General features: G+C 43.8%; 2 protein-coding genes and 1 pseudogene across 3 annotated transcripts in view; 1 reads left to right on the top strand and 2 right to left on the bottom strand.

Moving 5' to 3' along the window:
* Positions 1-13,512: 13,512 nt before the first annotated feature.
* On the top strand, positions 13,513-28,882 carry Ublcp1 (ubiquitin like domain containing CTD phosphatase 1). Its single transcript, XM_032912087.1, has 11 exons — positions 13,513-13,593; positions 16,411-16,607; positions 17,305-17,396; positions 17,746-17,831; positions 17,910-18,025; positions 19,283-19,381; positions 21,290-21,327; positions 21,808-21,906; positions 24,483-24,599; positions 26,235-26,362; positions 27,799-28,882. The coding sequence occupies exons 2-11, from the start codon at positions 16,454-16,456 to the stop codon at positions 27,824-27,826; spliced, it is 957 nt and encodes a 318-aa protein (XP_032767978.1). The 5' UTR covers positions 13,513-13,593; positions 16,411-16,453; the 3' UTR covers positions 27,827-28,882.
* An 11,930-nt stretch (positions 28,883-40,812) lies between these two features.
* Positions 40,813-41,470, bottom strand: LOC116910434 (annotated as a pseudogene).
* A 24,201-nt stretch (positions 41,471-65,671) lies between these two features.
* Positions 65,672-71,454, bottom strand: part of Il12b (interleukin 12B) — a 9,431-nt gene continuing 3,648 nt past the window's right edge. Inside the window, exons 2-7 of one of the 2 annotated variants that reach the window (XM_032914397.1) lie at positions 71,205-71,454; positions 70,707-70,824; positions 68,665-68,882; positions 67,893-68,071; positions 66,364-66,488; positions 65,672-65,684 (exon numbers count right to left, since the gene is read on the bottom strand). The exon at positions 71,205-71,454 is cut by the window's right edge and continues 17 nt beyond it. In XM_032914397.1, the coding sequence (XP_032770288.1) occupies positions 65,672-65,684; positions 66,364-66,488; positions 67,893-68,071; positions 68,665-68,882; positions 70,707-70,824; positions 71,205-71,454 (903 nt within the window). Of the gene's footprint in view, positions 65,685-66,359; positions 66,489-67,892; positions 68,072-68,664; positions 68,883-70,706; positions 70,825-71,204 lie in introns of those variants that run through there. The other variant, XM_032914398.1, reaches the window with a different exon arrangement.

The following is a 71,454-nucleotide window of genomic DNA, read 5'->3' as shown; positions in this document are numbered from 1 at the left end:
ACGGCAGAGTCTTTGGAAGCCGTGGCACACAGTCACACTTCAGCCATCACAGTGATGGCACCAGTCCTGTCTCTACCTGTGTCAGTCTGCATTAACAGGGGAAGGATGGCCCTTCATTTTTATAGGCTTTCAGACGCCCAATCCTCTGTCTCTAACATGGTGTCAGAGAAAGTCAAATGGGAAATCTAGAATCTCACCAAATTTCCACCACCAACAGCTACCCTCCAGACTCTGAAAAGTGTGCATAGGGCCAGGAGCAAGCAATAAAGAGGCATCTTTCTCCTTTCCAGCCAAGTGGGTATCAGTTGAGGATTGAGTAAGGAAAATGAAGTCCCTCCCCTAGCACTGCCCAGCAGGAATGAAGAACCTACCCACCTTCCCCGGAACCTGGGTTGTCTGTGGAGACAGTCATAGCACACACAGTATCTGCTTTTGCCTACCAACTCAGTGTCAAAGAAAACCTGCTGGGATAAGATCCACACCTGCTTCAGTAGGAGTCAGAGTCTCCAAAATATTCGGGCTATATTATAAGATGGGATTCAGCATCCAACAATTTGGAGAATTTCCATAGGAATAAAAAAAACCTCAAATAATCATTAGATTTAGTGTCCCCAATATGGTCATGTGTTTGAACTTGTGGTCCCAGTGGGTGGGGCTATTTTAGGGAAGCTATAAATCTTTAGGAGATGCATCTTCAAGGAGGAAGTACATCGTTTTGAGGATTCATAGCTTTGCACCACTTCCTGTCCTTTTTCTGTCTGCTTCCTGTGAGTGTATGAAAATGTGATCAGCCTACTTCTTGTTTCTGCTGTCAAGCATTTTCTCTGGTCATGCCTACCCCATCATGATGAGCTACCTGAGAAAATGGCCACCAAAGCATTCTAACAAGGAAGGCGATAAAGAGGATCCTGAATATTGGGGTGGGGGGGGAGGGGGGAAGGAGGAGGAGGGGAGGAGGAGGAGGAGGAGGAGGAGGAGGAGGAGGAGGAGGAGGAGGAGGAGGAGGAGGAGGAAACAATGGAAAGGAAAAAAATGTGAGTAAATAAAATAGACTTCTCTGGAAATTTCTCCATTTTGTTTGATGATAGAAACGAAGATTGTAGCATTGTTCCTCATAGTTATCAATGCACATAACAGAGACAGTTATAATGACCATAAACTGGGGAGAGTAAAGAAACTTAGAGCTCAAGGTCTCGAGTTTTTGAACCGGTATAATCGTGTCACTATGGCCAGTCATTGATAAGCAACACTAGAATAGCAGCTATAAAAAGGTATGGACCCTAGAAAATGTATCTCAAGGCTCATACACTTCATACACAAATCACAATGAAATCCCAAACAATATTTAAATAAGCAACAGAAAGATAAGGGGTAGGGGCAGAAAACCAAACACAGAGGCAACAGGGGCCAAAAAAGAATGTGAACGACTAAACCTTATTATGTCAGCAATCACACTTACACACTCCACTTCCTCTCTAAGAGCCACAGGACTGGAAATCACCAAAATGACCAACAGAGGGTGTTTGAACTGTGATAAATCTATGCCAGGGGTTCACACTCAGTCATAAAAGAAAATGAAAGTTACAATGGATCTCAAGGCCTTATGTAGACTAAAAAGGTCATTTTGTTGTGGACTATCTACCAGAAAAGACTACTCTGTGGGCTTAAGGCAACAATAAGTCTTTACTTCCTGGCCCTCAAGTACACTGGGTATTCAGGGGCCCTGTGAAGTCCCAACTCTTTCTCAGGGTAAGCGTTTAAGCATGAAAACCACATCCTGGGTTGACACACCTCAGTTAGCAAGAACAGTTAGCTAGAAGCAGAACTGTAAAAGTCAAAAAGCCAAGTTAGTACATTCTGAGGCGTTCCCAGAACCATGGACTCTAACGGATTAGGTCTTTGTTTTTCTTTTGGCAGGTGGTGTCCTCTGCATGGTGATTCTTACAGCTTGAATGGTACTTCCACCACAGCATCCCTTGTCTTAAGGTCTGGGACCCTGTTACCACTTCAGGGGCTTATGTTATATACTTTCACTGCCTGAACACTCTGGCCAGGGTTTCTGGAGTGTTACAGATGAGCACAGTTGACATGAACGGTGGGTGACAGACAGTTCTGCATCTTGACTGGTGTGGTGGCTCTATAACCCTACAAAAGGGTAAAGAGACAGAGAACTATATGCCCACCTTGTACACATGTACAGAAGATGTAATCATTAGGAGGAAAAAAAGAGTAAGGAATGCACCTGTCTTGTTTTTGGAACCTCTCGTGAATCTATTATTACCTGTTTTTAAAAACATCACAGGCATGACGGCACATGCCTGTAATTGCAGCTTTTAGGAGGTGGGGCACGGAGTTCACCCTGATATACATAGTGAGATCTTGTCTAAAACAAAACAAGCATTTGTTTTCAAAAACCTTCCTATACAAACCGTACATACATATACGTGTTCTATGACACATATATTTTCAGATAACTTAAAAATAACTGTGGTAAGAACACATCCGTATCATTTACACATACCTGTGTAATTTGAATTTTTAAGAAACCTGCTAATTTGGATCTGGAATGTCAACCCCCAGGGCATGGGGAGTTTATTTTTCCCTAGCCTCTGACACGACAGGCAGGTCACAGAAACTCAGGAGGTGATGCCAAGTGGGAGGAAATTAGGTTGTTTGAGGTGTATTCTTGAAAGAAAAATTAGAGCCCTTACTCCTTTTGTCTGCTCCCATCAGGTGAAGGGACTACCATCTCTTACACCCTGTAGGGAGCGGCTAAAGATGGCGCCGACATCCGGTGGTCGTTTGTGGTAAACACCTACAGCGCATGTGTTGGCATGCCCCCAGCATCTACAAGGCCAGGGTGATATTCATGCTAAATAGGTTATTTCATACTCCACCAATCCCCAGTGGACAAATTTACAGCCACAGTCTGTTTTGTATATAAGGCAAGTGCCTTTGTTCCTCGGGGTCCCCTGTACTATCAATGAGGTGTCCTGCAATAAAGGCTGATTGAGAAGGATCCAACGGTGTTGCGTCTTCTTGCCGGTTGAGGGGCGCGGCAACTGGTGGCCTGTATGGGGACCCGAGAAAATTTTTTCTCGTCTGGATCCAGAACTTTTTCAGCCACAGGACGGTCGGCGTCGGTAAGTTCCCAAGGGTGGCAGTTAATTGCCGGAATTGGGACAATAGAGTTCTAGAAGTGGAAACGGTAAAGTTCCTGAAATTGGGACGATAAAGCTCCGGGATAAGGGATTGTAAAACTTCCCTGGTAGGACAACAAAGTTCTCTGGAAAAGCAGAGACAATGATAGCCTTGGTTTAGAGGCAAAAAGGGGTTTGTGGAGCAAGGTAATGTTGTCTTTTCCATTTGATCCTTTGTGGGTTGGACTAGCACTTTTGCCTTATACTCCTTTTGTGTTGTGGTGTTGCTACTGTTAATTGCCACAGTCCAGGGCACGAATGCATTTGTTGGGAAGAGTCCACTGATGAGCCACAAGATCGTGTGTAAATAAACACGCCAGCTCGCCAACTCGCCCTGCTCGTAAATCGATTCGTAAATCGATCGTAAATAAGGTCGTAAAAGCATGGGAAGCTCACACTCCACCCCGCTCCTGTCAGCTCTTCAGGAGCTTCTTAGTCAGCGTAAGCTTAAAATTGAAAAGAAAATCCTGTTGTGTTTTCTTGATGAGTGTAACCGTTGTGCCCCGTGGTTTATAGTGTCAGGATCGCTTACTTTGAGAGCATGGGAGAAGCTGGGAAAAGATCTGGATAAGGAGACTACAGTGGGCAAGCTTAAACCAGGGACAAGGCCGCTTTGGCGTATGGTCCGTGCCTGCTTAGAAGATAAACGGTGTAAGGAAGCTGTTAGGACAGGTCAGAGAATCCTCACAGAGCAACAGGAGAGTATGTCAGAAGGAGAGAAAGTTTTGAAGGAAGGAAAGAAAGGAAAAGGAGGAAAAGAGGTAAAAGAAAAGACAGAAAAGATCAAGGAGAGGACAGACAAAGGCGGGAATAGTAATCAAGATCAAAGAACAAAGAAAATGTATCCCTCATTAAAGACATTGACCTTGGAGATGTCTAGTGACTCAGAGTTTAGTGATAGTGACTTAGCTGACCTTGAGGAGGAGGTAGCTCATTATGAGAAAGAAGTTTATCATTCTGACGGCCAAACACTTATGCTGTGCAGAAACAAGCCAAGGACTTAAATAAGAAGACAATTATCCCAACAGCACCTCCTGCACCATCGTATAACTTTCAAAGGAAAACAATAGTGAAGTCTGCAAGAGGTACTTCTTTTTGCCCAGAAGTGTGGAAAGAGTTAGGATTGAGTTTTCCAGTTTTTCTGGATGCAAATGGGCAGCAACATCATGAACCTGTTGACTTTAAGACAATAAAACAATTAACAGAGTCAGTCAAACCTATGGAGTCAACTCAGCTTTGTTATCGCTCAAATTGAGGCTCTTGGCAGATATTGTCTCACCCCTGGAGACTGGGGGAGTTTAACCAGAGCCTGCCCTCTCTGGCTATGGAGCAAGTGTAGTGAGTAGGAAACTTAATTTTATGGACCCCCACTCTAGTGGCGGTGTGTTGGGTTGATAGCCAACGTTAATTTTTGAAGCATAGTGTTTTATCTGTGCTTGTGCTCCCAGCCCACACAGGAGGGGGGAGCGAAACTAGCTACAGAGCTGCTACAGCAAACATGGAGACTGCTCAGTCTCATCCAATTTTTCTGGCTCTTCAGGAGCTGTTTGAAAAAAAAAAAGGCTTAGGATAAAAAGAAACACTATAGAGAGATTTCTTAGTGAGTGCGATGCTATTGCACCTTGGTTCGCAGTCTCTGGGAATCAGGTAGACAGCTGAGATAAGCTGGGAGAGATTTACATTTTGCTTGGGAACAAGGAACCTTAAAGAGACAGGCTGCGTTAGAAATGCTACAAGAGGAATGATCTGAAAAGGCTGAGAGTGAGGTGGGGGAGGACTCTAAGGAAAACAAGAACAAGAAAGGAATTTCTGCCAGTTGAAGGCCTGACCTTCAACTTTTGCTCACAGAAAGAGAGTGCTCATTAAGAGAAGCTCTTTAAGGGAGCCTACCTTATCTGTTGGTTTTATTCCAAGAGAGGAGTCAGTCTCCAACATTAAGTTATTTTTCTCTTTAGTCATCATTAACATGGAGAGTACCTTTGATCCTATCCCCACAGCAGCCAGTTCCTGCCCCTATGGTCAAAATGCCCCAGGTTGGGGGACAGAGAAGCCCCACGGACCGAAAAACTGCCAACAGCCAAAGGCGAAAGTTATAACAGAGAGCATTCCAGGAAACCGGTTGGCCCAAGCCTAACCAGATGTGTTTCAAATACAGATGCTTCATCAACTCTGACAAACTTTTATCTGACAGGACGAGATAAAATAAAGAGGACCTGAAGATCGATCCTTCTCCTGATTTAGTAGCTCTGTTCCAAGAACCAGGGCCATAAACCTTTTGGCATCCCTTATCTCCTGGAGCCATAAAACAGGGACATATTGGGGTAAGATGGGCTAGAAAAGGCCTCGATGATTTGGGCTAGTGTGAGTAAAACTTATAATATAAAAGAGACAAGGTAATGGTAAAGTGTTTTGTGTATACATTTTTTAGAGTTATGTTTTAATCTTTGGACCCTGATTAGAGATAGTTTACACCCTAGACATGAGAGAGAATGGGTTTGGGAAAAACAGTCCTCCCAGACTCTCCACAGATGCTTTGGAGAAAGAGAAAAACTTTCAGAGCTCTCCTGGGAACAGAGGGAAGGCGGGAGACGTCCTGCCTCTCTGCTGGCTCCTATTGGAGAAATGCTTATTTCTGGTTCTGAATTCCATAGATATCTGGGTCCTTTCAGTGGGACACCATCTAGTTTTCTCCCCTCTATGTCTATTGTCTGTCCTCGGTGCACCAAGCTGTCCATGTCTGTCATTTTATGTCTGTGGTTTTTGTTTCTCGTTGTTTAAATGTTTTATGTTTCATGTTCAAAAGAAAAATGATAAAACTTTATCTGCCGGTCATTCACACCTTGATTTGGTAATTAACTCGTTTCTGAAAAGGAACAAAATGAATAAAAAGCGTTTTCACCCGCCCTTGGAAGCCCTGTACCTACAGCAAGGAGCCTAGGTCAGCTAGAGAAGCTGCCCGGGAGCAGAGCATCTACAGGAGCTGATCTTAAAGGTGCCAACAGCTCCTAAGCTTCTTGGTATGGGAGCTGATGGCTGTTTCTCTTAGAAAAATCCCTGACTTGTTATTAGACTTAACAGGTGACAAGGTGCTTCTTTTTAAATCACAGCTAGAAAAACAAAAATGGTGCTTGGTCTAAATATTAAAGACATGTGTTAACCACTTCAATTTTGTTTCTGACTGGTTTTAAATGTATAAATATGCTCTACATGACTTGGTCATAGATTATTGGCCTTTGTTATTGGATATGGTTAAAAATTATAACATCTATAAACAAAAGTTGACATAAAACTGGTAATTTTGATTGAATCATTCTAGACAATATGTGACATAAGCCAACCTAGAGAAACAGGTCTAAATTGAGATAATATTTTATAGAACTCTCTTATCCTAGGAGCCAGGCACCCCAAATTACAGAATAAAATTGTGTTAGAAGTTTTTAAAAAAAGATTTCATGATTCTTCAATTTAATTTCTGATTCTGCTTATGGTTTTGCTCACTTGAAATTACAGGGCCAATTAGGTCAGAACTATATGTCAAATTCTTTTTTAGAATTACAAAATTAATTTGGGGCCAGAAAAAATAAGTTTTCATACAACATATTCGAGCTCATACTAATTTACCTGGTCCCAAGTAATAACGTCTGGTGGATGCTAGTACTGTAGAGAATTTATTTTCATGCAGCCCCAGTTGATCTGCCAGAGAATTTCATCAAAAAGTTCCATGTTCCTGCTTTCACTCTTCAGCAAAAATTTAAAATCTCTAGAGCTACAGCTCGTGATGTAGTGTTACGTTGCCAGAATTGTGTTCAGTTTCACCACCCTCCTCAGGTGGGAATTAACCCTCGTGGCCTGATTCCATTAAAGCTCTGACAGATGGATGTTACACACATATCTCAATTTGGAAATTTAAAAAATATACACATGTTTCTGTTGATACCTGTTCCGGCATTATACATGCCACTCTGATGACTGGTGAAAAGGCTCGTAATGCCATTAGTCATTGCTTAGAGGCGTGGACAGCCTGGGGAAAGCCTGACAGCCTCAAGACAGACAACGGACCTGCCTACACTGCAAAGTCTTTTCAGACGTTTTGCCAAACTATACAGGTCAAACATACTACAGGATTGCCATACAATCCCCAAGGTCAAGGAATTGTGGAAAGAGCACATCGTACTTTTAAAGAGCTCTTACAAAAAAAAACAAAAGGGGGAATTGCTATGGCAAAACACCAAGAGAACAGTTGTCCTTAGCTCTTTTTACTCTAAATTTCTTAATTTTAGATACGCATGGCCGCTCTGCTGCAGATCGCCATGCTGCTACTAAACCTATGACTAATCAAATACAGACGGCTGAGACTATCAATCAGATTGTAGAAAGAACCACAGTGACATTGGAGATACAAAAAAAATTCAATACCCACTTGGCATCTGGTTTTCTATTAGCTAATCAACGAATAGATTTGCTTCAGGAACAAATTGAGGCATTATATCATATGACGCAGCTGTCTTGCGTTTCCTCTCTTAGAGGCTTATGTGTTACTCCATTGAAAGCTAACTTTTCTCAGTATTCTCAACAGAGCAAAGAAATCTCAAATTATTTGAAAGGAAACTGGTCCATGGAAGCGGAACAATTATCGAGACAATTGCTGATACAGATTGCTGCCCTTAACAACACTAGATTGGAACCCATCATGTTTGGAGATTTCACCTCGTGGATCACCAATGCTTCTCATTTTTCAAAGAATGGCTGGCATGTTTGCCTGGGGGCTATTGTCCTCTTGGGATGTGGAGTATGTCTATGGCTTTTTGCTTGCAACGAGAACATGCTAGACAAAGCAGGTTGTTTACCAGGCTATGGGGCCATTGAAAGCGAAAAGCTTCTCCCAGTGTATGGCTGGCCTCTCTGATAGATTGAGAGTTCGCCCTAGATCATATTTTGTCACTGTCATGTGAAGTCATTGTATCCAGAGACGGGCAACTTTCCTCAGGCTCGGACCAACCTAAGACAGGAGCCCGGTGGCGATAGGGTTAATTTCCAGTGACGGGTAAGGCCGAGTTTTTGAGAGGAACGACCTAAGACAGGAGCAATGACGTGTATTGACGTGACACCCAGATCTAGACCAGTCATGGACAGAGGTGGCCCTGCCCTGTTTGTACATTCGGGCTGGTCCCATGCCCCTCTGCTCTGTCTCTCCCCTAATATTAAGCACACACCAATAGCCCAGAACGGTGTGTTATACATTTCAGTCATCTCTAGCCATTGGGGTGCAGTCCTAACTGCAAGAGTGGCTTGCCATGGCCGAGCTGGGCACTCTGTGAGGCATGTCTGACCTCTCTCAGACCACTACCTCCACCTAATGGGTTCATTTTTAAATAAAACAAAAAAGAGGGAGATGTAGGGAGCGGCTAAAGATGGCGCCGACATCCGGTGGTCGTTTGTGGTAAACACCTACAGCGCATGTGTTGGCATGCCCCCAGCATCTACAAGGCCAGGGTGATATTCATGCTAAATAGGTTATTTCATACTCCACCAATCCCCAGTGGACAAATTTACAGCTACAGTCTGTTTTGTATATAAGGCAAGTGCCTTTGTTCCTCGGGGTCCCCGTACTATCAATGAGGTGTCCTGCAATAAAGGCTGATTGAGAAGGATCCAACGGTGTTGCGTCTTCCTTGCCGGTTGAGGTGGGCGCGACAACACCCCATATGCTATTAGTGGCTCAAATCAATTAAGACAAACAGCCATGTGCTGAACTTCTCATACAGCACAAATGAACCTTTCCTCTTTTCAAATTGATCATCTCGGGTATTTTGTCACAGTCATGATGCTATTACCTGCCAACATTGTGATTTAATATTTATATACGCTAATAATATATCAATATATAACCTATTTATATATTGTAATGTATCACATATATAATGAATATAATATGGTATATATCTATATCTAGGCAGATATAAAGATTATAAGATATTATAATAATATATAATATAATATTTGGTATATTATATTAATATATAATATTTGTATTATATATTTATATAATATGTATATTTTAGAGCATTCAAAACACTGAGTATTACACTCATGTATGTATTCATTGATATATAGTATTACATGCAGGTGTGTTATTATATGACACATCCTTATTTAACATTTGTTATTCACTAATTCATCACATTTCTATTGAGCCCCAACTTTATTTTTGGTTGTGAGCCTAGCCTTTAACGGCTGAGCCATCTCTCCAGGCCGAGCCCCAACTTTAACCAACATCACCCTAGGCTCTAAATTAACTAAAAATTGTTAATAAATAGAACATATGGTCTGTTTCCTCACAAAGCTTACAGTACAGTGGGTGAGACTGTTATGATAATAATGTTCCAAAGAAATGCTCAAGGGTAGCGTACGCTTAGTAACGAGACAAGTGTAAACCAATGCTTTGAAGTAGCAACCTGTGACAGAAAGGTTGGAACCCTGGTAGACTGTTTCCCGATAAGAATGGAGCCGGAACTCAAGCGCAAGGGCTGGCTTTGGGTAGAAGGGAACTGTTGTGATTCATTCAGAAGTAAAAGGAGTGAAGGTGAGTGCAGACAGGGCTTCCTTCATAGATCTGAAGAGGTTTGAAGAGGAACTGCAGAAATCTGGGACAATGCCACCTGCCTGGAACAAGGGAGTAATTGAAGGTCTGAAGGCTGAGGGGAGTGGAAGTTTAAAGTGGCTGTTTTGGGAAAGCTAGATGAAGAGAGAGGGGGATGTAATTTGCCAGGCTTAGTCAAGTGCCTGTAGAATCTGTCCTGTGGGGAAGATTCTAGCCATTTTTAGCATGGTGATTGCAGGCAAGAGAGGCAAGGAGGTAGGTATCTGGAGAGAGAAAGAGGAAATACAATTCTAGAGTTGAGCTAAATAACACACACAATATATACATATACATGTGTACATACACATACATATGTATACGTTATATGTTTATATAAGCATATCTATATATATGATATTATATATGCTGCGTGTGTCCTCCAGAGCCTTGTGAGGGAAGAGAAAGCATTACTAGAGAAAGAAAATAGGATTGAAAGAGTAGTAATAAGTAGTTCTTAAGAAAGGCTGAGACACAACAGCAATGAGACTGAGTTTAGGAAATGTCTTTTGCTCTTCCAAAATAACCATGGCCATAGTGATATCTGAAATTTAGCATCTAATTTTGTTGAACTGGCTATTTAGACCTGTTAACAAACCCTCGATTAGGCCATCTACAGATCTTTTATTACTGCAAAGACTCTAGGAGAGGCCAAGAGTATCATTTACTCTGCCTGTGGTAGGAGAGGCTCCAGAGAGCAACGACAGAGAATTTCTCTTAGTGGCTGTTGTGAGCTGCTGTGAGGTCTTTTTTTAGGTCAATTCTACAGTTATTCCTGGTCACCAAGAGTTCGGTTTCTTTGTTAAAATAAAGGAATAATAATACTTTTTGATCCACAGCATGTTTTCTTTTTTAAAAAAAAATTTAAATGTTATTTTGTGGTGTGTGAAAACATATACACTTTCCCACACAGGAGTGGAGGTCATAGGACTTGCAAGGTTTGGTTCTCTTCACCTTGTGGGCCACTGGGACGGAATTCAAGTTGTTAGGCTTGATAGCAACCTCCTGTATCCCTGAGCTGTCTGGCTTGCCCTCCAATTGTTTCCTTAATTGTATTTTTCATTTCATGAAGGTTTAGCTAAACAGAAATGAAGTCTGATGGCCTGTGATGTTGGTGTATGCGGTAATTCAGGAAATAGAGAGGCCAAGGCAAGAGAATGAAGAGCCATGGACCAGCAGGGTGCCACAGGGAGACAAAGTTAAGGGTTGGAGAGCACTGGTAGAGCACTGGAGAGCACTTGATAGAGCACTGGTTTAGCATAATGTGTTGGGTTTGATACTCATTTCCGGAAAACAAAACAAAGCAAAAAAAGCAAAAACAAGGAAGAAAAGAAACAAGCAAAGATGAACTGGAACCGTCCTTTTGATTGGGCATTTGACAAAGCCATTCTGATACACAACTCTTTGAGAAATGCCACTAAACACTTGGCTACTATTATTTACGGTCTGATAATAATAGCTAAGTTATTAGATCTCTTGCCTTGTGGTTTTCTAACATCAAAGCAAGGACTTCTTCATGAAATGTTGCCATGGCAACAGTAGTGTAGCTTTCACACAGTTTAGTTGACCTTAGTGATTAACAAATTTACTGATTGTGGTGGTGAAAATAGAACCGGGTCATGCCAAGAAGCTAATAGGTGATTGGAGCAAGGGAGAGATCTGGGTGAAAATTCATATTCATTTTGGAGATCAGTTTCTTGCTTTTCGATGATCATTTTTGACTGTGCTGTTAAACTCCTTCAGTGTGGGTTTTGCAGAAAGTCTTTTCTTTTTTAATAAGCAGGGGATTTGTTTTGAATGAGTAGATATTCTCGTTATCATTAAGTGCAGAGAAAAAGAAAAGACTAAATCTCTTAACTAAAGAACCCTCAAGGTAGGAACTGGAGCCATGACTCTTGCCAAGGACCTAGGTTTGGTTCCCGTCACTCATATGGGGAGTCACAACCATCTTTAAGTACAGTTCCAAAGGCAAAATACTCATACGAGTTGAAAAACAAATATTTTTAAGGATTGCTAAGTCAGGAAATTTAGTTGCTTTATTTCTAACAAGCCCAAGAAATGAAAAGCCAAACCAAACCAAACCAAACTAAACCAAACCAAACCAGACCAAAAAACCCGAAGAAACAAAACCAGGTACAGCCTTGTCCACTGATAGGAAAGTCATACATGGGACCGATATTACTTTTTAATTCTCCCTTCCCTTCTGAAGTAAACTGGTTTAAGAAAACATTTTGGTTTCGTGTTTTTATAATTTTAAAATTACATTAACTTAGCCAGACACGCTGGTGCATGCCTTTGATCCTAGCACTTGGAGCAGGTGGACCTCTGTGAGTTCCAGGACAGCCAGGGCTGTACACAGAGAAACCATGTCTCCCCCTCCCCCCAATTACATTAATTTTTCTGAGTGTGTATGTACCAAGGCACATGAAGTCTGAGTACAACTGTTTCATAAGAGGTGGCCATGGCTCTTATGGGTCTCTGGGATTGAATTTGGAATTGAAGTTTTAAAAGTATCAGATACGCTTATCTAGGGACTGATGATTTAAACATTCTTCAAGTTACTTTTTACATTTTTGCATAACAAGTGATACTGGGAATTTCTTGAATGGATGCAAAAGGTTTTGCCCTTTCGAGGTTTCCTTCTATCTGAGTCAGAGTGAATTTCAGTCTGTATCCCAGGACTGGAACTAGAGTTCACTATGCCCAGGCTGGCTTTAAATTTATGCACTATCCTACTGCCTCAGCCTCCCAAATGCTGGGATTACAGCCTGAACCACCTACAGGGGTTCAGATGGAGACTACTTTGATGGCTAAGGAAAACTCTACTTTATGTGAGGCACACATTCTAAATTTCTAAAAGGTTAAGTTCCTAGCAACTCTGACTCTTTGTCCCTGCCCCAGAACTGGAGAACTGTTATGAAATGATTAACTGCTAGCTCTGGTTTCTGTAAACTCCGCTCATCATTACGCACAGGGGGGGAGTGAAGCAGTTCCTCATACAGCTGTAAAAATTCTACAGAGATTAATTGTGACCTGCCTTTAAAAGCCCCCTTTCCCGTTTTAGCTCACGGGAACAAAGGACAGCGGCGGTTTAAAAAGAAAAATTCGACAAATTATAATTTAAATCGAGGCTTCGGTCTCTCCGTGTTTTCGAACTATTAAAGCATGAAATTCTTTTGTAAAGAGAACTAGTTTTCTTGTATTTAAGAAAGAGGCAAAAGAGGCACGAGTGGGTGGAGTTCTGACCCGATACACCGATCTGGAACACAGATGTCAAACAGACATTTGGAGCGGTAAAATTCCAAGGCCCCAAAATTATATTCCTGGCTCCTTGCGTCTATAGAAAAGTCCACTTCAGTTCTCAAAGGTTGGCTTCATTCGGAACAGGACACTGCCACATACATGAGTCACAGGGCTCCACTAGCCCGGCTCCGGCGGAAAAATACGCCGCAAGGCCAAAGCGGCTATCCGAGTTCGGAGCATGCGCAGAACAGCCGGCGGCCACCCAGGAACCGGGAGGGGGTCTCTTTCACAGAGGCCACAGTCAGGAAAACACTCGGCCAGGGCTCCCCGCAGGCATAACATCTGAGGAGAAACCAAACAAGCTGTCGCCTAGTCCCCTACAGCACATTTCCGGTCTCAACCACACTTTCCGGTCCTCCCGCCGGTTCCGGTCCCGCCTCTCACTTCCGGTCTCCTTAGGTTCCGCTGCGGCCGGCTTTTTCGTCCGCTGTAGCTGGTTCCGCCGCGCTCCAGGTGAGGACGCGAGATTCTCCGGCGCGCCTGCCTGTGAAGGCGACGCTGCGGCTGGGGGATGCCACTGAACTGCATGCGTCCCGTGGTTTGTTTCGCTGCGGTCCGGGTAGGCTGGGACCGCAGCTGTCCCGCCCGGCACCCAGAGGCCCCTGTCCCGGCGCGCTGCGGGTCGTGGCCGCCGCCTTCGCATCCGGCCTTCTCACCTGATCCTAAGGCTTTCCACATCCTAGAATGTTCTGCGTCCTCAGGCCTCATTCCTCCCTCTAGCAGGGTCTGTCTCGCCCTCCCCTCACGCGGGTTGTCGAAGTCGTCCAAGGCAGCTTGTTTCTGGGTCTCTCTGCCTGTCTTCGGATGCTCTCCCGGGCCAGTCCCAGCTGCATCCCGCGCGGCTACTGCTGGCCAGTGCCAGGGCCCGGGGCCCACATCCGCACACTGACTTTTGCAAGCTTGATGAGAAGTTCACACTGTTACTTTTGAAATTGCCGCCGTTAGCTGCTTTTAGTTATGCGGTGTTGGGGCGAGTCGCTGTGACTTATTTTGCAGGTTTCTAATCTAAACCAATGAGGTCATTTGTTAGTCCAGGATTGTGAAGATTAAGATAGTTGACGAAGTAGCGACAGTTCTTCTATCTCCTCGGAGCTTATAAAAGTGCTGTCAGGTGTTATCGCTTATTAAAACACATACATATGAATTGACTCATCTTAGGGCTTAGGAGGCTGAGGGCCAGAGGTAAGAACTGACTTAGGCAAAGCCAACACAGGCTGTTAGGCAGAGCTCCAATTTAAATATATGCTGATTATGTAGCCCATAAGAGACCTCTTTGAGTTGGATTGCTATCACCCCCCCCCATTTGTGGTACAGATGTCATAAACTATTAGAATTGTATGAGAAAGAAAGTATAAAAATGATCGTGCTTTTTTGTCCCGTATGATTCTCAGTAGTGATGAAATGAGATCCAAAAATTAAAAAAAAAAAAAAAAGTTTAAGAACAAAAAAGGTTTTTTTTTTTTTTTTTTTTGTTCTTTTTTCGGAGCTGGGGGAAAAAAAAAAAAAAGCTTTCCTAGGTAAAGCTTTAAATCCCCAGCCCCAGTTTGTAAAGGTTTGTAGAACCTTTGTTTTCTGTGCCCAGAATTTTGGGGCATTTGTCAACTTGTTAACCGTGTGTGGCATAAGTTCTTTAGGGAGTAGTGCCCTTTTGTAAAGTGCATGGAGCCCATGCCATTGGCAGGTCTTTCTAAAGCTGGTAATATGGAGCCTAGAGGAACAGCATGCCCAGAGTATGCTTCAGAAATGGTAGAACATGATTATAATGTACATGTGAGGTCCCTTCCCTTTACCTCTGATGATACTTCCAAGAAGTCTTTTATCAAATTAGGTCAGTACTCTTGGTTGGAAATCACTGGTCAAAATCCTCTCCTGGTCTCCAGACTACCCTGCCCGTCAAAGCACAGATTAGCTTAGCTCTTGTGAACAACCATTCCCATTTCTGTGTCTTACAGAAAAATGACATGTAAATTATTTCAAATTGACCCACACACCTTTTTACTGAAGGTCATAAAACCTCTTGGGGCAGAATCTGCCTAAAATGGCATTGTTGCCCTGAGTTAGCAATGTTAGCCTAATTTTCTGTAGAATATCATTAACGTATGAGTAAGTCTTAAGTATGACTCTAAAGGGAAATGGGTAAACCAATGTGAATATGGATTTGTTACTCTTCCAAGCACAGTAACAGATTTCCTAAGTCTTTGCAGATTGTTAATTAAAATTTACCTTCTCTCAAAGTTGGTTGTGATGATTACATGAATTATGTGATCAAATACTTCATCAGGCGCGCGAAAGCTCCACAAAAATGCCCTGAGATTAGGAAACTCAGTTCTCTGACCTGCGAAGGAAGAGAGTTTGTAAGTGTCAACAGCTTTATGGGACAAGCAGCCTGTGTTAGTTGTTAGGGAGAATAGCAGCTGCCATGTAACATTTCTGTGGTTGGATCTATATGAGCACATTAAAAAAACAACCCTACAGTTTGATGCTTTAACTCGTGTAGATTGAGTTAGACCACTGTGTCATAAGGGATGCACATAAGGGATATGGTGAGGTTTAGTCAGGAAACTGATACCAGTTATGTGCATGTGGGTAGATTATGTAACTGTTTCCTTAATGGCAAAGAGGGATGTTCTTATCAGACACCTTTATCACATGAGATTATCTTCGTGCATCTGGTTAGTTTGTAAAATGTCTAACACAATGGTATACAATCTAGGGCTGCCAGAAGCGTACTAAATGGTCAGCTTTAGGTTTACTTATTTAGGCGTACAGAGAGTTTTCCAGGCACTATGTCAGTTAGAAATGTTAACCAGTTTACTCTTCATAAGAATGCACGATACAAATAGTATTCCTTTGTTTTACAGATGAGGAAAAGTGCGTGCTAAGCGAAATAGTTAAATAGTAAATGGGAAATATAGGGTCTCAGCCCAGGTGGTTTGCTCTGGGTTCTAATGAATGCCTCTGTAACATTAATTGAACATGGATATCTGTTGTGAGGGACTTGCCTCCAGCAGAAACCCAACCAAACAGCAGGAGGGGTAGGTAGCTCATTGTTCCTTTCTAGGTGAATGAGGAAGAATCTGAAAAAGTGGGAAATTACTATAAGCCAAAACAAGTAGGAAAATTGTAATGTGGAGCATTGTGGGAGCCTCTCCCTGAGGAGGCACAGTTATCTCCACCATCAGACTGTACAGCAGAGTTCAGGCTGCACACACAAGTTTGTGTTTGACCTGTCAGTTTTACTTTCCTCATTCACATGCGCCTGTCTCTTAGGTGTTTTGTCTGGCAGGAAGCCGCTGCTTCATATGCTTGAAGAATGTCACTCCCCATCATTGTGAAATGGGGTGGGCAGGAATACTCGGTGACCACGCTCTCAGAGGATGACACCGTGCTGGATCTCAAGCAGTTCCTCAAGACCCTTACAGGAGTGCTCCCAGAGCGCCAGAAATTACTAGGGCTCAAAGTAAAAGGTAATGGCCACTTCATGGTTTCCACACTGATATTCGCCATTATAGATTGTTTAAAAAAAAAAAAGATAACTTCTCTTGATTTTCCTAAACTCGTTTAAGTGGTTCAGATAAGAAGAGTGAACTTAGTTGAAAATACCACTACTGTTTTGATGGCTTTGGTTCCCCTGACAGTTGGTATTTACTTGTTAAGGCGTTGACACAGAAATCCCAGATGAATTATTTATTTCTGGCATCTGCACCTTACCTTTCATTATGACTTACGCCTTATATCCTCCCCAGATTGTCTCTCCTGTTTGAGAAGTGGAGACTATTTTATTGACAGTGTTCCTTGCTAACTTACTTGTATCTTTTAGGTCTCTGACAGGTGAGTTTGGGGTAATAGAGAATCTGTGGTGTAGTCTCTGGCTTTGGGGCTTCTGGGACAGCGCTTTCTTTAACTTGGGCATAGGCACGAGTTGCTTTTGCTTAGTTAGTACACTAACAGGCCAGATGGGACTCAGGAACCCAGCCCCTGTATGACTTGTGACTTACTGTGCTAGATACATACTGAGTAGTACCATTTTTTTTCTTTTTCAATGTAAGAAAAAACAAAAGAAACCTCAGACTACCAGACCTGTAATGTGTGGCTTTTATGTAATGGAACAGTGAACCAGCACCTGAACTTTAGTGAGAAAACAGTCATTTGCTTGTATTGTAGGCAAACCTGCAGAAAATGATGTTAAGCTTGGAGCTCTCAAACTGAAACCAAATACTAAAATCATGATGATGGGAACTCGTGAGGAGAGCTTGGTAAATGTTTACTTTTGTTACCATATGTCCTTTGGAGGTGTTATGATGTGCACAGTACTATTATGGCATAGTTTAAATTGTGGTAAAAATTTCCATCTAATGATCAGTGAAAAATAACTGCACGATGACCGTGGTATTAACTCAGCAGAACTAACTAGTGGGATATGTTAGTATGTAGTTAGTCATAAGTATAATGTAACCAATGCAGTAAAATGTAACATGGCAGATCTGCCCAGGGGACATACAGAACAAGTAGTTAGCAGTGGGATTTCCCCACCATGTGTACTTGAGAGCTTAAATTACCGATATTTGTTTGTTATGCTGAAACACAACTTTCCTGTCTTAATAGGAAGATGTCTTATGTCCTCCCCCTGACAATGATGATGTCATCAATGATTTTGACATTGAAGATGAAGTAGTTGAAGTAGAAAATAGGTAAGTGCTTTTGGCCTTCAAAGACATTGTCACATGGGGAAAGAGGGGCTTTTCATCTGGTTTTACCATTTCTCTTAGGGAAGAAAACCTATTGAAGATCTCTCGCAGAGTCAAGGAGTACAAAGTGGAAGTGCTGAACCCTCCCAGGGAAGGGAAGAAGCTTCTGGTGCTGGATGTTGATTATACGCTATTTGGTGAGTCAGTTAAGGTGCTCAGCTGTCCTTTTACCTAATACTTTCATCCCCCAGCAACTCAGTGTGTACTTAAAGCTTCCTTTATTGTTACAATTTAGGAAATACAGATAAACAAAAGGAGGCATTACCTAAAATTTAAGGTAATTTTAAGAACAAAAAATGACCACATTTAATATTTTGATGTCTTTTAAGAAGTATGTTTGTATGTATCTCCCTTTTCATTATTGCTATGAATTAAATGGCATGCGGTGCTGGCTAGTTTTTATGCAACTTGACTCAAGCCAAGGCTATCTGGGAAGAAGAAATCTTAACAAAGAAAATGTCTCCATATCATTGTGGTTGGGGGGTGGGGTGCTCACTTCGGGTGGTGCCTCCCCTAGGCTGGTTTTCCTGGGTGCTCAAAGAAGGCAGGCTAAATAAGCCATGGGAGCAAGGCAGTAAGTGCCAATCTTCATGGCTTCTGCTATGCTTCCTGCCTTGAATTCCTATTCTGACTTCTCTCCATGAAGGACTGGGACCTGAGAGTTGTAAGAGCTCTTGGTCATGGTCTTTTATCACAGCAATAGAAACCCTAACTATTTCACCTAAAAACATTCGTATGTACACATAGGTATTTGTTGGGGCACAGAATAAGGATTTATCCTAATTTAACCAACTCAATCCTGACTAACACTTTTATGAGGACTATTTTAAGAATAGTGTTGTGTTTTATATTTAACCCTTGTTTTTTGTTTATATTCAGGCACCTTTCTTAAATTTAAAATTACTGATTTCAATTGAAAAAGAAAGGCATTCATTTTATCTTGTCTTGACAACACATAATTTCTGCTACTAGAATTTTCTTGCTTGTAACTCTAAACGTTAAATGTTTTGTAACTTAATGCGCACTTTGTTTAAGAATTAATCAACTGTTGTGCAGTGAAGTTGATTTCCTCAAGATGATGAGTATGTGAGTATGGGGCCTTAGTGATCATTACTGTAAATGATATTCAGATTAGGTGAGAAAGTGGACAGCAGATCGTGTAAGCCTGAATTTTCAGCGTTGCTTTTTTGCGCATTATATAGAAATGGTCCATGACGCTGCAGTTCACAGGCATTAAATTCTGTGTTTTGTAAAACATCTACCTGTCCTCAGTGTCTTTTAGTCTCATGTGACTTGTAGTTGTGTGTCTTGTATCTCATAGACTACTTTTTATACCCAGTACTTGTCCCTGATAATAAACTAATAATGTTTTTATGATCCACTTTTTTTTTTAGATCATAGGTCTTGTGCAGAGACTGGGGTAGAGTTAATGAGGCCATATCTTCATGAATTTCTAACATCTGCATATGAAGATTATGACATTGTTATTTGGTGTAAGCTTAATTTTTTTTATTAGATTTCCATGGAAATAAGGTGGTTACTTATATTATTCTACTGTGTAAAGCATGACTTAAAAAGACTTGTTTAAAAAAAGTTTTTTTTAAGTAAATTTCTAAAATGATATTTGACTTTCTTAGGTTATTATATGAAGTACATGTATGTTTGCTTAATAACATTGAGGTACGTGAATATAGGATAAGAGTAGACTATGGTGTTAAGAATAAAAGTAGTTATTTGTTTTTGCAGTTGGGGATTGAACTGGTGCTTTGTGCATACACTAGACACTGCCCTGTGCTATATTCCAAGCCCTTAATCTTTAATGCTTCCTTTCCTTTCTTACTCTAGTTTCCAACTATTTGGAGACAAACATTCTCTTTAACAACAAATCTTAGTGATGAACAGAAATGAAGAACAGTGTGAGTTGCTTCAGGAAAAATTAATACACAGCAGAAGCAGGGCTTCAGACGTTGAGGTCTGGCCATTCAGTGACATGCAGACCCACAATAGACCATGCGTTTGCTGCAGAGTAGAGACTTAAGTATTGCTAAGGCCATGCTTTGAGTCTGGGTGGCAGTTTTCGTCCTATTCCCTGGTAAATGAAGCAGTGCACTGATTGACACCACACCCCTGCAGACATTTGCAGTTACTTCTTGGCAGTTTCCTGCTCAGAGAGTTGCCCTGAGTGAAATAAGATCCCATCAATTGTAAAAGTGTGTAGCAGGCATCTGATGAGAAGCCAGACAGTGCAGTCTGTAAGCTTTGTACTCTCCTTGTAACTCAGAATGTTTCCCATGTTCATTGACACTGAGCTCACACCTGTTTGGATTAAAAACATGATCAAAGTGTGCTGATTTCATTGTTCAGTTTGGGAGAAGAGAGCTCACTGAAGCTTTTTTTTTGAGCATTTTGACATGACAAAGTCAGTTACTAAGTTTGACTTAGACATTTAGACAACCTTTATAGCATATATTTAAAAATGTTATTGGTAAATTATTCTATTGTTGTAGATTGAAAGATTTTACTTTGAAGCTAAATACTAGGATATTAATCGTGTCCTTTGTGATATCAGGGAGGACATTTCATCTGTGTGCACCTCGTGTTCTTCACTTTGAAGTAGTAACTTGACCTGTGTTTTAGATGGGTTGTCAGACTAGGTGTCCCGGATGGTAACTTGCGCCATTGCTCACATACAGTGACTACTTCACAGTGAACAATTATTTACTTTATGTGTCTCCTTGTTTTTCATCTGGAAATTACGTGTAGAACAGGTTCTAAGCTAACTTTTTCTTACTAATGTTTGTATTGTAAATAGAACACTCTATAAACTTATAGTTTTACTGACCAATTCTGTATGTAAAGTGCAAGAGACAAGGAGAGCATGCAAAGATGAAGACTGGATTTTCTGTCAGTGACTGTCAGTCAGAGTCTATTGGAGCAGGCATGTAGTGAGGAGGGTCTTTATACATTTGTCTCTGGTTCTTGTAAGGTGCCGGGCTTAATGAGATTAATTTGGAAACCTGACAAAGCGCATACAGTCATTAGTCCTGGCTGGTCTTCCACACTTTATATGTGAACATTGGTACTACATGTGCTTATGCACTGCCTGGATCTGCTGCCAGAGAAAGTTAGGATTCATTCATCTCAGACTTATTTTGGAATGAAGAAATAGTGGCAGGGCTGATTTACAAGGAGCCTGGGTTTTAGTGTAATGGCCACCTCTGTCTAATAATAAAAGTGGTTTAAGTTTTATACTTTTTAGAAGAAGCACTAAAGTAAGTTTTTAGGGACTGTTTTTAAAATTGTTATCTCGCATAGAAAGCTTATTTATTCAGAAGAAAAATTTTTTTAAAAAATGAAACTCAAAACTTTTCATATGTATTGTATTATTCCTCATGTTTTAGCTGCAACAAATATGAAGTGGATTGAAGCTAAAATGAAAGTAAGTGTTAGAACAAGCCATTTCACCATGTTTTGAATTCACATTTGAGAGATCAGAGGTTCTAGGACTGAAATCAATTTCACTTTTATTGGCTGTCTTTTAGTAGATATAGAATGCCAATCAATATTGGGAGTAGAGGTGTGTGTGAGCCTGCTTAATGGTGGATTGATCTGAATGTCTAAGCTGTTTTCAAGAAAAAGCTAAGCCCCCTTGTATTGCCCTTTACTCCAATGTTTGCTTTGCCCTTTGCTCTAGTGTGATACTGAAGAGGTGATTCATTTCTAAATGGTCAGTTAGTGAATCCACTTCTGCTTTACTCACTGACACAGTTCAGCAGAGCAAACGCTTTGCTGTCGTGTAGCAAAATGTAACTGCCATCGCTGTAGAAAATTGACATTTTGAGAATTTTGCAGATAGAATGTCTAGAAAGTCTGGAATTCCCACATTTGTATTTTAACTTCATGACCGTTTGTGTTACAGGAGCTGGGAGTGAGCACTAATGCCAACTATAAGATTACCTTCATGCTAGACAGTGCCGCCATGATAACTGTGCACACGCCACGGAGGGGGCTCATTGACGTAAGAACCTGGGACTCACTGCTGGGAACGATAACAGTATTTTTAGATAGGACACTTTCTGTATAGAGTCTGACAGAAAAAAACCTAGAAAGAATTTAGAATTTCATCTGAACAAGTAGTAAAATGACAGTTGAATGTTGACAGAAACCTTGTATTTAAGATTTGGAACAGTTAGGAGGCAGGCAGATCTTTCTGAGGTCAAGGCTAAGTGTGATCTACATAGTGAATTCCAGGCTAGTGAGGGCTATATATAATGAGACCCTATCTCAAAAAATTAAATTTAATTAATTAATTTTAAAAAATTAATACATGAACTACAATGATGCAGTTAAGGGTATTGAAGGACCATCAAGAAAGGAACTGTGTCAAGGCTGTGAAAATGGCAGACAAGGTAGGTGAGAAAAACACTATTATCAAGAAACATGCTGGAAACAAAGCAAACTGTACTCACTGTTCTCTAGAAGAAGCTAATGCTAATAATACAGGGTCAGGTCGTACATGTTACCCTAGAAAATAGCAGCAGGATCGGGCTTTAAAAAATGACTAATTTTAACACGGTTTACTCCTCAAGTGACTGCTTCTACGAGACCCTGCCACAGGCGTGGTTAGAGAGATCCATGTCTTTTGAAAACAGCCTAGGAATGGAGAGAGGTTAGCATGCTGGAGCTGTCTAGGGTGCTGTCAGTGGTAAAAAGAGAAGAGAGTCATCTAAACACGTGAGGACTTGCTCAGTGCACACACTAGGGGAGAAGTAGAATTACGACCTACTGCATACAAGTGTTACAGAGCTCAGGAACTGCTAAGCACAGCAGGGTTGTAATCGTGGGGCATCAAAGGACAGCTAACTGCCCTTGGCTAGGAATGAGAGCTGGGACTGGTGCAGTGGGCTGCAATCCGCTTACTCCACTGATGTAGTAGAATAGTTAAGGACTCAAGTAGGAGTATCTACATGGCGTCGGCAGGCCAGTGAGAATGGTTCTTAGCCTTTCTTTTGTATAGTAGTCCTTTCAGCTTAGTGAATTTCCTGAGCGAGTTTTTTTATTTAAAAAACAAAACAAAACAGAAAACAAGCCTGGAGGTAAATAAATCAGACTGTCTAGTACCTGATTTGGAAACTTCCTTTGTGCCTTTCTGTATTTTCAGATTATTCTATGGTCAGCAATACAATATTAGGGTTCTAACTTTTAAAAGGTAGTCCATGTTTGGGGGGAACAGGTGTGCTAGACTTAATTTCCAAGCAGATGTGGGGTTTCGTCTTGTTCAGTCCTGGTGTCTTTGAACAGTCTTGCCATGGAACATCCTGAGACAAGTTCCCTACAAGCCCCTAGGTTCTGGCTTACTGTGTTCCTATATTCTTGTCTCAGGAATTGGGCAGTTCTGTTTTGAGAATAAACAAATAGCAAATAATTTAGATGAAAAAATGTTTAGCAAAATTAAAATAGTAATTTGTAGAGAAGAAAATGTCATGTTAGGCCAAGCAGGAACGGAGGCCCCGAGGACAGCATTTCTGTCCTTGCTGCCTAGTCCTCATGTCACTGAGTGGGATTCCTGCCACTAAGAATCACTTTTTAAAAATGTATTTCAGGCATTTTCTCAATGTTTTATTCATGTGTATTTATTCTTCAAAATAAAGTCAGGTTTATAGTTAGTGAACTTGTCTTCCTGGGACTGCAGTGCTCAACCTAGGAGGTTGAAACCCCTTTGAGGACTGAAAGACCCTTTCACAGGGGTCACCTAAGACTCATAAAACACAGATATTTATATTATAGCACATAACAGTAGCAAAATCACAGTTAGAAAGTAGCAGTGAAAATAATTGTATGGTTGGGGTCACCATGACATGAGGAACTGCATTAAGGGTCATGACATTAGGAAGGTTGAGAACCACCATCCTAGATACTCCTTAATTTCATGCAGGCTAGTGACCTTGTTATAGAGAAGCATTTTTCATTGTGTTAGACTTTGAGAAACTGTGAATGTTGGCAGATATGTCTGTATAGAGACCTTTGTAGTCCTGAAACAAAACCAAGAATTAAAATTCTGGTGCTTTTGAAGTTGATGGATCAAATGCCCTGGAAATCAGGCACCAGTTGTCAGTGACAAAAATCAGCTGGGCACAGTGGTAACCACTTGTGTTCCAGTACTCAGGAGCCTGAGGCTAGAGGAATATGAGTTCAAGGCCAACCTGGGCTGCAGAGCGAGACTCAAGTGACAAAACTGAAGAGACACTACAGACAGAAGCCTTGGGGTTATTTAGCATTAGATGTCAAAAGCATTAACTGCAGAGCCTGTGTAGTTGTCCTCACTAAGATGTTCTAGTCTGAACGGTCTTGAGAGAGGTGGCTGTTGATCAGTCCAGGAAGTACCTACTCTTTTTGCCCCGAGTGTTCATGTGGAAATATATAAAGTGTCGTGGTTGGGTTGGGTGAGTTGGACGTGCACCAAATGGTGAACATTCGAGGCTCACATGGTGCTTGGTGATTAGCAGCCCCACAGGTAGGCAGGACCTTGCTTTCCTTTTAGGATGGGGTGAACTGTTAATACGTACTGAGTTAAATACAAACCTTTATTTTAAGGTGAAGCCTCTTGGTGTCATTTGGGGAAAGTTTTCTGAATTCTACAGCAAAAAAAACACCATTATGTTTGATGACATAGGAAGAAATTTTCTAATGAACCCACAAAATGGACTGAAGGTAAGGAAGTTTTACTTGTTTAAGCTCATGTAACCTGAACCGTGGTGTGCCCTGAAATTTTAGATGATCTTCCACTTAAGAGTGGACTAGTATTATCATTGGTCTTCAGTTGTGCTACAGTTGCCTATAGTATTTAATACAGGAACATGTGGTTTGTGGCCTGGGAGCAGCAGGCTATCCCATGAGGCTTAGGTGTATATGGAGAATATTCTGTGATTTTTATTCTAGGATGAAAAGTCAAGACTTGCTCAAAATCATGTATGTAATGGGTGTTTGACAGAGTTTGGACTACTCTGTGACGTGGCTCCTGGTCAGTGATAATCTGAGCACAGGTCACATGAAATCTGTAGGAACTCGAGTCTTGTACCCTGCGGTGCAGAACGCTAGAGCCTGAATGCTTCTAATGCTGCTAACTCAGCTGCCTCGTGTAGCACAGAGGTGCTCTGTGACAGCAACGAGAATGTCTCCATGTGAACTGGAAATCCTGGTGCTAAGGTGTTTTTTCTTTGACCTGAACTATGTATGTAGCCAGTTAGGTTCTGAGTACAGAAAGGGATGGGAACGTGTACAAAGTATGTCGGTAAGCCTTTATAAATTATTGAGTTGGTGTTAGTGCGTTGTGAGTGTGTCAGGAGTGGTGACGCAAGCCTGGGGTTTATCCCTGCAGATATAGCCTGTCAGCTTGGACGAGAAGCAAGAGTGCTCACTCTGTCCTCTGTCACTTCTCACACTCTGAAGCAAACCCCAAACGTTTTATTTAAAATTAAATGTAAAATGTGATAGGCTATGTTAAGTTGTATAAACATGTCTGAACTGATCTTAAGAAAAGAAAAGCTATTAGGGAAATCATTCAGAAGTGTGTCAAATTAAATAATTCAAAATTGTAGTCAAGATTGAGCCTCTCCTGTTTGCTTTCCTGACTTTTATAGTTTGAAGTAATTCTTTTAAATGAAGTATTAATAATATAAAATATATCAATCTTACAATTTGGGAGAACATAACTGATTGCCCTTTTTATGGAAACTGGTCTTTATAAATAAATGGCTAAGTGAAATGTTTATGGCAAAATGTAGCAGAAAACTGGTATGACTGTGTAATAATCCCAGCTGTATAGAAGTGAGGAATGGGGCTTACATGATGGCAGCTCCCTCCACAGGACCCACATGGTGGAGGGAGAGCTGACTTCTGGAAGTGTCCTCTGCGTGTACAGAGGGTGTGCACAGGCACACAGTATATACAGAGACAAGGATAGAAAGCTCATGCAGGAGTGCTCCGATAAGGATAGCCCTGCTGTGCTTGGGCCAAGCTCGAATCTCGGCTGGCTCTGTTCACACTGGACAGAGTCAATGAAATGAGTTAGCAGAGAGCACGCAAATGTCAGAAAGAAACCAAGGGTGAGCAGCATTGCAGACCCCGGGCTGGGAGAGGCCATGCTGTCAGTTAGGCTGAGGTAGAATAGGTAGGTGGAAGAGCTTAAATAACACCCATGACTTCTTAGAAACTTAGGTGGTGTGAAAGTCACTTGCACTGGTATGTTAGCCTCAGTAACTGACTGAAATGGTGGAGTAGCACAGGCTTTTGTTAACTTTCTTGCCACAAGATGAAGTTTGGTGAACTTTGTTCATTTTCTGACAGATAAGGCCTTTCATGAAAGCTCATCTAAATCGTGATAAAGACAAGGAACTGGTGAAGCTCACTCAGTACCTCAAGGAGATAGCCAAGCTTGATGACTTCCTGGAGCTGAATCACAAGTACTGGGAACGGTAAATGCTGACTGCATCACTTTCCTCTTGATACCGATGAGTAAAAACACGCTGGCAATGCCAAACCGTGCTCTTAATGTTTTATATAAGGTGGGGAAGGTGTGGAACTGTTTCTTGGAGTCCCCTCAAAGCTATTTCTTTTAACCTTTAATTTGTCATAAACCTGCATTCCTTCAGGTCTTTGGTATTCCAGCAGCAGGAACTTGAGAATTCCCTACTCCTCCCATCATGATTCTTTAAGGCAAGGTCTCTGTGTGGCCTATGCTGGCTTCAAATTTGTAGTCCTGCCTCAGCCTCCCAGCTGCTGGAATTTCAAACACATGCCAGCACATGGGACTGACTAGAAGTTGACCAATATTATCACACTGTAAATTGTGTCTGGATGACAGTGTTTAAAACTCAAGAAACTTCTGTGTATAGCAGCAGAAATAGAAAACAAAACCTTATGACTTTTCTTTCTAAAGATTACCATATTGGTGTAGAATCTTCTGGTCTTCTTTTTCTAATATAGCCATGGAGAAGTCCAATATAAATTATAGTCAACATCTAAATGATGAAGCCAAGAAAACCTGTAGACATGGGAGGGTTATGCTTTGAAATCAGACCTATATTAGTTTGGTCCCAGGGTAATCTCCAGAAAAAGCTGTCAGTGGGCACTTTGCTTCCTCAGCTCCCACTTCTGGCTCCCACATTCTTTGATACAGAGCTTCTTGGTAGTGTATAATGAACTGAGTCGTGCAGGCGAGTGATACTGGGCCCCCGCCACACAGAGAGCAGCTTTCACCATGAGACTCATCTGTTTCCTGCTTTTGTCTCCACACTGCTAGTGATGGCGGTAGCTTCTAAGTGTGAGAAGTTTTAACTTAGTAGTGAATCCTGTTAAATAATATAAGGATTATTGATGAGTTGGTAAGGAGTGACACAGTCATTTCTTTCTCTAGTGCTGGGCATTGAGCCTAGCCATACGCATGCTGTACAGCCACTGTGCCTCTCACTACAGCCTTCTCTGTTTTTTACTAGAGTCCTTTAATTGTTTGGTTAATATATTTTATGTGTGGGGTGTGTGCATATATGTATGTCCCCCCTGCTAGTATCTTTTATTTCACTGCAGGAAAAAAATAAGATCTTTAAATGAAGTCTGAGTTAATTAGAAATCACCATTCTATTTAATGTTGGTAAGTAGGCAGTATGATGTGGTAACTGATGTTTGCATCCTCTAAAGGCTGATTGTGAACTGAGCAGCCTGATCTGGCAACTCCTTAACCTTCGTGCCTGAGAAATACTGCAAGGAACATAACACTCAGCAATGTCTAGTAATTACTAACTATATCATTTTGAAAGGTCCTCACTGAAGTAAGTCCTTTGACAGGAGAAGTAGATTGCGTTCCTGAGCTTCGTCTGATTCCGTTTTGATGAGTTTATTTCTTTCCTTGCAGGTATCTATCTAAGAAGCAAGGACAGTAGTTACCAGTTACACTCACAGTTGAAGGTCCTTGAGGTCCATGGACCTTTTTTTCTTTGCTAGGCATTACCATGTTTGTGCTGGACACTGAAGCAGATGCCAGGCTGCCTAGCTGTGGTCTTCCAATGCTTTGTAAATTTAATTTTGTATTTTTTTGAAGATCATAACAAAGTGCTAAAAAACAAAACAAAAAGTTCTCTTCCCTCTGTGTTAATTTACTCCTGAAGAAATGTTTTTGGGCATTAATTATTGAGGTGTTTCCCAAACCCTCTAAACATGCAAAAAAGAAAGGAAAATGAAAAGTGGAGAAAAATATACCTACCAGTGTCATCCTGTGACTTTGGAAATGAGTTTTGTCTTATGCTTTTATGCTTTTGTCTCCTTGTATAATCCGCTGCCTGAGTCTGAGACCAAATCTATCTTCAACTAGCTAGTGTTCTCCCCCTTAAAACCAAAAGCAAAACCAAAAATCCCAGACCAGCTTTTAAGTAATGACCTGGTTTGTTATGCTGAAAACTCCCAAGAGTTGTCTCCTTGTCAGAGTTTCTCTACTGCAGTCTTCCAGGAAGATCTTGAAGCTGGAGTTGTCAGTGTTCTTTAAGAATGAAGGACATCTGTGTGATATGGCTGTGCCCTAGATGACAGGGTAACAAGCAGACTGAAGTAACACTGCAGGACAAGAATATGTTTCTTTTTGGTGGCTAAGTAGAAGAAGCCCTTCTGCCTACACTGTAGTCCTGAGCACAGCTTACCACAGTAGTAAAAAGGCACCGTCACCAACTCCACTCTCAGAAGCATGGATAGCATTTCTGCCTACTCCACCTAGTGTCATTGTAACTGCTACCACCAAACATCTAGCCATGAGAGTAAAAAGACCTGTTACTTGCAATGCTTAAGCCTTGTGCAAATATGTAATGTGACTATTGTTTTATGTTGACAGTATTGCTTTATACAGTTCTTGCATTGAAGGGAATTGCTCCTTTTAAATGAACATGGTGTACATTGTTCTTATGGGACTATTTCAGTGGTGTAAATAATAAATATCTTTTCTTAAAACATTGGTTATCTGTTTTATAATGTCTCAAATATTTTGTCAATTCACCAGCCATGTTCAGGCAAGGACTCTGAAAATTAAATGCAGAGGCAGAAAGAATCAGCTGGAGGCCAGCTGCTGCAATGATGTCAAACAAATAAGTGTGCTGTTCTGTGTATGTCCTTATACATTCAAAATGGTTTTAGCCGCTAGGTAACATGCTTAATGAAAATAATTTATTAAATGTTTCTTAAACATCTGGGCATTTTTTAAAAACAATTAAGGGCCAGTAGAATGTTTACGTTTTTACTCATGTTTGCGTGTGCCTTTGTCCTTTTCAGTTATCTCTTCCTGGTACGGCAGGATCTGCCTGTCTGCCTCCCCTGTGCAGGGATACTAGGCTCTTTTTGTGGTGTTTGGCTTTTTCCTCATGTGGATGTGGATGTGATATGGAATGTGGGGGTGCACATGGAGGCTAGAGGTTGACATTGGACATTTTCTGCCATAGCTCTCCACTTAACTTGAAGCAGGGTCTCCTGACGAACTAGGTAGAGTAAATGTAAGCCAGTTTACAGCAGGAGTCCCCATCTCCCTGCCCTGAGTGCTGGGATTACAGACTTGGCCTCTGTCTTGTGTGTAAGTACTAGAGATCCAAACGCTCGTCCTCAGTACTCAGATGGCAAGCACTAGGCAGTGAACCAGCTCCCGTGCTGGCTCGTTCATGAGTGCCAGTGATCTGGACACAGGTCCTCAGGCCCTGCCTCCTCCCCAGCCTTAGACCAAGAAGTTTTTAAAAGTATTTAAGATTCACTTCATTTTCCTTGTGTGATGACAGTTTGTTGTTCCACATAGTAATAGAAAAGGGCTTCATACTTTAAAGGGAGCTGAACATGAAAGATAAGTTATTAACATAGGTCAGGAAAGAACAAATACATTCTTAATAAAAGTTAAACTACACTTAGCCAGGTGTGTTTTTTTTACCTTTCCTACCAGTAGGTGGCACTCAAACCAAAGTTTGCTAGCCAGTATGTCCCCAGCCACCGAGGCTGTTTGGGATCCTGTGCTTCGTGTGATTAATCCAAGGTCTATCCCCTTTTACCTTTTAACTTTCAAGACTTATCTCTGTGGCACACAGTTGACAGTTCAGAGGCAAAACTCACTTCTACCAGGCATAATTCCAAGATTAAAATAACTGATATTGGAATGCATTTAGTCTAATGACTACATAACATCAATGAAACCTTACGTTCAGAGAGTGAGATCCAGGAGCCCTTTGGGTTTGCATTAGCAAACACTGGAATATTGAATTATTTGTGTCTGTGGTAGCATTCAGCCCCATAGGCGAGTGAGCAGGTGAGTAGCAAGCAGCTGAAGCATGTTCCACTATGGAAAGTGAACTAGTTGTCTTCTGAGGCGATAGACCTACGCAGAGCAAGAGACTAGAAAATATGCAAAAAATGCTCAGTATCGTTTAGTTGTAAATACTAATAAAAATACTATTCTCAAAACTTTCTCCCAAAAGCTCATGTGTTGAAGACTTGGTTGGACCCCAGTGCTCAGAGGCGGGGCCTTGGGAAAGCAATTGGACTCCAAGGGTCCTGACCTAATAAATAGATCCATAGGTTGTTAGACACAGAAGCAGGGTTTTGCTGTAGACGCGAAATCTGCCTCCTGCCTACACAGGTAAGCAGTGTTCTCCACCATATCTTTGTCAAATACTGAAAGGCAACACAGTCAACTGACCATTCACTGACACCTCCAGTTAAACTTTCTTCTTCTAAGTTGTTTACCTCATGTACTTGGTCATGGTGACAGAACACTGACTTACACAACCATGAGGAGTGAATAAGTCTGTGAGGAAGGAATTTTCTCCTACCAAGTCTTCAACGGAACTGTCTCACGATACAGAATGTTATAATACAAGCTTCCACTGAAACACTTGTGCATCAGGCCTTCAGAGGTGCCTTGGAGAGTAGATGCTTAGCTGTTTATATAAGGATCTAATTTTCAGAATAGTTTTGGAGAAACAGGGTCTTGGAGTTTTGAGTGTTTTGAACTTGAAGAAAACTCCTTGGAGATTCTCTAATTGATCTAAGACTTGGGACAGAACAGTACATGAGAAGAGAAAGAACAGGCCACTCTCAGACCTGTAAGCTAGACGTGCATGACTGGAAATGAGAGTGATGTCCTCTGTAGAATATGGTAATAGCAAGACTCCTCCAGCAAGACAACAGCAAAACTCACAACACCTAAAAGCCTTTCAATAATAGTTCTTCCTCTTCCCCTCACCTCTTCCACCATTTACTCCTCTTCCTCCTCATTTTGTCATGAATATGTGATGTTAGCCCATTCTGGGGTCTCTGTTTCCGGCTGTGCTTTCCCCTCTACGGCTTTGAGAAGAAAGTGCAAGTGTTGAGTCAGAAAGAGGGCCCTCTTTACCAACAGGAGGTCCTTGGGCAAGTGACCTCAGCCATGCACTTGTCTTTCCTCCTTACAGAGCACCAAAAGGAAAAGCATTCTGCTTTTCTCATTGGCTGTGGCAAAGATCAAACGGGGCAACAGAGGCCCAAGTGATTTTGAACAAAGGCTAGCATGAGGTCAGGTGTTTCGTGCAGTTTAAGCCACATGTCTGTAAGTGAGCTGTGCCATTCTTTATATTTTTCTAGTGCTCTGGCTGGAACAATGGGCCTCACTTAACCCCTGGCCTATATCCCCATACAAGCTCTATTAGTCCCGGAATTCTCATCACTAAGAGTGTACTTTTAAAAGTAAAGAAGTTGATTAGACACATACCTTGCAAATAGCACCTTGGTTTTCTAAGAGGCTTAAAATGTGTTCCACTTTAATGTGCACGGGTGTGCCTGAAGGTGTGTGCATCACAGTGCAGATGGCTGGGGAAGGCGTCTGATTCCTTGCCGTTGGAGTTCCTTGGAATTGTGATCTGCCTGACATGGGTGTTAGGAACCAAATAGGAGTCTTCTGCAAGAGCAGTGTGTGTTCTTGTCTACGAGCCATTTCTCCATCCCTGTAGTTCTATTTATCAACTTGATACACTCTAGAATCGCCTGGGAAGAGTCTCAGCGAGGGACCGTCCTGATCAGGTTGGCCTGTAGGCTTGTGTGACGTGGGGTTGTTCACAGTTGATTGATGTAGGGAGACCCACTTGACCTCATTCCCTGGCGTTCAGTCCTGGAACAGTTATGTGTGTGGTGGGAGTTGCAGGTGTGGTCTGAGCATGAGAAGGCATGTGTGTATTCACTGTCTCTCTGCCCTTGACTGTGAGAGCAGCTGCTTCACGTTCCCGTATTGGTTTCCCTAGGATGGTGAGTTATAACCTGGAACTGTGGCCGGATAAACCGTCTCTTCCTTAAAATTGCTTTTGTCACGATGCTTAACCACAGCATCAGAGGTAAAGCTGGGGCCGTGAGACAGGCAGCTTGTTAAGAGGTTTATTTAACTCACGGTTTGAGAGAGAGCCTGAAAGTCCATGGGTGCAGCCCGAGGAGAGCTCTTCCTGATTCTATCGAACTACCGTGGCCAGCAGTGATAAGACTATGCCTGAAAATTTCACACTGTCAAAGCAGGAAGCCAGAGAGAGTGGCTTACCATGATGCCTTCCAAGAGCACACGCAGGTCAACTGGGGTTTAGGTCAGGTGTGGCGTCCTTGACCAGCATGTGTAAGGCTTCTGGTTTAGTCGATTGTGTGTGTGCGTGTTTTATTTTTATTTTTTATTTATTTATTTTTTTAAGAAGTAAAAGGCTGGGACCAGTCTGGGGACTACAGATTGTATTCAGATGAAAGCCTTTTTTTTTTTTTTTTTTCTGGAGCTGGGGACTGAACCCAGGGCCTTGTGTTTGCTAGGCAAGCACTCTACCACTGAGCTAAATCCCCAACCCCAGTTGAAAGCCTTTTAATGTAAGCAGAGGAGAGTGCATTTCTTCATTCTGTTATTTAATTTCCCAATTACTATTGAGCTATCATGATGGACTGAGGCGCCAAGAATTCAGTGGGAGCAAGAGATTGAGATCCTGCCCCAGGATCAAGTGTCTACGCACATGCCCGGGAAATACTACCCTCCCATATTTCTCACGCTGTCAGTCAATATGGAGAGCAGAAAGCTCAGCGTATCCAAGTCTCACCGCCATCTGTGACTGCTATCCTCTCTCTGTCCAGAGTCCTGACATCAGGTGTCCATAGGCGCAGCCATGCATCATGTGGCAAAGCAAATTCAGGAAGAAGTGCCCTGTTAATTCTCCCCCTGGAAATGCTGTCGCCAGAGCACTGCTCTCCATGGGTCATACACGAGCAGCTGAGAACAAGCGGTCCATCCACAGAGCATCATGCATGCGATGCGTTCTTTCTCCTGGGTGTTCCTGTGGCCTTCTCCCTAGGCTTTAATGAAAGCTCCAGTGTGTCCCCTAATCCTGGCTCCGTTGTCCCCGGGAGTCAGCATCTCTAGTGCTTACCTCTTACAAATAGACGGAAAGGTGCTTCATGACAATCAAATCCTTCAGGGCATACTTGACTATAAGATTTATGACATTTCAGTCAAAGCAAATATAAAGAAAATAAGTTTAAATGGCCAGAGGAGGACAGTGCACAATTTGAAAAGACTTGCAACATTTTCCAAAGGATGTAGGTTATAAATGTTTCTTTATAGAATGATTTCTTCATATTTATTTTGTGTGTATGAGCATTTGCTTGTATGTATGTATGTATGTATGTATGTATGTATGTATGTATGTATATACATCGTGTACATGTAGGAGACAATGGCGGGCAGGAGAGGGCACCCAATCTTCTGGAACTGCATTTAGGGATTGTTGTGAGCTTCCGGGCAGGTATTTGGAACTGAACCCAGGTCCTTTGCAAGAGCGGTACGTGCTGCTAACTGCTGAGGCGTCTCTACCACTCACAGTCACTCTTTTATTATCCCTTAGCTGGCTCATTGCTAAAACAAACAAAGCGCATCGTTGTTTTAGTGAATTGGCCCAGTTAACATGAGGCATAATTTTTGTTGTAGTTTGAATGTGAAGTGTGTGGATGTGTCCTCCAGGTTCACGTGGAGGAACACGTTGGTCTCCAGCCGGAGGCAGGCCTTGAGGTGGGTACTACCTGGAGGAAGTGGGACACTGACAGCAGGCCTTGAGGTTTCTTAGCTCCACCAAGTTTCTGTCCCCTTTCTATTTTTAACTGCTGATGCTGTGTGACCGGCCAGCTCATCTTCCTACCACCATCCCTGCCTGTCATGGTGGGCTGGATCCTGAAGACCTATGAGCCAACTAAAGCCTGTCCTTTTTAAATAATTTCTTGTCATTATGAGATTATAATTAATGGGAAGAGTAACTAGCAAGCGCTCTCTCTTTGGGACAGGACCTCACTGTGTAGCTCAGGCCGGCACTGCTGTCTCAGCCCCCTGCAGACTCATGAACGCCCAGCAAAACTAACGTTATGAAGATCTGGTCAGAGTGAAAATCTGTAATAACTTTTGCTCACTCATCTTGAAGTCCACACTGGTCCTTCTGCAACAAAGACAGGTTAGCAAAAAGAAAAGCACAACACATTTATGTATATTAAGATTTATTTAAACATTTACATTTTTTATTTCATGCTTTAAGGTTTTATTTTATTTTTTAAACATTTTTGTTTATGTATGAGTGTACACCAGAAGAAGGTGTCCTATCCCATTACATTGTGAGCCACCATGTGGTTGCTGGGAATTGAACTCAGGACCTCTGGAAGACCTGTCAGTGCTCTTAACCACTGAGCCATCTCTCCAGCCAATGCTTTGAGGTTTTAATATAATTACATCATTTCCTTCCTTCCCTCCCTCCAAACCCTTTCATATACCATCTTGATCTCTTTCAAATTCATAACCTCTTTATTCATGAATTGCTTTACACACACACACACATACACACACACACATACACACACACACACACACACACACACACACGTGCAATTTGCTCAGACTTATTGATGTTACTTGACCATATATTTCCAGGGTTGACCATCTGTTATTGGATAACCATTTGGCCCGTTCTTCCATGAAGAAGACTATTTCTCCTGCTCCCAGCATTCCTTAGTTGCCTGCAGTTCTTCCTTATGGCTGGGGCTTCCTGGGCTTTCTGTCCTCTATGTTAACATGTCTGCTAGTGTCCTCGTTCAGCTCATGTTTAGGCAATCACACTGGTGAGACTTTATGAATTTATTTTAACAACATTTTACACAGCCCAGGAACTTTCAGAAATAAAGACCCCATGACTCGTGAAAAATATATGAAAAATGACCAAATGAACGCTCCATAGAAACACAACTGCATAAGAGGTAAGCCATGAAGCTGGGCATGGTGCCATGCACTTTTTATCTCAGGACTCAGGGCAGAGGTAGGCATGTCTGTAAGTTCGAGGCTAGCCTGGTCTAAAACGAGAGTTCCAGGACAGCCAGGGCTGTTACACAGAGAAACAACAAAACAAAAAGGAAGTAGTGAGCTACGATCTAACGGAAATGAACTGGGGTGAGCCCATCAAGACTGTTCAAACTCACCTTACTCCTCCATGTAATATCCCTTGCCCCGGAGTATGGGGCAGGGTTCCTGTGAAGTGAGGGTTTATGGTCTGCTTCTAGGACTGGCGGATCACAGGGTAACATATGGCCTTGCTTCTAAAGCTCCTCCAGGGCGCTTCACTTCAAAGTCCTGAACATCACAAAGCACTGCTTTGAGATACCGTATGCGGATTGATGTCTATATGCAGGTGAGGGCAGGCACAAGATAAGGCAAGACCTATGATTGGGCAATGAAAAAAGAAGGCGGGAGCAGAGCTTTTGAAAGTCAGGAGAGAGAGGAGAAGGATAGAGAAGGAGAAGGATGACCCACCCCTGTGTGGCTTTGAAGAGTCACAGCTATGAATATCTTATAAGGGATGGATAAGTACAGGACAATTTGTTTTATCTAGGTGGGCAGTTTATATCAATTGGCTCTGAGTTTTGTGTGGATGTTTTGTGGACTGAGAATTTACTGATATCAATCTAATTGATAAATTATGAGCTTCTAGAATTTTGATTTTAATGGGTTACTGGGGGTTTCCGAATATAACCACAGGGGGTGGATGCTGGGAATGTGGGCAGAGTCCACAGCAGAGAGCAGTGAGATAGAAGGCTGCTGACGGGGCTAGCCATGGAGGCAGGGAGACAGCAGGGACAGAGAGTAGCAAGAGGTAGCGTGGCACGGTCCCCCCTAACGTGTTTTTATTATTTACCACTACAACCATGTATTTGTAACGGGCCCTCAGACCTTAATACAACCTTGGCCATGTTGGAGGCACCATTCTGACCTCAGAGCCCAGCGCATAGGCCCCAGCATCTGCTGAAACAGGAACAAAGACCAAATCCATCAAAGACCTACTCCATTGTTCCACGATCTAGGGAAGTCCCTAAGTGCGCTAACCTTGCCTTTCGGCTTCTGTGGTTTTGCTTCTCACTAGCTGTCCTTGCTAAGCAAACTGTGTTGACCAGGATGTGGTATTTGTGCATGAAAGACGAAGAATGGTGAAGTTTAGGCAAGTCCCTGCCCCACCTGCTGGCCAGCAATAAAGACTTTCTATTAGGCTTTCAGAGCGTCTCAGTGTCCTCTGGTGAGCTTACCTTGCAGCATATTGGTCCTTCGAATTGTTGATATTAAACATGATGGTTTTTATTTTGACCTACTTTGTTTTAGAAATAAGTGTAACTTAAAAAGCACACATATAATCTTACACCCCAAGGTCACTACCATGTAATTGCACTGGGATCAGGATTAGCAGTGTGATGCACATGTGTGGTGAGGATTCCTCCCCTGGGGAACCTAGACAATATCTATCCACTCTTCATACAGTCCCAACGACAGCTGAAGTAAGACTACACCAGAGTTCAATGTGGAGAACCAATGGTTCTGTTGAATTTACCCACAGAGCTTCCGTGAGAGAGTACTATGGGGGTATGGGAAAACTGAAAACAGCTGCACTGGAAGGTCTTTACCCATCATGGATGTTGGCTTCCTCGTGGCTACACACGTGGAGCTGCCTTTGGTCATCCTACCCATCTCTGTTTATATGCTCTGACACTTCCCGTTGGGGCAGAGTTGCATACAAATGGCCGGGAGGATGTGCTGGTTTGAATATGCTTGCCCCCTGGAGTGTCACGATTAGAAGGTGTGGTCTTGTTGGAGTTGGTGTTGCCTGGTTGAGGAAATTGTGCCACTGTGGAGGTGGGCTTTGAGACCCTCCTCCTAGCTGCCTAAGGACAGTCTGCTCCTGGTTCCCTTCTGATTAAGATGTAGAACTTTAGTTCCTTCTCCTGCACCATGCCTGCCTGGATGCTGCCACGATTCCTACCTTGATGAGAATGGACTGAACCTCTGAACCTGTAAGCCAGCCCCAGTTAAATGTTGTCCCAATATAGGAGTTGTTTTGGTCATGGTGTCTCTTCACAGCAATGGAAACCCTAACTAAGACAGAGGATTAGCTAGAATCTCAGGTGAGAATCTAATGGTCGCCTCACCTGTTCCTTCTATGAGGCAATGTCCAGTCCACAAGCCTAATCCTGATGGTTTCTTTCAGGCAGGTACAGATGGCAGAATCAAGATGGCAGAGGCTTTGCACAGAGGGTAGTGCTCTGTAGCAAGGTCCTTACAGGCTTTTTTCTTTATACACGTGTTCTGATAAAATCTACTTACAAGAATGGGCCATCTTTGTATCATTGAAATTATGAGACCACATAAAATATGATAAGTTTTAAAAAGTAGCGATAGGACCCATCATGGTGGGGCAGGCCTTTAATCCCAGTACTTGGGAGGCAGATAGATCTCTGTGCGTTTGAGGCCAGCCTGGTCTACATAGTGAGTTCTAGGATAGTCAGGGGTATAGGTCCACAAGACTCACACCCTCACACCCCACAGGGAGGGAGGGAGGGAGGGAGGGAGGGAGGGAGCCCATCCAGGGAACCAAATGCTCACCGGCGCCTGCTGAAAGCCTGTCACCGTGAGTTTGAGAAAAGAACCTACTCCCACAAGTTCTCTCTCCACATGCAGGCTATAGGACACACACACACACACACACACACACACACACACACACACACACACACACACACACAGAGAGAGAGAGAGAGAGAGAGAGAGAGAGAGAGAGAGAGAGAGAGAGTACATGCAATAAAAAAGTAGTGTCCTTTGAAAACAGAGCTAAGTACCATCATCACACCTCGTTGGCTACTGGCGCGAACACAGCAGAATCTCATCCTAAACGGCCAAACGCCAGGGGACTATCTCAGGAGCAATTTAGACGATCTTTATTTCATTACAGTGTTTCTTAAATAATTCAAAAATCTCCTTACAACCAGTAGGGATTTTAAAATCTTTTCTGTTATAGAGCTTAAAAGTGGAATTTGACAGGATTTGAAAACAATCTGACCTTTAAAAAATAAAGCAGCAGAATCTTTGCGTGTCTCTCTGATGTGTTCTCCTTTATTGAGTTTTTTGGACATGAGTGTGAGCTCCTTTTTGCTTTGTTTATTTATTTTGTGTTTGCATGTGTGTGTGTGTGTGTGTGTGTGTGTGTGTGTGTGTGCGCACACGCGCATGCGTGTGCCTTGTGAGCACACATGTGCACACACACACATGTGAAATTCAGAAACAACCTTTGGGTCTTTGTTCTGCCTTCTTACCATGTGTGCCGCCGCAGTGATCAAACTTAGGGCATTGTGCTAGGCTGCCAGTGCCTTTACCCACCAAACCATTGTATGGGTTCATATGTGTCATTTCTTTACTGTATCTTAAGTCTTTGGGTATTTTATGTCTCTAATATATAATGTTCCAAGTTAGCACTGGTGCTAACATCAGTCTTTGTTTTTCTTTTTTTTTTTCTCCCCGAGCTGAGGACCAACCAGGGCCTTGCGCCATAACAAGCGCTCTACCACTGAGCTAAATCCCCAACCCCAGTCTTTGTTTTCTTATCACCAACTGTAACTAGCTGATAATTCTTAGGATAAAATGAAACTTCCCTTGTCGTTGTAAATAATAACCACCTGTAATTACTAATGTATTTATGTCTAATGTTTAATGTTTAAAATGGTTGTGACAGACAAGCCACCCTAGTTTCATGTTATTGTGTTTAACAGTTCTTTGAATGCTTCCGACTGTGACGAGAACAATGACAAGCTCCGTAGATGCATCATGTCTGCTCTCTTAGGTTCCCACTCCTTGATTTTTCAATTTACCTTCACAGGGAGAGAGATTGAAATAAGAAAGATATTTTCATAACAGCTCATTAGAAAAGAAGATAAGTTTGAATTCTGGGCATCGATGTGACGGTGTTGGACAGCCGTACTGCTGCGTTTTTCGAGCTCTGTCATGCGTGATGCATATCATCACTCAGCGCTTAAAGACCTTCTGCTTTCAGTGTTGTGGTAGATTGATTCACACCGTTCACAAATGCCTCTGTAAAGGAAGAGCAGGCGTGCACAGTGCCGTGTCTAAGTGGCCCAATATTTCTCTTACAATGATGCTCCCAGAATGTCCTCTGTTCTGGTCAATGGGAGGTGTTAAAACTGATGCCACTCCCACCTCACCACTCTAGCATCCCCTTATGCTGGGGCTTCAAGCTTCCCTCCCCTGTCATTGGTGTCAGATAAGGCCATCAATGTATCTGGAGCCATGGATCCCTCCTTGTATATTCTTTGGTTGGTGGTTTAGTCCCTAGAACTGTGGGTGGTCTGGTTAGTTGATATTGTTCTTCCTATGGGGTTTCAATCCCTTCAGCTCCTTCAGCCCTTCGCCTAGCTCTTCCATTGGGGTCTGCTGGGCTCAGTCTGATGGTTGGTGGCCTGTGAGTATTGCATCTGTATTACTCAGGTGCTGGCAGAGCCTCTCAGGGAACAGCCATACATCCCAGGCTCCTGTCAGCAAGCGCTTCTTGGCATCAGCAATAGTGTCAGTGTTTGGTGTCTGCAGATGGGCTAGATCCTTAGGTCTCTGGATAGCCTTCCCTTCAGTCTGTGCTCCATTTTCTGTCCCTGTCTTTCCTTTGGGTGGAGGAGCACCACATAGAGACAAAGGGGAGGGGGGAATGGGGGAATGGGATAGGGGGGTTGTGGAGGGGTAATGGGGAAAGGGGATGTCATTTGAAATGTAAACTAATAACATGATTAATAAAAAAAACCAATAAAGTTGGCTGTTGCATGAAAAAGAGAAGATTGATGCCACCTAACGGCAAGGGGAAAGTGAAGCACAGTTGTCCTGCTGCCACCCAGGTCACCTAGGAACCACCGCATCAGCTCCTCTGCGTGAGCAGTGATCGTAGGGAGAGTCCCAGGTCTCTTAGGTATTTCTTGTCTTACATATACCACATGGTCACTGTTCTCCCAGACAGCTCTGTAACATGAAAAAAATACTATACTCTGCTGTGGGATTCAAGCCAGAGAAGGCCCTGTTGTATGACCGATGTGGGGAACTCAGCTGAGTTGTCTATTAGAGTTCAGCTGGGACCGAAAACAACCGTGAGAGTACTATTTGTAAACAGGAGGGAATGGTGTAGCCCCGATAAGCATGGGCTTTGGAATGAAGCCACCAGGGTATTTCCATGCAGAGATGTCAAGATCCTAACGCCCTTACACATTTCTTTTTTTTTTTTTTTTTTTTTGACAGTTGATTTATTTAATGAGTATACCGAGCAGGGACCCATCTTTTGGTGCTGGTTAAAAAAAATTAGAAAAAGAGCAAAAAAAAAAAAAAAAAAAAAAGAAGAAGAAGAAGAAGAGCATAGCAATGAAGGAGTCCTGCACTGACTCCTTTTCCATGTCCACGTAGTCCACACGCTGTTGACGAACTGTATGGGACATGACTTCACTATTAGACCCAGAAGGAGGTGGAGTTCCGCTATTGTCTCTGATGAGTCCCTGTCCTCAGGCTTGCTTTATTTTACATCAACTGAGCTGCTCCAGAAGCAGCACGAGGTGCAATGGTTTTGTAGCGAATCAAGTGCTGGGAGAGCCCTCCTCCAAGTCAATAGCGTAGTCTCTCTGCTCATCAGCTTCTGGTTCTACTAGTATGTTTTCCTGTCGCTCTTTCACTCTCAGAAACACGTATGACTCGAGGTCTGGTTCGGGAACTGCCCTCATGAGGTCCACTTTCTGCAGCTTGGGGGGCATGTGCTTTAAGGCAACGTTTTTAAAATGGGTCTCTGTGTGATCCATATACTCTTTGGCAAAGACAAGCTTCCCCTGGAGACGGGCTGGAAGGCTCTCCTGCAGGGCGCGTTTTCTCCTTTTCTAGGATGTGAGGGAAAAACTTCTCTATCTTCACGTGTTGACACCGCAAATAGCTGTCCTCTCCCTCTCCATCCGATGGATACTGACTTTCAGGTCCCCCTTCTTGGCTCTTCTGAGATTTTCTACCACGTGCTCTAGCTGGTCCATGACACATTGGACAATCTCAGCCTTGCTTTCCAGGAGCTCAGGGGCAAACTTTTCATTCATCCAGGCCTGCTCCGGCCTTTCAGTGAGTTCTGCAGGAGTTAGGACCACCTCCTCAGTACCCTATCAGAGTCCTGTCCATGGAGATCCAGAACCTCTGCCATCGTTTCTGAACCAGGAACCTACACCTCGCAGTAGGCACTTAAAGCGGTTACACGCACGGCCGGCGTGGGGATTCCTCTTCCCTTCTCTCCCAGCCCTCACGCTCGCTCGCGGGGCACCACAGGCAGAGGCTCCACGAGAAGTAGGCGCCAGAGCTCGCGCCTCCAGAGACCGCACCCACCAACCAGACCTCCGGACCTCCGGCTGAGCAGCTCCGGCGCTCCTTCCCTTACACGTTTCTATTCCCACATGTCTCAGTTAAGGTTACTAGCTGTGATAAAACACCATGATCAAAAGTACCTTGGGAAGCAAAGGGTTTTATTTGGCTTATAACATCTCAAGTTACACTCCATCGAGGGAAACCAAGACAGAAACTCAAATTGGGCAGGAACCCGGAAGAAGGAGCTGGTGCAGAGCCCATAGAGGCCATAGAGGACCGCCAGGCCAGGAGTAGCCCCTCCGATAGCAGGATCCCCCATCAACCACTGTTGTGGTTTGCCCTGGAGTTATCTGTATTTTGATGCTAATTCCACTGCCCCAAGGACAGTTATCTAGTAATCAGGTACTCAGTAATCAGGTGACTTCACCAGAAACTTCTCCCCATTGGATTTGTAAAATATAGGTGAGGGGCAGGTACAGGATAGAAGGAGGCCTGTCATTGGAGGAGAAGGACGGATGGGTGGGAGAGAAGTTTGAAGGAAAAGGAGAAGACTGGAAGGGAAAGGAGGAAACAGGAGGAGGGAGAGAGAGAAAAGCCGTGGCAGGACAATGGAGGCTGACATAAGATTCCGCTCTGTGTATTTACAGGTTGTTATTAATGTTCTCAAGGGATGGATGGTACCGGGCTTTGTATGTTTAAGTGGGCAATTATATCTTACCAATTGGATCTAAGACTATTGTGTTGTGGGTTTGAGTGTAGGAAAGTGTGAGGCAGCTGGAGACACTGGGCCGCCCCGGCAAAGTTGGGATGTGTTTCTGCCAAGATATCTAGTAGATATCTTGGGGGCACTGCGGCGCAGGACCTAGCCGGGTAAAAGACAACCATACTTTTTTTATTTTTATATTTTTACAACAACAAACCACTAACAATGAAAATGCCCTACCAGCTTGCCTGCCTACGACAGCCAGCTCTCATGTCGGCATTTTCTCAATTGAAGTTTCACCCTTTCAAATGACTCTAGTTCTTGTTGAGTAGACACAAAACCAGCCAGCACTCCACACACTTAGGGTTCAAACACCACGTGTTTATTACCTCATAGTTTCCAAGCTCAAACATCCAAGCCTGGCTTAGTTGGATATTCTGCCTCCTAAGGCTGACCCCTCGAGGGGATGCTGCAGTTGACCAGTTTAGGGCTGTGCATTTATTCTCAGCACTTTGAGCCGACACTAGCCTCTGCATTAATCAGCATTCTTTACAAAAACAGAGCTGATCCAATGGAGACTGAAAGCAGCTCTCACCCCTGCTCTAGCTTTGGCGACTGCTTCACACTGTATTATGGGGCAGGAGCTCCCATTGTATCTACAGCTTATCCACTTGGCTAGTTTGGCCAATGAGTTTCAGGAACTACCTGTCTCTGTTTCCTCAGCACCTGAGTTACATGGCATTATGTCTAGGTTTTGAACTGAGGAACTGAGGTCCCGGGGATCTGAACTCAGGTGTTCATGCTTAGCCAGAAGGCACTTGACCTGGTGAACAACCTCACAGTTCCATTTGCCGTATTATGATAGAGATTTGTTACGGTTTGGATCCAATTATTCCCTAAAAACCCAAGTGCTAAAGGTTTGTTCCTCAGAGTGGCCCCACAGGGAGATGGGAAGCTTAAGGGGTGGGGTCTAGTGGGCGACTTTTGGTCGTTTGGAGTGTATCTTCCAAAGGAGACGATGAGAAAAATTAGCTCTTGGACGTAATGTGGATAGTTTGCTACGTTCTCCCACCATGCCATTCCCCCTCACCACAGACTCAAAAGCAACAAGGCCAACCAACCATGGGCAGAAATCTCCGAAACTTATGAGCCAAAATAATCCCTTTGCCTTAAATGTATCTCTGGAATTTGTCGCAGTTGCAGGCTGACTATCGTGGAGGCTTCCTTGTTGATGTGATCAGTCAATCTAAGGAAGAAAGGGTTTATTTGGCTTACAGTTACAAAGAAATCGAGTTTAATATGTTGAGAAAGACAAGGCAGCAGGCCTGGGAAGATAATGGCAGGAGCTGAAGCTTGGCTGGTCCTATTGCCTCCACATGCGGGAAGTACAGACTGAACCGGAAGTGGGGCAGAGCTACAAAGTCTTAAGACCCTCCCCTAGGGAACCGCTTCCTCCAACAAGGCTCCACCTCCTAAGGGTTCCACGGTCTTCCCAAACAGTACCACCAGTTGATGGGACACCTGAGCCCTTGGGTACATTTTACAGCCAAGTCACAACACTGACGAACAGCATTATTTCAGGCTGCCCTGTGGGCTTACTTTCCCCTCCTGTATTCACTTTAGTACCATTGGTTGAGGAGGACCAGGAAGCTTTGCTTGAATTATAGTATCTACTCGAATCCACTGCCATGTTTCCGAAACTCAAAAACCGATAATCGCACAGTCTGTTCTCCACTTTACTTTGAGTGAGTCATTCCTTTAGGCAATGGGTGACTGAATAGGGGTTAAAATGTAGAGGATCATGACATGCAAAAGCAAAAGTGATGCGTGTGTGTGTGTGTGTGTGTGTGTGTGCACACACACCAAAAGAGGGGAAAAATTGTTTGACATTCAAAAAAGTCCACCACAAACAGTGCTTTCCATCCATTAGTAATAAAATTGAATGCCCAGTGACCCTAATTTTTCATTGTTGGAAACCAATGAGTCTATAATGTGAATATAATATATAATATAATATAATATAACATGTATCCCCCAAATAAGCCTCTTTGGCATAAGGATTATTTTTAGCTTTTTGCCCTTTTTCTTTAGAAGACAGGGTTTCAGGTAGCCCAGGCTGGCCTCAAACTTGCTCTGTGGATGAGGATATCCTTGAACTCTTGACCTTTCTGCCTTGACTTACAGAATGCTGGGATCTGGTTGTGAGCCAACTAGACTAACAACAGATACAGGAATTCTGACTGCAGAGTAGAAGCTGCCTGTGTGGATAAGGAGCAAAGACGTAAGGTGGCTCTCTCTCTGAACCAGGAAGTAGGGTGACTGGAAGGGCAGGTGTAGATAGAGCCCTGGACTAGCCTGGGGCAGGCCCTTAGTTCTAATGTCTATACCACCAAACGAGTCCAATAAGACAAATCACAGGAAGTGTTTATCAATGGAGAAGGCATTGGCTTGACCTTCCGAAATAAACTGTACCCTTGATTCAGGCACTTTTCCTGGCCATCTTGTCAGAAGTGAAATTGTTCTCAAACCCTGATACGTACAGCTGATGATCCTTTCGCCATCTTGCTATGGCTCTAACATGTCTGTTAAAGCCTGTGCCTTGAAAATCAAATGGCAAATGCTATAGGCCTCAGAACAAGAACTTGAGAGAAGAGAGTTGATCTCAAGAAGTCTCTACCTTCATGGATTGACTAATGCTTTTGTCGCTGGAGTGGGTTTATTATAGAAGCCAGTTCAAAAATAATAAATAAATAAATAAATAAATAAATAAATAAATAAATAAATAAGCAAGCAAGCAAGTCAGTTCAGCCCTTGATTCCCAACCATGTGATGGTAATGCCTTCCTCTGAGTTATGATACAGCAAGACGGTCCTTGCTAGCTGGAGCTCTTTGATTTTGGATTTTGTAATCTTCATGAGACAAATTCTTGTTTATTATTTCCTAGCCTGTGGCATTCTGTGACATCAGCCTGAAGGAGACTAAGACACACATGTAAGGGATTTCCTCTTGAGAACCACCTATTTTATTTTCCGTGTGTATTTTCCAAGCAGGTTGTTTCCCAATGTACATTGATTAATGTCTGCTGTTAATCATCTGTTTGCTTGTTACAAAGATCTTTACTAAGTGCTGGAGAGATGGCCCCACAGTTAACAGCACAGACTGTTCCTCCCGTGGACCAGAGTTCAATTCTCAGCCACACTGGGTGCCTCACAAGTGCCTGTAACTGGAGCTCCAGAGAACCAATTTCCTCTTCTGGCCTCTGTGAGCACTGCACACACGTGACATACATTTACACAAGCACACACGTACACACACATACACTGAAAATTAATCCTAAAAATTGTTAAGTTGTAAAACTTAACAAGATTTTCAATTTGTAACTGGAAGTATAAAATCACACATAAGGATTTTTCTAGTTTGAGTAATTTTTCTACTATTTAGAAGTGAAATGTTTTCTTTTTGTGAACCTTGGGCTAAATACAAACTCATAGATTTGCTTTTCTTGTGTATATTTTTGCCAATGGGGAGTAGGAGCTAATAATTTCTTACTTATTAAAATTAGAATTGCTTTAGTATGTTTCAATTACATAAATTAAAAAAATAATTTTAAAGCATTGCATTTTTCTTTCGGAAAGTGCTAAGATGTGGTTTGTGTGTGCATGTGTGTCTATGTGGTTTTGTGTGTGTGTGTGGTTGTGCGAGCGTGTGTGCATATATGTGGTTGTGCATGAGTGTGTGCATGTGTGTGTGTATGTGTGTGTGTATGTGGTTATATGTGTGTATGTGGTTTTGTGTGTGTGTATGTGGTTATATGTGTGTATGTGTGTGTGTGTTTGTGTGTGTGTATGTGTGTGTATGTGTGTGTGTGTGGTGTGGTGTGTGTGTGTATGTGGTTGTGTGTGTGTGTATGTGGGTATGTGTGTGTGTATGTGGTCGTGTATTGCGTGCGGGTATGAATGTGTATGTGGTTGTGTGTGTGTGTGGTTATGTGTGTGTATGTGGTTGTGTGTGTGTGTATGTGCTTATGTGTGTGTATGTGGTTATATGTGTGTGTGTATGTGGTTATGTGTGTGTGTGTATGTGGTTATGTGTGTGTATGTGGTTGTGTGTGTGTGTATGTGTTATATGTTGTGTGTGTGTGTATGTGGTTATGTGTGTGTATGTGGTTTGTGTGTGTGTGTGTGTGTGTGTGTGTGTATGTGGTTATATGTGTGTGTGTGTGTATGTGGTTATATGTATGTGTGTGTGTGTATGTGTGTGTATGTGGTTATGTGTGTGTATGTGGTCGTGTGTGTGTATGTGGTCGTGTGTGTATGTGGAAGTCAGAGGCCAACTGAGTTTCGGCCCTTACCTTCTACCTTGTGTGAGGCAGTGTCTCTGCTTTTCCACTGCAGGTGACAGGCTGGCTGGCCTCTGAACTCAGGCCCTCAAGCTAGTGCAGCAAGCACCTAACCCACGGAGCCACTTCTCCAGCCCAGCGACAATATTTACATAATAATCCAGATCAATCCACTTGACTTTTCACTCCCTCCCCCACACGGTGCCTTCTCAGAGCAGTAATTCCTTTGGCATAAATTGCCGACTAAATATCAGAGGTGGATTCTTTCCGGCTCACCAGAATCAGCAGTAATTAAGCACAATTGCTGAGTCGGCCAAGCATGTTCTAAATTCTAACCTCTTCAACACAATAACATTTCTGCATGGTTTAGATCGTACAATTTGTTTCAAAACACCATCCTGCAAAGCAGGCTGGTCCATGCCTGTCCCAACAAACTTGGTCCTGCTGATTTATGGACAGGGGTCTAGAAAACGGAAACGTTCTTTAAGGGAGAGCACAGTGCATACGCTACAGAGTCTCCTAGAAACGCCGAAGCCCATCATGCAGTGGGTTTCCCATATGATGTCAGCCCTGAGACATGGGGCCAAGGCTTGCAAGCCAAGGCACATCAGTGCATTTCTCGATTCTAATGTCATCACTGCTCTAAATTTTTCCCAAGCTGTCCGTCACGTGTGTGTGTGTGTGTGGGGTGGGGGAGGGTATGGGTGCTGTTGAAACTTTAAACATAATAAGTTTGATAGCTATTCGTTGATCCTGAAGAACACCTCACCAACATGGCCGCCTGCACTAGCATTTTTCAGTGACTATCCTGCAGCTAGGGCGGGGAATCTTTAAGGACATGAAAGGGGATGGGGTTCCCTGTAGCTAGACCTTTGCCTTATTTGGGTATAGTCTGATGGTCTGGCAGTCCGTGATAGTCTGAAGCTTGGGTGTTGCTGTTGGCGAAGACTCAGCTATCTGACAAAAAAAAAAATTCCTAAAATAGGTTGTAGTTTATTATGTAGGGATTCAAGGTGTGGGCACAGTTTCTGTTTACTTTAGTTCAGTTGAAAAGTCATTTGGAAACAGGCATCAGTTTTAGAATCATGGATGATTGGAAAATGTTTTTTTCTATTTGTGAAGTTTTTTGTTTTTTTTTTTTTTTTTTTTTTTGTTGTTGTTTTTTTGCAGATCACAGCCTCACTAATGATGACAGCTCCAGGAAGCGTTGTCATAATTTGAAAATTATGTATTTATTTTTATTTACGTTTACACGTGTGTTCCTGCTTCCCTCTGGGCATCTCGGGCATGTCCGGAGTCCTCTCAGAGCAGCAATATTCCCAACCACCGAGTCATGTCTCCAGTTCTATCTTTACAATTTTAAATAACATTTGAAGATTCTACAGAGGCCCAAAGAAGGAATTCAAAACTACTGACATGGGCTGGAGAGATGGCTCAGCGGTTAAGAGCACCGGACTGCTCTTCCAGAGGTCCTGAGTTCAATTCCCAGCAACCACATGGTGGCTCACAACCATCTGTAATGGGATCTGATGCCCTCTTCTGGTGTGTCTGAAGACAGCTGCAGTGTACTTATATATAATAAATAAATAAATCTTAAAAAAAAAAAAACTACTGACATAACATTATTAGGTGAATGCTGACTAAAAGAAGTAAAACCAGAGGAACGAACATGAATCATACTCATAGCTTAAAATGTTCTTATACCTACATTTAACAGAAAGGTGACATAAAGGTTAATAATACTTTAACTTAATATTAAAATATGACTATAATTAACAAGCAACTCAAGCATAATTAGCGAGTCATTTTACTCTCTCTTACACTAACCCAGAGTGTCCTTTACTGGCATAGCTTGTCCTGGGTTTACGTGCTGGTGCCTGTCTGCACAGGCCAGTAGAGGTGGCTGTGGTTTTCTTTCCCAGGATTGAGATATTTACAGAGAAGCACTCCTGGTTTTCCTAGCAGCTCATCTAGGGTTGAATATGGAAGCAGAAGTGTAAGAGGGTGGTGGGACCTGGCAGCAAACACAGTAACTATGACAGAACGAGGGCCCGGTGAGATGGCTCGGCGGGTAAAGCAACGTATTCCTAAACCTAATGACCTGTGTTTGATCCCTGCACTCCATGTGGTAAGTGACTGACTCCCGAAAGTTGTCCCTGAGTCTCTGCTCGTGCAAAAATACATACACATAATACACATAATAAAACCATTGAAACAGCAACGTGGAAGGAATACAGATGAATCAGTATTACATTAATCTCTCTCCACTTATCTCCAGCTATGTAAGATACGGAAATATATTCAAGACTATTCAGAAATATCAAGCGGAGGAGGAAAGCTTAAAACTTAGCCAGAAGAAGGTAGGTGGGTGGTCGGAGGACAATCCCGCCTCCGCCTTGCCCATTAGTCAGTGCTGTCCATCACTGCTCTGCCCTGGGCTCCCTTTTCCTGGATTGTCCTCCCCCTAAAGCCACAGCACTTCCTGACCCCCCCTTTTCCAGGCTTCTGTGCCTCCTGACCTCTTCTACCTCATCTGAGGCGTGGTCAGGTCGTCCAAATCGACAGTCTTCTCTGTCCTGTGTCACCTTGCTGGGCCTCTGTGGTTAGGGTTTTCTGCTAAGCAGCTGCTACAGACAGGATCGGTTCCCATGAGACCGGAAGCTGGAGTCACAGGTTTTGTGATTGATTTTGCTCACTGCTTTCAACCTAGCATGTGGAGAGCTGGCTGGCACACAGTAGGTTTTTCAAACATGGTTGTGGAATGGATGCCTGGGAGAAAGAAATAAGGAGACCTAGCCAATGGGAACAGGGCGTGCTCACAGCTAGTGCGGATACGTGTTTTTATGAAGCACGACTCAGGATTTTCCTCTCTGAAGAAAGGCTGATTTGTTTTCAAGCACCCAGAATAACATTAGGCTAACTAAGGCCTTCTGGAATGCCTTGGGGGTTGGTTTTAATGAATAGTTGGAAATTGTATGTAATTAGCATTAATTTTTATGTGTACATCCAGTTGTGTAAAAACAGTTCTCTTGAATAATTTAAACATCCTCTTCGCCCCAAGAAGCATTTGCCACACTGGGCCTTCAAAGATTCTATTAATGGGAAGTCATGAGGTTTAAATGCAAAACAAAGGATTTTTTTTTCCTTTGTATAGTCTGTGGAGGATAGTTCAGAAGGGGGAAGTCTCAAGAAGCAAGTTTTAGGGAGCCCACAGAATGGTTTCTGATAGTATATAAAGTTAGAGGGAGGCTTTAGTAAAAACAAAAATAATAGTAATGGGAAGAGTGTGTGTGTGTGTGTGTGTGTGTGTTTCTTACATATCATTACATAAATTACAATGAAATGCAGGTTGATAATGGTTGAAAATAGGAAAACCATCATTAAAGAATAATTCTTATAACCAAGTATTAGTGATATGTGACAAAGTTATTGTGTATAAGTGTGATCATAAGTAGGGTCTCGCAGGGCACCTCCAGAGGTACGGTCATCCCACAGGGAAAAGAGTAGCTCATTAGGGAACCCCTGAAGGCACCATTCAAAACACAGGGCCGAAGCTAACATCACCAACCCTGACATTGTCAACCCCCTGACAGGAGCCACTGAGACAGGCACAAGATGGCTAGCGTGAGGACCTGGGCAATGGCTCTGTGGAATAAAAAGTGACCCAAGTTCAGTTCCCAGGATTCATGTGGTGAAAGAACCAAACCGTCTTGGACTGGAAATTATTCTCTAACCTCCACATCCTGCTGGAGCATGCTCAGCTCACTCCGCCATGAGACAGAAAAAAAAAAGAAGTAAATAAATAAAAAATAAGCTTACCAGTGTGGCTTTATTGAAGAAGAAGAGGAAGAGGATGAGGCAGAGAAGGAGGAGGGGAGGGGGAGAGGAGGAAGGCAGAGGGAGGAGGAGGAGGAGGATGAGGATGAGGATGACAAGAACAAGAACAAGAACAAGATCAAGAAGAACAAGAACTGGACTTAACCATGAGGAAATAGTCAAATATGAGAGATAATTACCAGCAAACTGGCTACTGTTCTTCAAAAGTGTCAGGGCAATGTATGAGTAAGGAAGACAGGGAACTTTCCTAGAGTTGGTGTGATGGTAGGAAACCAAACGCATTGGTTTCTGGAGTTGATTACTACATCACCATGAGGACATTAATGGGACAGTTCTGAATTAAGAAGTAGGGGTAAGGTAATAATACTGTGCAAATATTAATTCCGGGTTTAGGTAATTAGAGTGCAATTATGTTAACATTAGGGAAAATCTGGTGACAGTAATAGGAAATGCTAATAAAAATTTAAATCCTCAAATAAACAAAACCTGAATGGGTAAAAAGAAAAAATTACATATCTTTACTTGGCAATCTGGTGTGAGTATGGCAATAATGTTTGAAGCCAGAATGCTTGGCTGTTGAGGTTGGGACATGTTTCTGTAAAATTCATATGTAGGCGTTGCAACTTGGTGTTTTCACATGTGCTAGAAGTAAGCTTTTGTATGGTTGTAGGGTCCCTAATCTGCTCCACCACAGGGCTCGGCCACTCGGGGAGGCAGAGCATGGGAAGTTACCCCATGCTTACCCCAAACTGTTGCAGGGCAGGTGTTGGGCCCTAGGGAAACCCCAGGACACCGCTCCATGGGTGGGGAAACACAGTCTGCATCATCACGGGACAGCTGGAGCTGTCCTGAGGGTCCCTGGGCCTGCGATGAGGCTGGGGGTATCTGTTCTCAGGCTCTTGGACACCCAGGCACTGCTGGGAGCCTCGGAAGAGCTGAGAAGGGAGTGACTCCCAAACCCCACAGGCTGGATCTAGCCTGGGGGCGAGGGGTTGGGCGGTCCTTCCGGGAGAGTCCTCGGTGGTTGGTTGGCTTGAGCTAGGGCTGGGTGGTGGCCATGGTTGCGAGCACAGAGAGTCCTTCTCCGGGAGATTAGACGCGGCTCTATAGGCAAAGGACTTCTCCGTGGCTCCCCAAGGCAGATCCTGATGAAAAGAGACAGCCATTTATTGTCGTGGTGGAAAGTGGATGTGTAGAACCATACCCCACTTCTCAGGGTGGGCCTGAGATTAAATACTTTTGCAGGGAGGAGTGTTTGAGAAGGAGAGCTTATGGGCTAAGCCCTCTAGGCCTTTAGGTATCTCATTAAAATAGAGATCTGTCTTGAGCCTACGTGACCACAGGTCACGTCCTCTACATGCAGAGGCGTTTGGGGCATTGCCCTTATATGACTGATGGCCCTAAATCTATGGAGGAATGTGGCTAATGACAGGGCCTGGTACCCAGGAACAGGTGAAGTGCCTACCGCCCCTTCAGAGTCTCTGGAGTTTTGAGACTTAGCTCAACTGGGAACCAGGCTACCTTTCACGGTCCCACAGGCCTTCAAAGATGTAATTATTAAGATGGGGTTCTATGGCAGTAAGATGCTTCCCTAATCCAATGTTCCTTGATTCTGTAGAACTTTGGATATACACGGGAACACAAGGAGGCATCTTAAGAAGGTGTAGGCAGACATAAGTGTCTCGCAAGAAAGCTGAGGGACAGTAGGACAGTCAGCAAAACAGCAGGAACTAAGGAGAGGCACAGTGCAGCTCCATCCCTCATAGCCCTCACCAGCCGCACCAGCCTGTTGTCTAAGTCGTAACAGGAGCCTTGGGAAACTAATACCCTGGGTGACATGAACTGCGACCCTAACGTTAAGGACCCATGGTGAACTCTTTCCCTCTGGCTCTTGACAGACATTGTCTGTGCTCCCTACGGCTGAGGAAACTGATGTGCAGAGTAGGTAAGACAGCCATCTTGTAGTTGCACAGTTGGTCTGTGGAAGAACAGGTTTCCTAACCCCTGTGGAACTTTTTTTTTTCCTCCTGGATTCTAATTCCAAAGACTTCTTACTGGATTGGAGATGGTTGCTGGATTAATTATTTTTCTGTTGTGATAAAACACCATGCCCAAGATAACCGAGGGAAGAAAGAGCTTCTTTGGGTTTATCATTCTAGAATGTGAGGTTTATAATGGCAGAGAAAGCATAGGCAGGAAGCTGGGAGCTCACATGTTGGGCAGAACCATGGAATAGAGGACATAGAACACACACAGCTTCTTACTTTCAAACCTAGGCCCCAGTGATACACTTCCTCCTACAAGGCCAGACAAACTTAATCCCCACAGGCCACTAATGGGGGATTGAGGGCTTAAATTCCCAAGATTATGGGGGTTTTCTCTTATTCAAATCACCACAGTTGCCTATGAATTTCTTGGCATATACCGTACATAATGTCCAAGGATGGGAATCAGTGAACTGCACACATGGATACCATAGCCAGTTTGATTACTGCCCATCCCTGCTTCAACCACCTCAGCCTTGTGAAATGAAATATCTGCTTTTCTGGAAACAATGAAAGTCAGGTTTATGAGTCCTCCCAAGGGGATGCAGGAGTCATCCAGGGAGAGGATCCATTCTGAGAGCACCAACATCTAAACCACAAGGGGACACAATCTGGGGCCATGAAGCATAGAACAAGGCTTTCCTCTCTGTTATCTAAAGCAGTGTAAGACAGAATTGTCCACTGGGTTTTATTCATTTATTCAAGAAGGCAGTCCTAGTCTTCACTTGGTCACTCACTCAGGATGGGTCCTTCTGCACATTAAGCATACATTTATTTGATCATTGGACTATATGCCCACCTTCGGAATGAGTCAAGGTCATTGCCTTGCACATTCTCGTGATCTCTAGCCCTGATCACCCAGGCCAGCTCTCACATACAGTCCTGGACCCCTTATTCCAGCCTTGGAGGATCCTGCCATTGATTGAGCGATGAACAGCCACAGATATGAAATGGCAATGGTTCACTCTTTGCTCTTTCCTCAGATAAATCCTGCTCTCTTTCCTGCAGCGAAGGCTGACTCCAGTGACCAAGCTGAGCAGTGAGACACCTCTAAGTTCTTTGTGAATAGAGATGATGTCGGTTTTGCCCGAGTGTCTATGTCTGTCTTTGAAGAATGCTAACAATCAAGGGTTGAATGAATTCACCTCATTCTCGCTTTTTCCCCTTCGACCCTCATGTGCCCTCAATAGATCCTGTCAGTTTTACCTTGCCCTGAGCACGCAGGTGGCATGGGCTCTTTTCTCTCTCTTCATATCCATTGGTGTGGGTATCTAGTGTTCAGAGTTCCTGCCATCTTGATTTCTCAATGGGCCGTAACTTGGGATTGTGAGCTAAAACAAACCCTTTTCTTTCTCCCCTCAGTTGCTTCTTTTTGCCAGAATATTTTACCACAGCATCAGAAATGGACCTAGGGTGGTCACCCTATAGGACCAATGTTTCTTTGCCACGTGTTCCCACCCTCCACCTGTGGGTTTCATGTTCCTTCTCTATGCTCTGGTAGCAGGCACTGTCCACAGTCTAACACACTGTGCCTTCCCATTTTCAGCTCCTTCTAGCTCTCAGTGGGTGGAAAGACTTGTTTTTCTAAGCTCCTGTTACAGTTAAAATGAGGGCATGTGTCAGGGGACTGGGGGGGGGGTTGTCTTTCCCAGTTGAAGAAAAAAAAACAAACAAAAAATCAAAACCAAAAGTAACAACAGTAACAACAACAATAACATCAACAAAAACCCTCTTTTAGAAGAGAACTGCCCTTCCGGTTTTGATACTTGATAACAGGAGGCAGTGTGTTGGTTGATGATGTAGCAGCCATCTTGTAGGAGGAAAAACAAAACACTAAGGCTGATGACCCTAGCTTGTAAATGATGTCATTGAATTGCTGGGTTAATTAATTGTTACATCTTCCTTCCAGAATTCCTAACATTTTTACCCTTCAGGCCTTTTATTGGTCAAGCCAGCTTTAATACTTGTAGCTCAAAGTATCCCAACTTATAACTCCCTTTCTCACCTGTGCAAGCGCTTACCACACTGTCTTCTGCCCTGTCCAGGGTGGAGGATCTTAAAGGGCAGTCATTCTGGCCACCTCGTTCATGTGGTCTCTTTTGCACCCCGTACAGAGGCAGGCAGAGTAACTATTTGCTAAATGAAAGAAGAAATAAACAATGGACGAAACTCCTTCAATTTCTCCCAGCACCAACTTTTTTTTTAATTGAGTATAGATGACTAATGAATCAAATGAGGACTTTAATCTAGCTCTCTGCTACCAAATACATGGGCCGACTTGATGCTGGGTGCCTGAAGCAGGCACATGACCTAATTAGCACAGGGCTGCCGAAGGCTTGCAGCAGGCAGTGCGGGACAAGCCCAGCCATGACCTCTCCATGCTGATAAACCACACCGGTTACTCATCTTGTTGCTTTGACAAAATATCTGACAAAGGTGACTTAGGGACAAAGCACGGTTTGTTCTGATTGACAGTTGGATAGTGCAGTCTCTCATGGAAGGGAAGTTCTGGTGGTGCGAGGTTTAGGCAGCAGGACGCATTGTGTCTGCAGTCAGGGAGCAGAGAGAGATGAACACTAGTCCTCTGCTTCTTTGCACATTTTGATCCCATCTGCAATCCCCGTCCATGAGAGTGCATCATTTACACAGGGTAGGTCTTCCTGACTCAGGAAACCCAATTCAGAAGCCCGGACACGCTCAGGACTTTGGCTCCATGATGATTCCAGGAGATGATGAAGAAAAGCCACCATCCAGAGTCACCTAGTCACTGGTGTTTTTCCAGCCTCTCACGGGGTGGAATGGAAGCTACTCCCCAGGTTCTGAATACCACGATCCAAGGAGACAGACACTATTTTGAGAAGGTAATTAGCCCTGGAGCCCTTGTGGGAGATAGTAAATTTTAACGCGCTGTCTCACTCTGGCAACAGACTGGTCATATTAATGCCAATCTCCTGGGAATTATGACTCATTACAAGGGCTGGACAAAGTGGGAGTCAGGAGATCTAAGTTCAAGTGTGAGCCTTGACATCCATCAGGCTCTAGTCCTTGGGCAAGGCACCAGACCGCCTTCATTTTTCTCCTTTTACAGGGCCAGAAATTCTTCAACTGTGTCCCACAAAGCTGTGGGAGTATGGAGAGCCCCAGGGCTCTCTGTGGTGAACAAGAGTCCGGGGGGGCCTGGGGTGGGACAAGTCTGCTTTTGTCTGCTCATAGGAGGACACACAAGGTTTCAAGTTTAACTACGCAGGAAATAAACTAACACGTTCTGCTTGAAAGAAACCAGAGCATTGTGGGTGCAGCTGATACCCTGTTATGATCGTCCCGCTAAAGCACAGTGTGGTGGCACTTTGTCTAAGAGGCCCAGCTGAACAGAGTGACCCTGACTGTAACCAGCAGGGCAACTTTTGGTTGGGAACCTGTGTGTGTGTGTGTGTGTGTGTGTGTGTGTGTGTGTGTGTGTGTGTGTGACTGGGTGGATGAATTTCAGTGAAGGGAATTGGCCACAACTGAAGAAAGGAGGATGTTTTAGAAGGTTCTGCAGAACAAATTTACATGGGCTTTTGGAACAGGCCATTGCTTTGGGTTCTGTGATTTGGAAGCCCTCCCATTGCCATGGGCCTGGGAAGTGGCAGAACGTAGCTTTGGATCAGCCCATGGTCCACACCATGAGGAGGGCAGAGGAGAGGAGTTAGGATGGCCTCTCCTGTGTCTGACCGGAGAAGACCAGAAACCACAGTAGACATCCCTTATGCTTCCCTCCCCCTCAAACCCAAGGCCAGTGGAGGACACCTGGTGTCCTGAGACGCATTTCTCTCACGACCCTGTCGGCTCTCATTCTTCAGTTAATGCCTTCTACCAGCAACTGAGGGAGGTGCCAGGAAGGCTGGGCAAAGGGGAGTTTGGAGGCGGTCTGTGCTCTTTGTGGGAGGAGCTCAGTGAGCAGCTGTGAAGCTCTAAAGCCCATCCTGCCCTGGCCTGGAGAAGCCTTACCACGGAGAAGCGGAGAAGCGAGAGAGCAGCCAGAGTGCGGGGGCTCTGCAGAACCTAGGCCCTCGTGAAGATGAATGCAAACGACTCCCCTGCAGCATGCTTCCCGCAGAAGGAGGCTTCTCAGTATGCGCCCCTGGTTCCCTCAGCCTTCAGCTCGAATGCTGATTTTAGTTTTGCATTTTATGAGCCTGAAAGAGGGAATTAATTTCCTTGGTATAATACAACCCTCTGGAGAAAGTCTTGTCCAAAGACATTTTCCTCACAAATGCTCTCCCGAAGAAGGGGCTGTCCTGAGATAGAAGGATTTGCTTAGAGTCTGATTTATAGGCAAGGTGAATTGGTAGGTTGACGCTAAATTACTATATTCTGGGAAGATGACAAAGAAAGGGCTCCTCCCAGGAGCTAGAAATCTCTGTAAAGGAAACATTTATGGCGCAAATACCTTTATCTCAGCTGGCTTGTTTTAATTCACTCGCTTTAGCGGTGTGTTAAATACTCTCTTAACAGATTGCGTGATCCCTGAGGTCAGGGGCTGGGATCGCTGTGTCTTAATAGCTCCACATGGAGGAGGGTTTGCAAATTTATTTATAGGAAAAAAGATTCTGTGCCAAATTATCTTTTTCCCACTCCCCCATTGATGAACGATCCCTCGGTCCCAACCTAGTTCTCAGAGACTTCAGCAGCTGGCCTTCCACCCTCACCCCTACACAGAGCTCAGGTTCAGAATCAGGATTTTTTTTTTTTTTTTCTGAAGGAGTGTAAGTTGATTATGGTTTGAATCTGAGGCATACCCGTGGCCTCATGTTTTGAATACTTGGCCCCCAGCTTGTGGCACTGTTTTGAAGGCTGTAGAGCCTTTAAGAGGTGGGGGTTGGCTGGTGGAGAGAAGTCAGTAGAGATCTCCCTGGAGAAGTCAGACTTCTGGGTTCTGCTTTCAGTCTTCTTCCTGAACCATGACCAGGTGAAACCTCTCACAACATTCTCCTGTGGTCAAAAGGACACCCCCTGGTGCCTTCCCTGTTACAATATCAGTCTCAGACATGACTTAAACCCTCTCTCCATAAATGGCTTCTGTCAGGTATTTGATTACTGCAGTGCAAACGTAGCCAACACATAAATCTTAGTAAAAATTAGCTTCCAAAGCATCACTGGGACTTGGGATGGGGAAGTCCAGAGTGACACTTTGACATAGTTGTTTAAGCAAAAGGGCGCTGGAAGGGCTTCCAATGCAAAATCTTCCTCTGAGCAATTACCCTGCAACTATGTTACCAATCAGGCACCTTCCTGGCCAGCCCCTGGGGATGCAGTGCGACAAGAAGACGCATCATCTCTAGCTGTCCAGAGGAGACACATTCCAATTGTCTCCCTGTCACGCGTCCTGAGCACACACCACAGCCCCTATAAAAAGCTGTGTTTTCCTTTTTCCCCTCCCTTCTTCCCTTCCTCCTCCCAGGGGCAGCCTCTGTGTCCCCCTGGCCTCTTCCTCTTAATAAACCTCCCACATGAGACCAGTGTGTGATTTTTGTCAGAACTTGCTGAAAATGGAAGGAGGTTTCTTATGTTCAGGCTTTTTCTTCCCTTCACTCCAAACCTTCTTTCTGGTCTTCCTGTTCCCCGACTCCTGGCTATGAAATCTCAGTCAGAGGAAACTTCCACTATCCTAGTTCTGACTGATGAGTCTTCTCTTTACCGTTCTCCGCTGGCTTCTTCAGCCTGCTCTGCTCCCCTGGCTTCTTCAAATTCCTCCACTCTCCTGGCCTCTTCAGCCAGTCCATCTCCAGGCCTGTCTTCTCCACTCTTACCCCGCTTGGCCAGCCACAAGCCACTCTAGCGTCCCATGCTAGCCCTTACTTTCACCCTACCTATGGCTTTCAGCCCTCCCACTGCCAGCTCTCACTTGGCAGCCAAATCCCCTCCTTCTTCCCCTACCCCCTAACCAAGCCATGGCCCTTCCGTTGTGTGAAGTCGCTGGGGTAGATGGTCTAATTAGGGTACATGTCCCCTTTTCCTTAAGTGAACTTTCTCACTTCAAAGGAGACTGACACCCTATACTTTTAATTCCTCCACCTTCATTAAAGAATATTAAAGATTTTCAGTACATCACTCAATCTTATAGTCTGACTTTCCATATATACATATATACCTCCCTAACAGTTTACTCCCCGAGTTTGGGAGCAGGCTAGACCACATGCAGATAAAATACCACAAGCTAACACAGCACACCCTGTTGGATTTGGATCTGAGGCAGTGCCCAACCCGGGTCCCCAGTGGAATCATAATACCCGAGGTGACATTTTAGCTAGGGACCAATTTACAACTTGCCTCCTCTCTATAAGGTTGCCCTTAACTCAGTAAATTGTGAAAAACTCCAAGAAGTCACCCAAGACAAGCATGAAAATTCATCTCAAGTTTAGGAGTGTGTTACAAAGGCTCTCTTACAATATACTAATCTAGACCCTGAAAACCCCTTTTTGTCCAAGAAAAATGCTGCTTCTACCGTCAATCAGTCACCTGACCGATTAGTAAAACAAAACAAAAGCCAACAACTCCAAACAGACCTCCAAAAAGGTAAGGATGGCTCTGATTCCAGGGGCTTTGAAAACCCCATATGGAAATGGGTACTGCCCTTCCTGACCCTCCTCTTCTTTTTTTTCTGAGTTTACTATTTGCACCCTGCTTCATCAACCTCTTCTCCACATTCCTCCAACGACAAATCCAAAAAAAAAAAAAAAAAAAAAAAGAAAGAAAGAAAGGAAGGAAGAAAATCAACCAAAGGATTAATCAGTTCCTCTTACAAGATTACCAACCGCTGGCCACGGAGGAGCCTGAAGTCAACAACTATCAAATGTGTCCGGATGGTGAGGATTGATGACGCCCCTGGACAGCGGGAAGCAGTTTAAGAGATCCGATGTTTCTATCCCTGCCGCACTGTCACCCACCTTTATGATTCTCCTCTTTCTGTTAAGAAAAGGAGGAAGACTAGCAATTAGGCACTCCCCAGGAAGCCCAAAAGGGACCCTGCAACAGTATTAGCGATCAGGCACCTTCCTGAGTCCTGAGGGACTCAGCACAACATGATGTATCCTCACCAGGGGACCAGAGGTGACCCATTCCCATTGTGGGCTCTGTCACATGTCCTCCTGCGCATGCGCCCAGGCCTGAATGAAAAAGCCGCAGTTTTCCTTCTCCCTTTCCTTCTTCTCCCTTCCTCCTCCCAGAAACAGCCTCTGTCCCCTTGGCCTTTCCCTCTTAATAAACCTCCCAGGTGAGACCTGTTACATGCTGTGACTTTGTGGAAACCTACCACTTAGTTCCATCACTCTCTCCGCTCTCTTCGTCCCTTACTCTTTCCTTCTATCGCCAAAGCAACTCACATAAATTAAAATTGCTTTCTCCACGATAGATTATAGAAGTTAGAGCCTCTCACACCCAAGCAAGCTACAAAGCCTGGAGAATGAGCTCACTCTCGCTCCTCCTTCCTTCCTTCCCTTTCCGAAAACCCACATACGGGAAGTGTCCTGCTCCATTGCTGGGCACAAGGGCCGCTGCACAAAGAGACCAAGAAGAATACGAACACACAGGCTTTGCTGGGGTCCCGTCCCCAGTCTCTCACTATTAGATCAGAGCCTTTCACCTGATCATATGTCTATCTGCTGTCAGCCCTTTATTAAACCAAAGCATAGAACGTTTTCCTCTGGAGCTTTGAGCCTGTGTTCATTTCTGAAACGGTTTAATTCGATAAAGGTGGTGCTATTTTTCTCATGTTAACTTGCCTTGGCTATGGAGAAGTTGGCGTGACTCCTGCGTTGGGTACAGGAGATATCCACTTTTCTGATCCCATAGCTCGTTAATCCTTACAATTTCCCCATGAGGCAGGCATTACAACGATCCCATTGAAGGATGAGAAAGCTGGGTCTTGGAGATATTAAGCAACTATGCTCATAGCTTTATCTTTTGTCAGGAAACCCAAGGCGTTTCAGCATTTCTCCAGTGGGATTTTCTTAATTCTTGTTGGCCAGAACTGGCCTCCTTGGTTTTCCAGCTGATTCTGGCCCCTTCTGCTGACTTGTGCAGATTCAGTGGAGCCTTGTGGTTTCTGCTGGATTGTGGCCTTGCTGCTGATTCATATTTAGTGTTTGCTATTGATTGAGTTGGACTACTGGTATCTTGACAATGAAGAGTGGAATCACACCAAAAGAACTACTACTAAACAGGTTCACAACCCCCCGTTCCTATTAACCTTCTTTCTCCCCTACCTGTGCGTTGCGGTAAAATTAAAAACAGCACATGACTTGTTTCAGCACTTTCCCATTTCACTCGGATCCGTGCTCTCTTTTTGTTTCTCTGTCAGCCACTTTCACACATTGTCCCCTTGGCGGGTTGTTACCACGTCTGACACACACGTCGCCTTCCGCAGGCCCCACACCCCACTAGACCCAAGCATTCTATAGCATAGCATGGCCTCCTGTCATGGACTCTGCTCATGCTCTCAACAACCCAGTTAAGTCATGAGTCAACAAATCGGAACCCAACAATCAGAATTATATGTTAAATGTTCAATGTACAATACATCCACACAATTAACTTACAACCAATTGATAAGGATATAAACTGCCCACCTAGATAAGATATATTTTGCTCATCAAGACATACAAAGCCCTGTAAACATCCATCCCTTAAGAACAGTCATAACGACCTGTACATGTGCAGAGAGAAATCTTAGTATGTTTCGAAAAATCTAAGCCTGCAATGAAGAGTGCCTGGAAAGTGGTTGCCTAGCTTTCTAATCTTCAGAATTGAAGAGAAGCATCAAATGGGAAGGACTTTGGAGTGAGTATTGATTGGACATTCAAGAGGCTGTGACGGATGCTCTGCTCAAGGTCATGTGGTCACATAACAGCTCTGGCTTAGGGCCTGGCCCTCTGATTCCACTTTGAGATTTTTTTGTTCAGATTTTCAAGAGATTTTTTTTTTTTAGAAGTTTGATTTTGAGGGTGGAGGAACTCTAATAAAACTTTATTTATAAAAGCAGACCACTCTGAGGGCATGACATAGAAACGTGAAGCTGAAATAGACCTGAAAACTTTATGTTGGCCAGTTCTCACAGTGCTGGAAGAAACCACACAGGCCTCTGAGAGAGAGAAGTCATCGGAGGTATTGCCCAGTGGAGAACCCAGAAAGCTGTAATACCATCCTGCCTTGATGGCATGAACATCATGGAAAGAACTGACCACCACTTTCTGAGTGAATATGAGATCCATAAGAGGGATTCAGGCCTAGTCTAAGCTTGATCAAAAGGCAATGATTTGTGAAGTCGTGGCACTACCTACCACTATTGTTTTGCCAAATGGACGTGCTGTCAAGCTGCCTTGTAAATATGTATGGTGATTAGTGCACACTGATTAGTGCTGTTCTCAATCCCAGCCAGAGAAGCTTCTGCAGCGAGCAGAAGTTAATGCAGAGATTCACAACTGGTCCAAGTGCTGAGAGTGAATGATGGTCGAATGCTTGGCTCTAAACGGGACATCTGTATCAAGCTCCCCAAGGCTAAGCAAACATCCTGGGGGGGGGAAACAGTGGAAAGTATATAAGAGCTGCAGAATGGGGAGGAGTGCTGTGAGATGTCCCATTCCAGAAATGGCCATTGCATAACTGACCTCATATAATTACCTGCATGACTCTGGGTTCCTAAGAGCATCTGCACTGAGATCTGATCACCTGGCCCTCTCTGAGGATGGTCCAGTTGTGGTTCTTCCAGGAGCCCGATGCTTCTATTGGGACCTCCATGTTTTCTCTGGGAATGAAGGGTTTCTACCTTCTCCTGTAGGTGCTTTCTCTTTCGGTTGTGTCTTAGCCTGTTCTTCCTGGTCAGGTGGGCCTGCCTTCTCTCTCGTTCATTGCTTCTTGCTTCAGTAGCTACTGACTCTCCACTCAATTCCAGACTTCCAGCTCCCAATGCTCAGTGGTTTCCTCCTGTGTCTTGTGCGCCACTAGGACTGCAGCCTCGGGCTTCTGCATTTTCTGTACCTCAAGAATGACCTCTAGCCTTAGAGTGCTTTATGGTCTGTTGGTGATGCTGGCAATGCCCCACCAGCACAAAAAACCCCGCTGTGTCCACTAAGGGAAGCATCCTCACCTGCCACACCTTGTCCTCAGCAGGATGCCCGTAGCAGACCTCAAGGCTCAAAGCTCAAAGCAGGCAGAAACAGCCCCAGGGCCTAGCGGCTGGCACTCAGTACCGTCACTTCATCTGATGACTTGACTTTCAAGAAAGTCTACATCATGTGCGCTGAAGTCAATCGAATGTTAAGAGGTCACAGTTGAAAAGCAGCTATGTGGTGAGGACCAGAACAGCTAAGCTGGTCCTAAGTTTGCTGAAAGATTGGGAAAACAGTCCTAGGTCCCTGTGCTTATAAAAAGTGATTGTCCTTTTCCTTACTGGGACTGTTCATTTAGTACCTAATAAATGTTTTGCTATTGCTGGATGAAAGTCCTCCTAGGAAGATTGACAGGTGTTAGAAGCCATTCCCTGCTCTCAAGTGTGGGCTCATAACAGGATGTTGTGCTCCAAAGGCTTGCATAGGAGGGTAGCAACTTCCTCCTACCCTTCTAGAAAGCACAACCAGGACTCTAAGCAAATAACTCTACCAAAAACCATCCTGCCATTGCAAGGAGGCTGGGATGTGCCTGACCGGGTTTTCAGAGTAGCAGAGGGCGGATGGTTGATCTTCATTCTCCCTAAGTTCTGCACTTAAGTCTTTCCACGTGAGCCAGTAGGAGAATACAATAGGCCCATGATTTGAACAGAGCGGACTTGTCTTTTCTGTTCAGTCTATTGAGATCCTGGGACATCATACACAGTGAGCGTCTTAGCACTTCATGGGGGTTAAATGTGTTCAGCCTTATTTTATAAGCAATGTCAGGGAGAGCACTCTTTGAGGGGAAAATGACACGAGAGTCACTGGAAACCCCAAACATGAAGGGATAAAGCACGTCCAGACACAATACAGATCCCCAATAAATATCGGAGCTGAATGGATGGCATATATGGGTATATGAGAGACACAGTCCATCCATCTCACTTAGAGTTTTATTTCCTGGTGTAGGGGTGTGCTGCTTTAGTTTTTGTCAACTTGCTAAAGTCATCTGAGAAGAGGGAACCTCAAGGAAGAAAATTTCCCTGTCACACTGGCCTATAAGGCAAGCCTGCAGGGCATTTTCTTGGTCAATTGTTGATGTGAAGGGCCCAGACCACTGTGGTCTCTGCTTCAGTTCCTGTCTTGAGTTCCTACCCTGACTTCCCTTTGCCTTGGGACTACAAGCTGTAAACTACAAATAAATCCTTTCCTCCCTGAATTGCTTTTGGTCGTGATGTCTTATCACAGCAATAAGGGCAAACTAAGACGAGGGGGAAAGCAGAGGATGGTTTCAGGATCGACGAGGGAACAGCCAACCCCTCAAGAGGGCACAGTGCAGTCTTGTGCCCTGGTGCAGTTCCTTCTGGGAAGCCTGCGGGGACCGTCCCTGAGCTCAGCAAGATGCTGATGCTGGAAATACTAAAAAGGGAAGGGTCAACTCTGCACAACTGGAAGTGAAATCACTTCAAGGAGAAGCAGTTCTTAGATGATGGGGCTCGGGGGAGGGGACGCAGCCAAATAGGCTTTGAAAGGGAATGCCTGAGTCAGCTGAGCAAGTGACTGCAAGGAAGAGGTTTTATTTATTTGGTCTCAGAAAGCACAAATAGACAATCAAACACGTGAAAAGCATATGCAAGTCACTACAAGAAGCGTGGCCCTTGTGTCCTTACGTAGCACTAGGGTTTTCATGGTGTGATGGATCTTGTCTGGTCCTATCCGCGCCTTAGGTTCACGCGGGCTGTTGACATGGCGATCCTGGATGGTTTTCTTTGCATCCATTTGTGTGGCTATTAAGGTGCCCAGGCTTTTAGGTCCTTTTATCACAGCTTCACTATCTTGCCCCTCAACTTCCAAAAGCTTCTATTCTTCCAGACACCCAGGGCGTCTCTGCTCCCCTGTCTTAGGGGTGTTGGGGGTGGGGACTGCCAAGGAGGCAGTCGATTGACTCTCCCCACCCCTGTTTCCTTCCCTTCTTTTTGAGATATTGCAGCATGCTAGTATGCAGCCCAGCCTGGCCTTGTTAGGTAGCTGAGGATGACATTGAACTTCTGAGTTTTCTGCCTCTCTCCCCCCAGTGCTAGGATTAGACCATGCTGAGTTTATGCAGTGCTGAGGACCAAAGTCAGCTCTTCACGAATGTTAGGTAAGCACACTGCCCTCTGAGCTATATACCCAAACCTGCATTTCAAGTTCTAGTTTTTTTTTAATTGTTTTTGAGACAAGGTTTCTCTGTGTGGTCCTGGCTGTGCTGGAACTTGCTCTGTCCTCAGACTTACAGAGATCTACCTGCCTTGGCCTCCTGAGCGCTGGGATTAAAAAGCACATGCCACCAATACGTGGCCTTTAAAACTTCTTTTAAATTTAGGTATCTAAAGGTTTCCTTTCCAAAGAAGGCTCTGATTTCTTATCGATATCACTTCTAAGTTTTCCTTGGTGTTGAAACTAGTGCTAAACTCTTCAGAGTCTGCCTTACAGCTTCTTCCTCTCTCTAAACACCACGTATGTCTTTATTGGCCACAAATACATAGCACTGCTTGTGTCAGAATAGTGTGTTCTTATTGGTTGTCACAAAAGCCAAGGTACCTACGGAGCCTTGGTTGAAGGGTTGTTGGAGAAGATAACAACTTTACATTTTGCATAATAGGGCCCATGGTCCCTGTGGATCGGGCCACAAGCACATGAAATATTCAATACATCTTGGTGCACAAATGTTAAATACAGAAATAAATTAATAAATACATAAATTACTTAAATATTTCAATAGCATAAGGCCGTGGAGAATGCTAAAACCTCTATGCATAAATTAGCTCATTGTCCCGGCAGGCATTTAACATTTAAGTATAGAAATGTAGCAAAGGTGTCATTATGTACTCAGAAAAACTGGAAAAAAGCCAAAAAAAGCAGAAAATAGCTTTTGGGGTCTCTTCCATCACGAGTGTAAATTTTTTCTTTCCTAACGTCTTGCACTTTTCTTTCCTTCCAGAGTTACATTTTAGGATCGGCCCCTGTAAAAGAAGGTGGGTCAGTTCATGTTGGTCAGAGGTATAGCCTCAAAATCCTCCTATTTCTCATCACACATTATCCCCAGACACTGGGTCTTGGGGAGTTCTGTGTGAGAAGGTCCAGCCCTTCCTTACAGGGCCCGGACTTCAGCTGATCTCATGCTTGCCAGATGCTCTCTTGAGAGATTTTTTTTTTTTCTTTTTTTCGGAACTGGGGACCGAACCCAGGGCCTTGTGCTTGCTAGGCAAGCGTTCTACCACTGAGCTAAATCCCCAACCCCGAGAGATTTTTTTTTCTTAAAAGGGCTTTAACCGGGATATTTCATTATTAAAAACATTTCAGTGGCTCCCCAGAACTCCTAGGACAAGGTTCCAAGTTCTGTTCACTTCCAAGTTCTCCATACTCTGACTCCTGATTTCCTCCCCATCCAGTCTTTCTTGCCTTTTCTAATACAAGGGTAGGACCTATGCCTGTTTTCTTTAATGCAGTATCCTTGGCCCAGGACAGTGCCTGACCTAACATAGATATCGGATTAACATCTGTTAACGAACTAATGTGTCTCTGACTTTGGAATCCCCATGCCAGGAACTCCACCCCTCACCTCCCTCACAAGCCTCCTCTTATCCTCCACCAGGGTCACTGAATGGGGTGTGGCTGGGCCTCACGGACCTGCTCACCTACCTGCAGGGTATACATGTCCATTTGCTGCATGATGAATTGTAGTATCGGTCCTGCGCTTGCACGCAGATATTCGCCCCTTTGCATTGGACTTCGGCAGAAGTCTTCTCTACGAGGAACGCACCTTTCTGCAAAGAAGAGGAAAGTTTAAGGGCTTTAGGTAATATAAGGCAGGCTGGCATGGATGCTCCCCTTGCACCACCTGCTGGCAGAAGCTGTAAACAGAGGTGTGTGTGTGTGTGTGTGTGTGTGTGTGTGTGTGTGTGTGTGTGTGTGTGTCCCACCTCATCCCAGAGCTGGGGTAGCAGGCATTACTATTCAGTTTCTGGGAGTTAAAATTCAGGTCTTCATACTTCATTCAGCATGACTCATCTGTCTCCCCATTTTCACTTTTCTATTTACTACGTTCCAACAGAAACAGTTTGCTCCACCTTCTGCCTCTCTGAATAGCAGCCTTACCCGAAGATCCCATGGGCAACGAACGACTCCTATATGAGGCTGATGTTGGGACCGAGACCAGCTTTCCTTAGCTGTCCTCTGGACATCAAGAAATACCATGCCTGTCAGCTTACGAAAGTGACTTCAAATCCTGGCAATGCTACTAAACAGCTGTGGTGCTTCAGGAAAATGTCTTTGCCTCTCCGTGTCTCTCTTTATTTATAAATAGGTCCCATGATAATGCCTGCCTTTAGGAATTGCAGCAGCTAAATACATTTATGTAAAAATGCTTAGAAAGCTTCTAGCAGGTAGAAAGCACTAGACGTTACCTGTTTAAGATAGGTATATTAAATATATATACACAGGCATGAAACTTAGTAGGATTTTAGGTTACAGTTGAAATCTGTTTCAAAAATCATCCCATTTTCTGCTCCTGTTTCTGGGGAGTGATTGAGTGTCTGAGCTGAATTGCTAACACATTCTCAATGCTGTATAGGGAAAAGTCTTTGATCTGTGACTTAAATGCTCTGTAAAACTGTCCTCCAAAACCTTGTGAGAGATCACTGTGTTAAGGACCAGAAATGGAGAAAGCCACCATATTAGCCCATGTAAGTGTGGGAATCTTGTAAGGTGAAATAATTGCACCGTATATTAAAGAAGCAGGGATTGTCCACACTTGGTGAGACCCAGCACCAATGTTCTAGCATTTATTATATTTACTCAGTTGAAGCAATCATTTTAGGCTCCTGGATCCCAGGTCTCTATATCATGGACAATATCAGTTGAGGATTGATAGTCGATTGTACTGGAGGAATTGAGGTGGTCGGGCCAACTGCCTTTGCCTCTATCAAACTAACTCTGGGTCCTGGTTCTGCTACTGCTCTAGGTGGGTGAATTTGGGCAAGCCATAGCCTCCCTGAGCTTCTCCATCCTTCTCTGTGTAGAGGTGACAGCAATACTGGCTGCCTTCTGGCCTTTGCGTGGGTTGTGTGTGATACACATAGAGAGCCCTGAACGCAGTTCTGTTCCTGTAGCAAGTACCTGGTTGTTAGGATCTTCCCATGGTCCCCAACACGGGCTGCATTAAGTCCTACCTGGTTACACTCCTCCTCTGTCTCCTTCGTCTTTTCTTTCTTGCGCTGGATGCGGACGAAGAACTTGAGGGAGAAGTAGGAATGGGGAGTGCTCCAGGAGTCAGGGTACTCCCAGCTGACCTCCACCTGAGAGTTCTTCAAAGGCTTCACCTGCAGGTTCTTGGGTGGGTCCGGTTTGACTGCAGAAGAAGACAGGCATCCCTTAGTATCCTAGTAGGGTTTAGACTGCGGAGATTGGGTGACTGAGACCACCTTCTAGTCTCTAAGATAGCTCCTTCACTTCTCTGAGCATCATGGCAGCGCCCCGTGAAGGAAATACCGAGCATGCTCCTTCCGCTCGAGGAAGTCACCATTATTGGCCACACCCTACATTTTAGAGCCCTTTCTTCACTGCACAGACCGGAAGTCCCAGCTGGTTGAGTCGTTCTGCTTAATAAAGCCTAAGCTTAATCTGGGCCTGCGGTTAGGGAACCCTCCCTGTGCTCGGGTCCTGCTTTATACTAAGCATGTAGGTAACCCATAAACCATTAGGTGCCGCCACTGGGGCAGAGCTGGGTCTGGGCTGCTGCTAATGAGATTTTCGATGTGGAGAAAGGTAGTTTAACCCTTTAATTTCCTCATCTGTCAGATGCAGACGGTAGGGTCCATATCATACTTTTCAGGAAGTGCAGAATGAAAGAGAATGCAGGCCAATCCTATACCCCGGGGCATCACCAACACGTGGCAAACGGCACCTTTGCTCCCCAAGCGCATGCTCCCATGCGAAACTCACTGATGTCCCTGATGAAGAAGCTGGTGCTGTAGTTCTCATATTTATTCTGCTGCTGGGCCTCCACCACCAGTTCAATGGGCAGGGTCTCCTCGGCAGTTGGGCAGGTGACGTCCTCCTGGCACGCCACTGAGTACTTCTCGTAGTCCCTTTGGTTCAGTGTGACCTTCTCTGCGGACAGAGACGCTGCTCCACATGTCACCGCCCGAGACTCAGGGGAACTGATGGCAAAGGCAGAAAGAGTTCTGTGTTATAGATCGGAGATCTATTGCCTGGTGACTACAATCTGAGGACAGACTGCCTAGCTGGCTAGATTTCTTCTGTGGGATAAAACAACAAAAAGAAAACCACAAAAACACCCCAGCCCTTTCCAGAGTGAAAGTTTAGCTGTAAGAGACTGAAACTTACATCTCTGGCCTAAATGAACCTGAAAAATGTTTTAATGCAAGAGGACCCGCTTAATTATAAAGAATTATAATGAAAAAGATGATTATAAAGAAAGCTTGCAATCCCCCTCTTAACTCAAATCTGAGTCCCACATAGAGATATTGTTCACAGCTTGTTACTTCTAGAGTTTTATAAATGAGTATTTAAGATAGACACACATACAAATATTTGTACGTATGTAGTTTATCCGAATAGTAGCACGACTTTAAAAACAGACAAACATTATATAGGTGTGAGTTTGTAACATCTTTTTCCTCCCTGAAAGTATGGTGGGGACTTCTCTGAGCAGAACATGAAAGTTGTGTTATTCATTTCAATAATGCACATTGGAGCCCATTTGAGAATTCTTTTGCTAATTATGCGAAATATTCCAGTGTCCCTTATCCGTGCGCCAGTTTCTTCAGGAACATGTGCAAGATGTCTCTAGCAAGAAAATTTTTCGTGCTTGTCTAATTTTTTTTTAAAGCACACAGAAGTCTGGCATGTTACCCTGCGCAAGCAATGTACACACGGGTCTCCTTTGGGGCCACCTTTACCAGTTCAAAAAATTCTCATATAAGCAGCAAGGACTTTGATGTCACCCCGGGCCATTACTTTCCTTAGCTATGTTTAAGTCATAGCAAATTCATGCTAAAGACGAAAACATGAGTCCCCGTGGCCCCCGTTTATTCATTTATTTATTTGTTTTTTCTTTTCTTTTTTTCGGAGCTGGGGACCGAACCCAGGGCCTTGCACTTGCTAGGCAAGCACTCTACCACTGAGCTAAATCCCCAACCCCTTATTTATTTTTTTTTAAGATTTATTTACTTTTATATATAAGTACACTGTGGCTGTCTTCAGATACACCAGAAGAGGGCATCGGATCTCTTTACAGATGGTTGTGAGCCACCATGTGGTTGCTGGGAATTGAACTCAGGACCTCTGAAAGAGCAGTCAGTGCTCTTAACCTCTGAGCCATCTCTCCAGCCCCCCGTTTATTCATTTAAATAGTGGGAGTGCTAGGGTGCTCCTGCCCTCCACACGACTCAGGGGTCTAGTTGCTGACTGAAGTCAGCTGTAGAGCAGTCTGACACACCAGCTCTGCAGCCCTGGGAAATTTTTTTTCTTTTTTTTTCAGAGAAAGCCCAAGTGTGTTGGAGAAACTGAACTCCAGAATAACGGTCTTGATGGGTCAGAAAGAATTTGAAAAGGCTCTAGGAAAATCTCAAAAGGCCTCAGAGGGTTCTGGAATCTGTTCCAGGGCTTCCAACAAGCAAGGCCCTGGAGTACTTGATTCTGTTTTGGACACAAGGTCGAGCTTTGGCAAGTTATTTGTAGCTGTGGGTTCTTTGTAATTTCTCCCCACGGTGCTGTGAGCCTTAATGAAGCCCGGCCAGGCAATTCGGATGAGTGAATTCAAACTCCCCAGACAACTGTTCTCAGAGGGTTGGCTTAAAGCTCCTCACGATTTCCTTAGGCAAGCAGAAGGAAGTTGAAAAAAAAAAAATCTAGAATTGACTTTGCTGTTCCATTACAAGTCACGGATAATCCACGGGCGGTTTGTACTTATTTCCATTATGAAGTAGCAAAGCATTGAGAAATCTCGACGGCTCCCTTACCTGCTGCTGCTCTTGATGTTAAACTTCAGGTCCGTGTTTCTGTGCACCAGCCATGAGCAGGTGAACCGTCCGGAGTAGTTTGGTGCTTCACACTTCAGGAAAGTCTTATTTTTGAAATCTGCATTTGGAAAGGGGGGAAAAAAAGAGAAATATTTAGGAGTTTTCTTTTAATAAAGAAATTTGTTTTTGTTTTCGTTTGATTTTTGATTGTAGATGGAGTACTGGCCATTAAATGGTACCAGGGTGAGATTTTTTTTTTTTTGAGACAAGGTCTCTGGGTGTAACTGGTCAGCCAAAACAGCTTATTGGTGAGTTATGGGCCAATGAGAGTTCCTGTCTCAAAGGATATGAGAAAGATTTCTGATCCTCCACATGCACATACAGACCTGTACACACAAACACACACACACACACACACACACACACACACACACACTCATAATTATTATTTTTAAGGAGAGGTAGAAGAAAAGGTATTATCCCAGGGCATGGAATTACTTTTTAAAATCTCGGTGGACCAAATTCCATTTTCCTTCTTGTGGAGCAGCAGATGTGAGTGGCTCAGAGTCTCGCCTCCTCTGTGGCAGGTGTATTGGCCAGCATCTAGAAACTCTTTGACAGTGATGGTCAGGGTCTTTCCAGAGCCTATGACTCCACGTCTCTGGTCTGAGGTCCAGGTGATGTCATCTTCTTCAGGAGTGTCACAGGTGAGGGTCACTGTTTCTCCGGGGGCATCGGGGCGCCAGTC

The sequence above is a fragment of the Rattus rattus genome, chromosome 9 (assembly GCF_011064425.1).
Source record: "Rattus rattus isolate New Zealand chromosome 9, Rrattus_CSIRO_v1, whole genome shotgun sequence".
Classification (NCBI taxonomy): domain Eukaryota; kingdom Metazoa; phylum Chordata; class Mammalia; order Rodentia; family Muridae; genus Rattus; species Rattus rattus.
Note: the sequence above shows the minus strand (reverse complement) of the source record. Positions and strands in the feature narration are given on the sequence as shown.

Bases quoted from the DNA above. Each gene is read 5' to 3' on its own strand.
- Ublcp1 (XM_032912087.1), top strand. From the start codon at position 16,454: ATGTCACTCCCCATCATTGTGAAATGGGGTGGGCAGGAATACTCGGTG. The intron at 17,397-17,745 runs GTAAATGTTTAC...CTGTCTTAATAG, and splicing joins GAACTCGTGAGGAGAGCTTG to GAAGATGTCTTATGTCCTCC. The intron at 26,363-27,798 runs GTAAATGCTGAC...CTTTCCTTGCAG, and splicing joins AATCACAAGTACTGGGAACG to GTATCTATCTAAGAAGCAAG.